Here is a 71,433-nt window from a genome sequence, read left to right as displayed (position 1 = left end):
TGCTGTAATAAATTGCCATCAGATTAAAGATTGAGAACCATACAAACACATTCTCTTAAGTGTTCTGTGGATTAGAAACCCGGCATGGCTCGGCTATCTCTGGGAGCCAGAGAGTGGTGACCCTTCTGGGAGCAACCACAACAGCTCTTTTCTCGGCCTCATTCCCAGCCGATGACTCCTCCCTCCATCTTCCTAAGGGACAACCTTCCCTGGGCCTCAATGCTCTGTGATGGCACCACCTCCGAACTGGCCACAGCGGATTTCCTGTGTGCTGGATGAGCTTGCATCTGCCTGGGTGAACCCAGACAATCTCCTATCACAGGGTCGGTCCTTCATTTGATCTCATTCGCAAAATCTCTTACGCCATGAAAGGTAACAGGTGTGATCTGAGATTTACTTCTCTGCCTACCACTGCACTCGTCCCAACGTCGATTATAGCATAAGAACCAGGACTGTAGCAGCAGAGGCTATGAGAGCAAAGTTGAAAAGGTCACGTGCAGTTGGTGGCTGAGTTTGGGAGAGGGCACCTGGGAGCAGTAGGTGACAGACCTATTAGTGATGTCACGCAGACGATAAAACAAAAAGCAAAGTGCAAACAAACACAACTCTAAGGTAAAATGAAACCCAGACTACACACTTGACGATGAAACACTATAGACTACTCTTCTGACATGCAAATATGAAGGAGAGTCTTTCACTATATTTGTACACGTTTACATGTAAGTAGTTTCAGGAGAACAGCATCATTAAGTCAGTGCACCAGTGAAGACAGGAATGTATTTGCGATCTACACCTGGCCTGGATCTGAAAAAGCCTGGGATAAAACCGGACTCGCTGAACATAGCGGACAATGAGGACTACTGAGAACTCAAGAAGAATGGCAATGGGTTTTTGATCCTACTGCACGAACTGCCTTTGTGGGAGCCTAGGCAGTTTGGATGCTCACCTTACTAGACCTGGATGGAGGTGGGTGGTCCTTGGACTCCCCACAGGGCAGGGAAACTTGATTGCTCTTTGGGCTAATGAGGGAGGGGGACTTAACTGGGGGAGGGGGAGGGAAATGGGAGGCGGTGGCGGGGAAGAGTCAGAAATCTTTAATAAATAAATAAAAATTAAAAAAAAGAAAAAAAAAGGTCAAACACAAATTAGGAGACAAAAAAAAGAACTACTGGAATCCTATATAAAGTAAGAGAGCAACAAGCAAAAGCCAAGAGCAAGCAATCTTCAGGGGTGTGAGTAGCTGCAGAAATAGAAAAGCATGCTCAGTATCATTAATAATCAAGGAATCGCAAATTAAAGCTCCAGAAGTATAATTTTATAACTATTAAAGACAGAATAATTAATGAGATTACATCGAGTGTGGGGAATGTATTAGTAATACTTTTCTGGTGTGGTTGCTGTTATAAAATGCCAGATAAAAGCACCATAAGGATGGAAGGGATTACCTTAACTCCTGGTCTGAGGGAATACAGCCTGCCTTAGTTAGGGCTTCTATTGCTGTGAAGAGACACCATGACCACGGCAACTCTCATAGGGGAAAACATTTAATCGGGGTGGCTTACATTCTCAGAGGTGTACTCCACTATCAACATGGTGGGACGTGGTGATGTGCAGGCAGGCATGGTGCCGGACAAGCCGCTGAGAGGTCTACATCTTGATGCACAGACAACAGAAGCAGCTGTGAGCCACACTGGGTACAGCTTAAGCATAGAAGACCTCAAAGCCCGCCCCTACAGTGACACACTTCCTCCAGCAAGGCCCCATCTCCTAATCATGCCACTTCCTTTAGGGACCATTTTTTTAAGCCACCACATTTCACTCCCTGGCCCCCAAAGGTTTGTGGTCAAATCATAAATCAAAAACGCATTCAGTTCAACTTCAAAAGTCCCCAAAGTCTCCTATAACAGTATCAAACTTATTTAAAAGTATGATGTTCAAAGTATCTTCTGAGATTCATACAATCTCTTAACCATAAAAGCAAAATCAAAAAGCGGATCACATACTTCCAACATACAATGGCACAGAACCTACATTGCCATTCCGAAGCATAGGAAAGGGAGCCCAGTAAGAAAATCCTGGACTGAAGCGAGGCCAGAGATCAGCTGGGCCAGCTCCAAAGTCTGCATCTCCACGTTTGACATCAAAGTGCTCTTCAAGGCTCCAACTCCTCTCAGCTCTGTTGACTGCAACACACCTTTTCTACTGCCTGTGAGCAGGCATCTCACGACTCGGTCAACTCCAGCACCCTGGGGTCTCCAAGGAAATCCAGGCTTCAACTGCACAGATTCACACAACGGCTCTCTGGGCCTCCATTCAGGAACATCCCTGACACATGCCTAAGCCTTTCTTAGTAGAGGAGTAATATCCCATAGCCCTTTCTTCTGCTCTTAAAGCCATAACCACATGGCCAAAGACGCCAGCTTCTACTTCTTCCTGGGGCTGGAGCATGGCCCCTCATTCAATTACATCTGCAGCAGCTTTCGGTTTCCCATGGTTTTCTTCACTGCCTAACCCTGGCTATTCTGAAACTCGCTCTGCAGACCAGGCTGGCCTCAAACTCAGAGGTCTACCAGCCTCTGCCTCTCGAGTACTGGGATTAAAGGTGTGCACCACCACACTCAGCTCTAAGATTTTTGTTAATTCCTTTTCCAAAGTTGGGGATTTAGCTGTGTGGAACTTGCCCAGAAGTCACCACCCCCTTTATTCTATTTCTTCATCTGTTTATCTCCCTGAACACGGGACTTAGCTCCATTGCATTTCCTATGCTCCTTTCCTCCTCAAATATTTTACCTTGCTCAGCTTGCTCCTTTTCATTGTACATCTTCATTAGAGTTAATGCTAGGAATCACACAGTTTATACTATGCTGTTTTGAGATTTCCTCTGCTAAGGGAATTAATCCAAAACTTTTCACTTTAGCCTCGGGCAGACTTTTTGGGCAAGGGCAAAAATCAGCCACAGTCTTCACCAGCCATCACAAGAACAATTTCTAAGCAACATACTAAAATTCTTCTCTTCTGAAACCTCTTGAGCCAGCCCCCCACAGTTCAAATCACTCTTAGCAACGCTGTCTTCAAGCTTCTAAGAGTGTGGCCCATCAAGCAGTGCTTAAAGTATTCCACTGCTTTCCTAACCCAGACTCCCAAAGTCCAGATTTCTCCCAACACAACCGTGGTCAGACCTTTCACAGCCATACCCCAGTCCCCGGGACCACATTCTATCTTAGTTAGGGTTTCTATTGCTGTGAGGAGACGCCATGGCCAAGGCAACTCTTACAAAGGAAAACATTTAAGTGAGGTGGCTGCTCACAGTTTCAGAGGTTTAGTCCATTATGGTGATGCGTGCAGGCAGACGTGGTGCTGGAGAGGGAGCTGAGAGTTCTCACAACTTCACTCATGGGCCACAGGAAGTGGTCTGTCTCCCCGGGAGACCTCAAACCCACCTCCACTTCCGCCAACAAGGCCACGCCTCCCACTAGTACCACTCCCTTTGGTGGCCATTTTCTTTCAAACCAGGACAGTCTTTGTGTTAGGAAGGGCACACCCACAGAAAAGTGAGGCCTTGGTCACACGGTGTCTGCCGTCAGTCACAAAACACAGCAGGAGAACTTCTGGCTTCTGGGTGCTTAATCACGTCCTACCTTTCATTAGGTTCAGAACGTCAGAGGTGCCGCTCACACCCAGGGCCTGTCTCTCTCTCTCTCTCTCTCTCTCTCTTCTCTCTCTCTCTCTCTCTCTCTCTCTCTCTCTCTCTCTCTCTCTCTCTTTCTCTGTCTCTCTGCTAAATCTCCCTGGAAACACCCACACAGACACGCTTAGGGATGTATCTCCTTGGTGATTCCAAATCCTGTCATGCTGACAAAAAACAATATCACAGTGGTGATGGAGGACAACAGGGACCCTGCTAAGGACAGCAGGACCTGTCTCAGTCCTTTTGGGAAAGAATCTGGCACCATACAGAAAGGTTGACTGTTACTGCTCCATGGGATCTGGTAGCTTGACTTCACACTTCTCTAGAAAAACACATGCGTGAAAGTGTTTAACAAGCAAACATGATGTCCATTCTGCAAGCTGGGATGAGCCTAGTAGACACTGAGGCCGAGCCTTGGGAGAGGAGTGTGTCTCGTACATAAAGCGGCAGTGGAGATCTATATTGGCACGTGCTATGGCTGATATGAATAAATCTTGGAAACACCTTAATTAGGAAGTTGCAATGATGAAAGGATACACACAGCCCAAGGTCATGGAGAGAAATTATTGAGCAATTTCCACAAATTTGGTGTGCAGCATTTAGTAACACATGCCATGCAGTAGCGGTAGGAAGGCAGACATAGAAATGTAACTTCTCAGGGCTGAGGCTGGCTAAGGGCAAGATCGTGGGACGGGACACAGCTCTATGCTCCTTAGTGGCTGTACCCGGCGATGTTAATTGTAGACTAACATCCCAAGCTAGGCTGTTTCAGCATCCTTTTCACCTTGAGGGTAGACATGAAGATCTGTTATATGACATTTTGTCCTTCTCTGTATGTTTTATATTTCAAGGAAGCAAAATCAGTGGCAGGCAAGAGACAAGAGGAAGGCCAAGCATTGTAAGAAAATTCTGTTGTTGTAAAAAATCCTATCTTTTTTTTTCCCAACAAACATTTGCTACAAGTTTGCTCTGTGACTTATCTTTGTGCTAAGAATCTGGGCAGAATCCTATTTTAATTTAACCTGTGCCAGAATTATTTAGTAGGTGAGCACGATGCCTTGTAACTTCAATCAGCTGACGTCAAACCCAATAGAGAGGCTTTATTTTGTGTAATACAGACCAGAGCAAGCCTTGGGTAACTGCCGGACTGGGCCTGACTGATTGGATGGCTGTTGAATCTTTTCAGGACATCCTCTGCCCGCTTGCCCGGCTCCTTCCTCATCATTCAAAGCTAAACCATCTGCGGTAATGAATGAAAGGCTTCCTGCTCTCAGTTGTCTCCTGATTCCTCTACTAAATGCTGCTTGTCGCTTTCAATTTAGGAAAACATCATTATGTTCTCCAATTCCTCCGTAGGAGGTTCCTACCAGAATCTCAGCCCCTAGCCCACTGGAAGGGGCACTTCAGTTTGTCCAGAAGTTTCTAGATGTGGTATTAGCCCCACTGTGCTGACCAGAGAAGCAATTTTTTTTCTTGAGCTTCCATTGTTCTTCAGGTTCAACGTGGTGTCTGTGAAGAAGCCCAGAAAGTTGCTTTGAGATGAGCTTGTTACCTGGAGTGATTCAAATGCCAATCCTGAGCAGACGGAGGGAGGAAGGTTTCAGAAAAATGTTTCCGCATTAAAATCCAACCCTGAACCTTGCGCTGGTGGTAACTGACAGGATTTCAGCCTGTTTCCACTATAGGATGTGGGTGGTCTCTGCTTTGGATGCTGGTGGGCTGCCCCAAAACTGAAGAGAAGCAGAGAAGGAGGCGGGGTACCTGAAGAGAGGGTCCTATGGAGGCTTACATAAGGGTAGGAAAGGCTCTCCCAGGGAAGCTAGGCCTGGGAAAGGAAGCAAGAAACAGCTTAGTTGTCAGTTCAGGATGCAGCTGTGCGGTCTGCAGTCTTTCCAGGATGCAGCAGAAGTGGTCCTTGGGACACTGTCAGATCATGACTCTTGTTGGCCGCATCCGATCACAACAGCCTTCTATCACTGGTTTTCCAAAACTCTATCTACGTAGCACGATTCAGCCCACTCAGTTAAGGACTGTGACTTCCACCTTCCCCCCTGATCAACAGAGTACACAGCTTGCAGCACCCTGGACCACACCTGAGTCCTGAGTGCTTCATCAAGCCCCCTCTTGAGGATGCAGTAGTCATGGTTCCTTGTGAGAGTAACACGATTAATCCGGCTTTATTAGAAAAATAAAAGCATCAGTGGCTTGATTGTGCAAACCCAGTCTTGCCATGTATCATAGAATAAGTTTCTTGTTCTCGGTGAGCAGAAACTATTTGTGTTTGCAGCACTTAATAATTAGACTTAGACTCTAAACAGGAACATTCCAGAGGAAACTTGTGAGGTTTCGTTCTCTTGCCCTTTTCCCTGACAGATTTGGATCTTTACTCCTTCAAGCCTATATCTTAAGTCTCTTTGTTAGGGACCAGCAATAAATTACCCGAGGTCAAGTTCTGTTTATACAGTGGACGGTTCTGAGAGAATTACCTTCTTGACTTAATAGCTTCCTTTCGGGTGACATTTCTCCCTGAAAGAAGACAAATTGTCCAAGGTCAGCCTGCAGATCAGCTCCGAGTGTAAGAGGAAATTGTAGTGGATCAGCCAAATTGCACCAGCTCCTCCAACCAGCGTCCGGCAGCACGCCGCCAGTCAGGGGCTGCCCTGAGGGACAAGCAGGGCAGCCTAGGGCTCACCCTGCAAGAATGGTTTTTGAAACTTTCTTTCTCTTCAGGCTGCCCTTCGATTTTTGTGGTCGTTCAGCCTCAGAAGTTCTTCCTGAGGTCTAGGAAACTTGCAGTGTTTGCTGAGTTCCTTTAAAATCTATCTCCCTCCACCCAAGTCTCATTCAGGAGTCTGAAAGGAAAGAGTGTGTGGTAAGTCTCAGTGTGAACTTGGACCTGTCTGGTTTCGTGTTGGCAGTGACAGAGTGAGCGTCAAATTGCCATTCTGACACAGGATGGAACTTGAGAAATTAGAAGTGGACTTAAGACCATTGATCATTCTCAGAGCACGGAAAACAGAGGCGCTGTTCCTGAAGGTGGCTGTCCCTGCAGGAAGAAGTGGCCTCAGACTCGTCTGTAACATATCCACATACCAGGGAAGTGGAAGACCGGCCATGGCTTCTCTTCCTCACAGAAAAATCTCCGAGAAAGAGAGAAAAACAGACTCGCACGTCTCCTTTTAATTAAGCATTTCGCCCTTTGAAGTTACTCTGATTTTTTTTCACGTTGGTGATGTAATTTATGTAAATAATCATCTATCTATGGAAGGAGTGCGTCTGTCAAGAGCTGAAATAAAAAACATCCGTCATTTTGAAGTGATTAACATTCTCCAGATGTCTGCATCATCAGGTTTCAGGAGTTTCTCTTTGTTGTGATAATGACATAGTATCCAGAGCAAGGGTGTTTACTTTTTTGCATGGGTCAAATGTAGATCTTTCACAATCCTATTAAGGCATGCAGTTCATTGTAATTGTGTGTGTAGATGAAAGCATATTCGGTTATTATTATTCCTCTTAATTGTAAACTGCTGCTGGTAATTTTACTGTAAAGCTCAAACAAAAGGAGAGCACTTGAAAGGCCCACCACTGCCCACTTATGTAATCAATTTATATATGTCAAGTTTGTACTGGGATGGTTATCCCCTTCTGTTACCAGACATGTGACACGCTACCACCCTGCAGCTCCGGGCCACGCACGCATGCTACGGTTCCCCGTGCAGGCTGCTCGGAAATACAGTACATGTCGAAGATAATGTTAAATGACAGTTCCAAACTTGTTCCCTCAGGCCTGCTTGACCCTGGGGTTCAAGGTAAAACAGGAATGATTCCGTTTACCTTCAGGGCCTGAGCATCCTCACGGCAGACAGATTAAACTCGGAGGCTCGGCGCAGTTCCCCGGAGGCCCAATTACCCCTGTTAGGGGACCCACTGAAGCATTAATGACAGATAGGTACTTCATTCATAAAGTCAGGCTCCACTCATGTCTAGCTTTACCCCCCGCACATCCCTGCTGGCTTCAGATCCAAAATGCTTGTAGGGATTTATTAAAACCGTTTGACTGGGGCACAAAATGACTACACGCTTATTAGGGGCTACCTAAGTGTGGGCAAGGCAGAGAGGGAGGTCTCAGATCCCAGCTCAGCCTTGCCGAGCTGGGTTAATTAAGAGCAAGAGGTGCAGAACAATTCCATGAAGACTGTTCATTAGGACTAATACGTCTTGTCACCGAACCTCCTGACACTTACGCCTCAGAACTTCACGTAGTCTTATCCCAACGACGGCCACACACTTGCCTCTCTCTTGAGCACGTCAACGAGAGTGTTTCCTTTAATATTCCCAGGATAAAGCTTTACAAAAACTAGATGTTACAGAGTCAGACAAAATGCTTTTTTCCGACTGGAATGAGCCTTGGTCACAAGCTAATAATTAATAGTTGCCATCTGGTGTGCCCTGTGCACAACCTCAAATCGTTCTTCATTTGTACTTGAACGCACACACATTTCTTTTAATCATTCCATGGGCACGTAAATACCTTGATAAGCCTTAAGTTCCTAAACGGTACAATCAGGCCCATCTGATGCGGCCTTTGAATGAGAACTTCATTAAAGCCCAAATCCCTGTAATAAGTGACGGAGGGCTGGAATGCTAGGTTAGGAAGTCTGGACCGTGGGGTCTCCATCTTGTCGTCCCCAAGCACCAGAGCCTGCGTTCCATTACCTATCTGGACATATGTAATGGCCTCTGTCATATAAAGATGGATGTCTTAACCGTTCTTTCTGTGTGACCTTGCCTTTCCACCATGTAGAGTGCTGAGTCCAAGATTATCTTGGGCTCTGGGAACCGCTATTTCTTTGTAGTAGAGAATAAGACACATTTTAGGTTTTTTATACATCGGAACCTGGGTTTTTCTGTGTATCCAAAGGCTCCACATTGTCTTGAGTAAATATGTATGTATATGTATGTGTGTTGTTTGTATGTATTATGCATGTGTGTATGTGCAGAGCAATCTGGGGACATATCAAGACCCTTTTCCGCTCAAGCACCTCCTCTGCCATCAGCACTGCTCTTCAGACAAGATGGACAGTGAGTTTTACATCTACCTTCATATCAAAGTAAAACGGGAATATTGATAAAAGATTAACAGATGGTCTACTAGGTAAGTGACTCACGTGGGGTCTTCCCTACTGAGTACCCTTTTCCTGAGTAGTGTGCTTGCTGGCGACTGGGTGGTGATAAGGCCCGTCTCCAGCTGTGTCAGATGAAGGAGGAGAAGCCTAGGAGCTCCAGGGGAGGCTTGTTTCCCTTTCCCACGTTTTCTCTCACTTTGGACCCATTACTTCCAAGTATAAAAAGGATTCGCACCGTGATTTGCTTTTGAGACCTAAGCTCATGAATCAAACTGTGGCCACACCTCTCTGCAGGTGGAACAGGCGAAGGCCGTGAGACAGTACAGGCTTTCTAAATACTTATCCTTCTGCCTCAAGAGAGGCATCTAGGCCACAGTTCCTGTCTGTGTCAACAAACCCGAATGAGGTTCTCTGTGGTCATCCAAGAATTCCCAGCTTCCCACCTGCTTGGCCATTCAAGAATTCCCAGCTCAGTTTTCAGTTCTCTTGCAATTCCGTGGCCCCGACCAAGCTGGGGAATGTTGTCACTAAACCTCACCTCCAGCAGCTTGTCACTAACATGCTAGCGTCATGTAGTGTCATGCTACGGACCTGTGAAGTTCAAGGATGTATGAACTTGGAAAGCCATGGAGAAAGTATGGTTGAGTTCTCAAGGCCGTGTAAGGACAAAGCAGGGACAAGACACTATGCAACCCCCAAAGCCAAAGCATTTACAACAAACCTTTACAGAAACAGTTTTTTAGCATGTGTCCCAATGTCCAAGTTTAAGCATGTGGCCCAATATCCAGTTTCTAAAACTGGGTATCTCACTGCATACAGGAGATATGAAAAATTAGACAACAGATGAAGTTTTTGAACTTGCAACAAACAAAAATTAATTCAGCATTGAATGCTAGAAAATTTGAGGTGTTTCTGGCAGAGCTCCTCTGTGTTGCAGGCTTCCTTGCAACCTTGGTTCTGAGACACAGGATACATACTTTGCACTGGGTATGCAGCCACATCACGCATCACCAAAAATGCTGCCTGAAACTGCAAAGGCTCATATTTGGAGCTATTACATGTTATTAATTGTAGTGTTTTTAATACACACACAAAGTTCCTTCTCTATAGAAGCATGATGTTTTCATTATAGAACGCAAAGGTTTCTAATATTTTCCTACCATCGTTCCTCTGCATGTGAGTATCCAATTAGTATTATCTCTGGGTTGTATTGAATTAGAATGCTAGATTTTAAAAACTGATGCTTGAGTTGAAAATTTGAGTTTCATAAAATATATTTTGATGGATATCACCTTGGGATTAGAACGGAATATCTGGCAACTTCTGAAATCGTCCTAGAGATGCTTCCATTATTTTGTACTATACATTTATATGAAGCAGCATTCTCGTGATTGACAATTATAAATCAAAATACTGATTCATTCTGAGAATATTTAAGATACTCTACATCCGCAGTATCAAATGTTCAGCCAAGACTTAATTCTTTGTGTGAAACCAAACAAGCACACCCATGTCATTACTCTGAAAACTGTGTCATCTCTAACAGGAAGTAAAATACAAAGACTTGTTTAAATAAGGTTTGTAATGATTTGTTGTTATTAAATATTTGATTTATATACCTTTTTATCATACCTCTATATCTATGGCATCATAAAAGTTTCTCATGAAAAAAGGTTGAGATAGGAAAATGCTTGAGAAACCTAAGGCTAATGTATTAGAAGCTGGTATATAAGATAAAAACCAGAAATAAAACAAAAATGAAGGCATGCTTGTTTATGCTTTAACCCCAGCATTTGAGAGGCTAAACCAGGAGAATCACCAGGAAGTCCAGCCCAGGCTGGATACATAGAGATTTATCTGATCTCCAGCTAGCAAATGCTTTCCTAAACTTGACTGTAAATAAAACTAACTAATTTATTTATATAAAAAAATCATAAGTGTGAAGGGTTTTCTTTCTGATAAATGAAATAAACAGAAACAACACAACTCTACATGGAAAGTACTTGCCACACTTGTGTGAGAAAAGGCGTTAATGTCATAAAAGGTTAATCATATTGTTATGCCCCCAAAAGAAGGTTATTTTCATGTAAAATCATCAAAATCAGCGAACAAATAACTTCCAGGGGAAGACAGACAAATGGCACAAAGTAGCGCAATCTTTGTAACAACCTAAAACAAATATGGAAGTGATGCTTTGAATATATATAGAAATAAAATTCCAACAACTAACACTGATGAACTTATAAAAATATGGCTACTTGATATCTAATAATTAGCATTTAGTTAAATGGCATAATGGCTAAGAAATAGCAAGTTAAAATAAAAACAAATATAAAATATAAAGATAAAAATAAAATAAAATACAAATAACTATAAAATGTTAACAGGGTTGAGTAGCCATGGCAGAGCACTTGCCTAGCACTCACGGGGCCTGGATTCCATCCCAGCACCACTAAAATACTGAAAAGATATTCAGAATGATATGTTTAACATAACTAAAATAACTAATGAGAATATTTACAAAAATATATACCCAAAATCAAAAATCAGAGAGCTTTAAATATTGTTACCAGTGTTACCCAAGTACTCCCAAGTGAGGTAACCACAACAAACCCATCGAACCATGAAAATGACACTGACTTCTTTGTCCTTGTCTTTCTCCATTTTGGTTGTGTCCCTAAGTGCCTATCCCAACAGGCTAAATCTAGTTGACATGTTGCCTTGAGTTTTCAACAAGTCCCTTCAGCATGCTATCTCCAGAAACAGTCAAAGCATTTCTCAAGTTGTCTTTGACACTTCTGACCTTGACTCTTTTGACCTTTAGAGTGCCCTTCCTTGATGTCTGTCTGGTACTTGTCTGGTACTTTTGGGACTAGACTCTAGCTGGGCAATAGTGGCAGGAACATCTCAGGACCTGATGCTGTACAGGTTCTCCTCTTTGCTCTCTAGTAGCTGGTGAGTTTAATCTGTGAGCACTGTAGATCATGTCCACTCTATTCCCTTATTGAAATCATGTCTGCCTTTGTGACTTCTAAACTAGGAAGTTGCTCTTCTTAGTTGTAACCAAGAAATATTTTTGAAGAGAGATACTGTATATTATCTAAAGCATCCTGATCCTCAAACTTCAAGTCACTGTGGGCATTGTTTCTTACTTTATTGCAATCTGTTTATGACTCTACTCAAGCTTGGTGCGCAGTCTGCTCAAACAGCGAGAACTCATTCAGGTCACTAAATGTTCTTTTTTAAGTCCCTTCAACCATTCACAGATTTTTTTCCCCTCTTTCTGTTCCAAGAAGACATTCTGATCACAGTACACAAAGGGTTATGCCTTTGTGTCCTTACATTTGGGGGCTCCAGTGGTCGTGTGTAGATCTAGGAAGGCAAGTGGGTCAGGCTAGAGACCTTGATCACTGAGGGGAGACTGATCAAATTGCTTTATAGTGTTGATCATGAAATTTTAGGTTTCTTTGTTCTTTGTTTAGTGTTTTACATTGTGTTAGCTTATATGGTGGTTACTGTGATGGAGACCATGGGGTCCTTTCTCCATGTCAGTCACAGTTCTTGTCCTGCAAGTGTGTGGGCTTGCCATGTTCATCATGTTCATATTCACTGATAATACCAGCTTTACCCACACTTCATGTATGACAAAACTCAGGAACAAGGAACTTAAATAAACTCATTAAGATAACTACTGGGGCTAATTTTTTTTAAAAAAAATATTTATTTATTATGTATACAATATTCTGCCTGTATGCCTGCAGGCCAGAAGAGGGCACCAGACTCCATTACAGATGGTTGTGAGACACCATGTGGTTACTGGGAATTGAACTCAGGACCTTTGGAAGAGCAGGCAATGCTCTTAACCTCTGAGCCATCTCTCCAGCCCCCTACTGGGGCTAATTTTGATCATAAATAGTTCTGAGGGTCTAGCTTCTTGACCACTAAGGCAATTTTATAAATCTATTTACTTTTTTTTCTATAAAACATGACCCAAAATAAGTGTTAGGGCCTGAATTAGCTGCCCAAGAATTTCAGCTTCATCAGCAAGGACTTTAGGTTAGCAATGTAAATTATTCCATCCTAACTCCTTCAGGTCTAAGCAAATTTTTTTCCTTGTATCATATATATATGTATATATATATATGTTTATATCTATAGCAATGTTGCAATGCTTTGTAAGGTACATCTCATCGACTTTACCAGATGTTAGCCTATTTATGACAGTGACTTCATCCCCAAAGTCATTCTGCTCTTTAGAAGCAAGTTGGCATTTCACTCATACTCAAGGAGTGATTTTTCTAGAATCTGAAGCCTTGAGGGTAACCACCCTAGAGTTGTCTGCCTTACCATATTTGACATGGAAAGCATTCACAGAGTTCTACAAAGCAGAGAAAGACATAAAGGATAAAAAGCGACCTCAGATATTAAAAATATAACTGAATTTTAAAAGAAGTAATTATGTATATAACATAACAGAATTCCAAAGCCCGCTGAGCTGTGATTAAAGTTCTGACTGTGTTTCTGGTCTCTGGGAAGGGAGGACCTCCTTCTGTCTCCCTGCAGTGCTATTGGGTTCATGTTCCGCCTCTAGGGTCTGGCCAGCTGCCTTGTTCCCAGTGAGAGGCAGAATTTCAGGAAACAAAATACATACATACATGCTTACATACATACATACATGCATGCATGCATACATTCGTGCACACATACATAACTGGCTGCTGGAGTGTTGGCTCAGCAGTTAAGAGCCCATACTGCTATTACAGAGAACCAAGTCCAGATTCAGTATCCACTTCATATAGGTCACAATCTCCTGTAACTCTAGTTCCAGGAGCTCTGACACCCTCTTCTCGCCTCCCTGGGCACCTGCACTCACGTGTACATACCCATACACACACACACACACACACACACACACACACACACACACACGCGCACATGCTGTTAAAAATATATTTTAAAGGACAAGCAAGTAGACACACAGTTGTCTCCCAACTGACTCTGCTGTGCCTTTGTTCGGTGGGCAGCAGACGACAGTGGAGGAGTGGACCATGTGGTCTCGCTGTCTTCAGCATCAATCCCAACCTGCAGCTCCTCTGGCTCCAGTTTCTGTGTTGTCACTGTCTGTTTCCAGGATGGATGTGTGAGACAAGTGAGCCTCCTCCCCTCCTTCAAACGCGGCAGGGCTGGCTCCAATGAGCCTTGTACTTCCCTGCTTCCGAAGCTGTCTGCTCCCGTCCCCATTCTCTCAGGCCTTATGATTTATGTCTATTTATTAGAAAGAAGAATCATGGGCTTCGGGGAAGAATTGAATGCAAACGTATGCTTGGCGCACCGTTTTTAACTTGAAATGACATCATTGATTTCACGCAGTATCGGGTTTCGTGTTCCACCCTATTCCTAGCAGCTTTTCTTCCCTGGGAATGGAGGGATGTGATGCTGGGATATCCCCCCCACAACCCACTTCACCCTCAATCTGAACCCAGCTCTTCACATGATCAGGAGAACCATCTCTCTTGGCTCTCTGGGTTTTATTCTTCCTTCTATTCTGGGAGACACACTTACTGTCCCATACATAGCCTGCAGAGGATTTGGGGACTATGCTTTTATATCAGGTATCTCGTTACATTACCAACAGCTGGCTCTTTAAATGGTGGACGTGTGTACAGGATGGGGAAATGGCAAACGAGAAAACTGGGTTCAAAAGTCTCTTGTTAAGAGGCAGAAGGACTAGATTTGAATCCCTTGTCTACTGTTTTTACTTGCTGTGTGACATCTATACGCCCAATTTCTGTGTGTGTGCAAATGGAGGTTTGAGTATCTTCCGGCAGCCCACACAGTTAAGAGTTGTGAACTTAAACTTAAAGGGATGTTCACACGTAAGGAGAAAGGGACACAAGCAGAAGGAAAGAAGAGGTGATGGGGGTGGGGTTGTAATTCCAATGCATTATTTGGATGCAAAGATAATCATTGATTTGCCTTAAATCTTTGGCTTATTGATTTTAAACAACAGTATTAAAACTATTTGTAAAGATTTATTTATTGTCATTGCATGGGTCTGAGTAGACAGTGGCTGTGGAGGCCAGAAGAAGGCACTGGATCCCCTGGAAGTGGAGTTACACAGTTGTGAGTCACTGTGGGTGCTGGCGATCGAGCCCTGGACCTTTGCAAAAGCAGCCAGTACTCTTAATTATTGAGTCTTTTCCCCAGTCCTATAATTGTATTCAGAACTGGTAAAATATTGTGCTCCATTACAAGTTTAAGAGATTTTTTTCTCAAAGCTAAAAACTTTGGGGCTTCAGAGAAACTAGAAAGAAAACAAAATTCACAGACTGGGAGAAAATCCACTAACTACACACCTGGTCGCAGCTGGGTATCCACATGCTATAACCAGCCCAGCTTAAAGATGGGCAAAGGGATCACTGAGACATTCATTTAAAGAAATATACAAATGTCTGATATGATTATGGAACGATTGCTCCTGCCATTAGTCACTAGAGGGATTGGAATAAAGACCATGAGGTCATGCTGTCACCCACTGGAATAGCTGTGACAGTAACAAGTGTCAACATGGACAAGGTAAAATGGATACTCGCACACTACTGGTGAGAAAGGAGACATCTGCAAAAAGTTTGGCAGTTTCTCTTCGTGTGTGTGTGTGTGTGTGTGTGTGCATGTATTACATATATATCACCACAAAGGTTTGTATAGGAATTCTGTAACAGCATGTCCTTGCCGATGGCTGAAATTGAAACATGGTTACAGCCACGCCTCTTACATCAATGAATTGATACGATGTGATTCATTCACAAAATAAACTACTGCCCAGAAGTGAAAAGTAACAAAGGATGAAGCCTGCAACTATCTCTGCATCTTCCTAAGCATCCAAGGCAGCCCAGTGAGAGCGCCGGATATGAGGAAGCATATACTGCCCAACCGTATTTATAAAAAACGTCCTCAAGTCTCAAACCTACGGAGACAGAAAAGATATTAATGCTGCCCAGGCCGTGGGTGGGGTAGAGAGGGGCTACAAACAGAGGACCTCTGTTTAGGATGACAGAAATAATCTGTCTTTAGATTGTGGATACCTAAGGGCTGCACAATTCAATAAATATACAAAAGCGAATGGATGAAAAAATGTATTTTTTTAATTTTTAAAAATTGGAATTCAATATGGTTATAATATTTAGAAGCTGGTGAAAAGGCGGTGGGTTGTGATTTTAGAGACGTGAGGAGTAGTGACTTCCTGGGCACCTTACTCCTGCTCTTGTCACTGAGGTTCAGTGTCAACAAGACTTGCAGTGTACTTGGAAAAAGATGGTTTTTCGGAAATTATTCTGACATTTTGGTTTGGGGCAACAGGGGCAGAAGAGGAGGGATAGGCAGGTTGATTGAGAAGTTGATGCACAGTAACTGGATCCAGAAAGTTTCCAGAACGATCAGCCTTCCAACCTGGAAACGCCTGTTTTCTTGGGTTTCTGTGCACCTCAAGGAGTGAGAGATGCCCAACTTGACTCTTAAGCGAAACATCTGCTGCTCTTGACAACGAGGAATTCCTAAGTCAGAAGTCAGCCCATGCCATAGCTAATTTTGACAAACTAAAACTTCAGGAATTTTAAATCCCTCCTTACTACAGACCTTACACTTTGGGGAAGATTTACTGAACCTCCCCCCACCCCCCGAAACCCCAGACAAGGAGAACAAAAAGTAGCCGTCTCTGTGCTATTTCCCCGAGAAAGAGGAAAATGTGCATCCGGGTGCCACAGTCCCGACTCTGGACCCCACACCTGTCTATTTCTCAAGGGTTAAAGACATGGAAATATATGCTTCAGGGCTCTTTCCAAACTTACTTATTGAGTATAGGAGTTCAAGGTCCAACGTGGTTGTTATCTCAAGTGAGAAACTTCTCTGTGAGAAACAGAAAATAGGTGCATTAGGAGCGAATGCACCCGGGTTACCTGCTCCCATCCCCCACTCGCTCTGGCTCTTTAAAGACGCATTCTACACGATGGTGGCTAAAAGGTGGCAGCTGTGCCAGAGTCGTGGACCCTAAATCGCTGAGCAGAAGCGCGCGCGAGGGGGGAAGCTGTGATTGCTCACAGTACAGGAGTGAATATGCGCTCTCAACCACAAATCAAGCAGGCTGGAAGAAAAAAAAAAGGCCCAATCAAGGCAGTAATGGCCTCCACTTCACAATCAGACAAGTGCTTCATACTTGAAAAATCCTACCATTTATGGCTGATTGCTAACCCTGGCCTCATTTCTAATCTAAAGGGCGAGTAATAATTTGGACAAGGAATTAGAACAACTTCCCAACAATTTAGCAAATTGTTATTATTTTGGGGGGAGGGGAGGTGGAAAGGAGTTGCTTTTGTAAGGAGTGTCTCTCGTGGGCTACCATTTTCATGACATCAAATCCCATCTCTGCCACGCTGGCGAGTAGCTAGCAGACAGTGGAAATAAGTGAAATAAAGGGGGGAGGGTGGTTGGGTTGGTGGGTGGGTGGGTGGGTGGGTGGGAGGGAGAGAGAGAGAGAGAGAGAGAGAGAGAGAGAGAGAGAGAGAGAGAGAGGAGTGTCTCCAATGAATGGAGAAACGGGGCTGTGGATTCTTTTGAAAACGCTACAGTATCCCCACATAAATTTGGACAATTATCACTGATGGCTACTGTTTTAGAAAGGGTGTTGACCTTTCAGAGGATCTGACTCCTTAAAACATCCTAAAGTTTCCGCTGGGTGGTTGTTTTAGTAGCAGATTTGGATCAGGGAAAGGTACTAATTCTAGAAAGCTACAACACAGCATGTGTGTGTACTCTTGTTTTAATATGTCTTGTGGTACAGCACGTCCCTTTCCGTATTGCTATTTTTACTCATTAAACCGTGCACACACAGTTTTTTCATTAACACATTAATCCACAAAATTGAGGAGTCTGTGATGTAGGTTATTTTGAGACGAATGTAACTTTTCCACCGAGCATGGCATATTTATACAATTAATATTACTCAGACATATCAAATTCAGTATCATACTAGTAAAAAACATGCTGTTTTCTACTTTTAACTTTATTTTGATTTATGTGTATGTATAGGTGTATGCCATATGTGTACAGGTGCAGAGGCCAGAAGAGGATGTGGGGTCCCCTGGATCCGGAATTACGGGCAGTTCTGAGCTGTGCAGTGGTGGTGCCAAGGACAGAATGCATGTCCTCAAGAATAGCCGGTGTTCTTTACCACTGAGATATCTCTCCAGCCCCTATCATTTTTTTCTGAAAAAGAATATGACTGGTGGGACTGGTGGACAGACAGACAGACAAACCAACTCACAGGCTCGGGAGAGACCACAGAACTGCTTGCCCAGCTTCTTCTCCTACAAAGGAAGAACCAGAGGCAGAGGACAGGTAGGAATCTCAAGAAGAAGGAGAAGGCAGTAAATGACGGCTCAGCCTGAGGCCTAATGTCCTCGCCCACCCACCACACCTTCTGCGTTGGGAGTCTTTCCGTCCTGAGTCTGCAGTCTCCTGGATGTGCCACGGGCTTTAAACTGTTTTTCTGGCTCTGGCACATTAGCCGCAGATAGCAGAGCCATCACGGACTCTGGGGTTAGTGTGCACTGCACGACAGGAATAACACCTTTTACTCTCTACCTAATGGGACTTGGATGGCCCAGAGAACACCTTTTGTATTGGGTCTGAGGATAACAACCTGCCAGCTTGGGCAGATACATCTCACTTTGCAAACTCTTGCCCGGTTATTTAGAATAGACACACTTGGTAGTAGAACAGAACACAGCGATGCTCTCCCAAGATGTCTGAGCTTCAAGGTAAGCAACCGGCAGCAGGAAGGTCCTGCGGCTCTGCCTCCTTAGCTAAGCCAGGTAAATGATGGGACTGGGCATCCAGGCCATGCTTCCAAGCTAGAATAGGGAGGCCTTGTGAACATTCTAAATCATTTATTCCTTTCCAGTGGACAAAGTGACTCTTTCGGTACTTGTATGTTTAGCAAATACTAGGTGTGGGAAATATGTGTGGTTTTTGAACTCAAGAAAATATTTTTGTTTTACACCGGAAACCCTGAACACAGCAGGCTGTCATTTCCAAAGCACGGCAGACTCTGTGCAGGTCTAAATCTCAGATTAAACGGACAAATACAACTTTTCTTCATTTCTGCAAGTCACTTCAGTAAGAAGGCTGTACCTTTAAGATACCCAGAATGGACTTACAGCTAGCAATTACCCATTCCAGTCCATGTAAACAGGATCATAATTCATATTACAGAGTCTACAGCGCATTTGAAAATGCCCACTGCGAATCTGAAAACAGCATCTATATTTGCATAATTTCACATGTCTGGCTCCCAGTCTCCAAGCGAGTTTTTACAAAGAAATAAGTAATTGGTATTGATAAATTCCAGGTAATGACAGCAAAGGTACTTTTTGAAGAGAGGCCGAACTTTCCAACACCTTCTGGAGTAGAATGTCTGAGATATTATAAAGAAATGGGAATTGTATTATGGACGGAACAGAGCCCCGTCCTCATGGCTGTGTGCTGCACAGCAGTTTGAAATCTAGAGATTCCCCATGGCTCAGGGGGTCAGAATATTTGAAGCACCTGGTCACTGTGACAGAGTAAGGATAGCCCCCCACCCTCCACCCCCAGTCCCGGGTACCGGCCAATGACAGATGTCTGGGGAGAATTTACAAAAATGAACTCAGGAGAAACTGAGATCATATTGTTGTTTCACCTTCATAAAATCAGAGAAGGTTGACAGTGTGGTCCAGGTCAACCTGGCTGGAGAGTGGGGATACCCCGGACAGAGACAGGCCATGACCCTGTCCCTACCCTGCCCTTGGGTCCTACTCTTATTACCACAAACTGAAATGACCCCTAGTGTTAAAACACGGACTTTCTTTTCCCAGGCACCAGACATTTCTAAAGGCAGAGAGGGTCAGCGCAGGTTTGCCAGCCTCCATCCCACTCCCTGCTCTGTCATCTTCAGAGACCCCTTCGCGGCTCTGCAAAGGACATTGCTTTTTCTCTTGTCCATTTACCATGGGAATTTATAACCCTCCAGGACTCTCGACCGAGACAGCTTTTCTTTCCAGAAGGGACTTCTCTTCCGAGTCACAGCGGATTCCGGGGACTCTGCGTTCCTAGAGCAGTTGTAGCTACAGAGGCAGAGGGAGGCAAACAACGGAATAAAACAGTTTCGCGATCTTTCCAGCAGCGTTGTTAAGCACGAAGTGCGGAAAGCTAGCAGGGCAGGACTGCCCAGGTGCAGTCCCCACGTTAGGAAACACAGGCTTTCATGGAGGGAATGGAAAAGTACCGCGCTTCTCGGCTGTGTAAATGGTGACTTCGCTGTGAGAAGGCATTCGGCATTTGTGTTTAAAAGAGCTGTGTCACCAGCCCTGCACAAACTCTGCAGAATCTGTTTAATTGATTCTTTTTTACATCTTAAAGAGCAAATCTGGGGAGAGGAATGTAGTACTGAGGGATTCAACTCTCAATCATTCTCACAACAGCAGCACAGTCTTTAGAAGGAAGTCATCTAAAACACTGCCACTGACCAAAGGCCATTTTGCTGGGTTTGCAACAAATAAAGCTATTAAATATTAGTGTGGTTTACAGAAGGAAGACATGATTTAAAAAAAAAAGCTTTAAAAAACCTGATTCTAACTATGGCAAAATGAAACTGTGTTATGCACAGACATGCAGGCTTCATAGAAAGCCGTTTATGAGATATACACTTATTGTGAGCCAAGAGATTCAGTGATTGTAAATGAAAAACAGGAAGAAGCAAAAATAAGAACGAACAAAATGCAGGTTTGTGATACAGGCTGAAAATGAAAATTACCCAACAAAGTGTGATGTAATTAATTTCAGAAAATTATATACTGATGAATACTAACATATAAAAAACCACTTTCATATATATGCTTTGAATCAAGCTAAGAGTTTAATTTGGAAGCCTTTCTGGAGGAAAAACATGAATGTCCCAGTGTGTTCATTGCTACCAGAGTAATTATCTACAAAGAATACTCCATGATGACAAACTTCATTACTCAATAACACTGGTAGACATTAAAATATTTAAAGAATAATGCTGTGCATCATGGTTTATCCTATTTAAATGTCGCAATCACAGCAGCCTTTTATGCCTGTGTTTCATTGAACTGCTAGGAATTGATGTGCTACTTGTGCAAGCTGATATTATAGTCATATGACCTAATTAAACATCGGGATTCATATTTTAAATATATAATTACCAGAGTCATCATTTTAAAAAACCTAATTACCGCTTTCTACATTAATAGCAGAAATTGGCATTCAGTGTCAACAGGCTATGGAAAGTTCCTGGATAATGTTTGTCTTTTCTGTAAAGAAACAATGAAAATAATTTTGGTGTGGAAACCCATTTTAAATATTATTTTCATAGAGCAGATTGCCCTGCCTTTAAACGCCGAGAATTCCCGAACCTTCCAGAATTTTCTGATGTCATTTGCTGTCGTTTGTAATTCATTCATTTTTTTGTTGGTAGGAGCACATTTTCACTCTGAGAGCTTGGGAAATCCACACACAACATCAGCAAGATGTCTAAGTGACGCAACATTCTCCCGTTATTTCAAAACAGAGCCGCTTCAAAGATTCGGGGGCTTTGGGGAAGATTTCATTTCTGAATTGCAGAATCAATCATCACGACCTCTTCGTGATTTCAATATTGCAAATCCCTTCTGATTAGCCCTCTTTAAGCGGGAGATGAACTGGCTTCGGGATTGTTCGGCCCTGTTGGAAGCCCTGTCTCAGAGAACAGCAGATGAGGAAATTAAATCGCATCGTGTGCTTTCCATAGAAAGAAGGCATGATTTCAGGGCTGATGTGAACGATCCACTCATTCCTATATTTAGACTGCTCACGTCAGCAGGGCAGCAGGCCACAGACCAACAACTGAGGGTCCGGATCATATGTAGCTTTTTAATTTTAAAAATACGGAAAGATAAAAAAAAAAAAAAGTAACTGAAAAATGGCCGATGAAATGTTCCCCCATTTAAAGAGCTATTCTCCATCTCTGGAGTGAAAGAACGCCCCATTTTCCCATTCAGAGGATTGATTGACTCAGACTGCAATCCAGAACCGTCTGGGGAAGCAGTTAAGCTTGGGATCCAATAAGGAGCCAGACCAGAAAGCAAGCCCTTCAAGTTCATGGAGGGGCGCCTGCCAAATTCCTCTTTAGTTTGTAAGTGAAAATACAAATGTGATATTTAACAAAAACGCTCCTTTGTCTTTTAAATGGAACGTGTAAACGAGAGATTACGCGGCTAAGCCAGATCTTATTTGGGCTCCATCTGGCACATAATAGCAGTAGCGAGGAGGTGAGCCATTGGCCGGTTCTCAGCATTGGATCACACTCTTATTTACAGGAAGGACGATGGCTCTAACCAGGCTCCGCTCTGGTTTCTCTTCACGGATTCCCACTTTTATAGTCAGACCACAAGGTTGCCCCACATTCTCGCTGTGTTATACTTGAAATTATCAACGCTGCACTGAGTTGAAAAGGCTACCATTTACCCTTTAGAGTCACAGAGAGAAAGCAGTGTCCCTTGACACCAAGAGATGACACATTCTCGGGAGGGGCTGGGATGATGCTCAGTTGACAGGGGGCTGCATGTGCGGCCATGAAGTCCTGAGTTCCAGTTTCTAAAAACAAGTAAAAGACCAGATGCAGTGGCGTGCACCTCACAGTTCCAGCCTTGGGGAAATGCAGACGAGAGGTTCCCGGGGTTCACTGGCCGGCCAGCCCATTCTGACTGGTGAGAAAACCTGTCTCACAACCCAGGGTGGATGGGTCCTGAGGATCAGCACCTGGGGCTCACTCTCTCCAGCTCTCTCCCATGCACAGGCTACGTGGACCCACACCCCCCACAAACACACTTAATGAACAGGTGTGCACTGTTTAGATGGATTATTAAATGTAGATATTGAAGGTTTTTTTGTTTGCCAAGTGTGAAGCTACATAACGAGCAGAGACAGACAGACAGACTCTTATGAAAACTTCAGAATTGTCGGAGAAAACAATTTAAGGTGAAAATCTATAGTCCTGATGAATCTGACTATAATTATCCACTCATCCCAGGACAGCTGGAGATTTAATTCACATATATCGAGAGATCAATTTCTCTAGAGACCTACCACACACACACACACACACACACACACACAGAGAGAGAGAGAGAGAGAGAGAGAGAGAGAGAGAGAGAGAAGAGCCATCTTTTGAAATTATACAAATGGATTCTGATTATGAATTTGTTAGCTTACATACCCAACAACTTAAATATATTTACAGTATGAAGATGAGCAGAACAATTAAATATATACTAATACATATATAATACATATATTTTACATGTAGACTATATTGTATGTATATATCCATATGTATATGTGTGTATATACACACACACATATATATAATATCTTTATCTATATACATATATATCAGACTAAAAGTTTGAAGCCACTGTTGTTCTGATGATGTGACAAACCCAGTGTTGTCCTTCAACAAGGCTAAAATGTCCCTCGTAAATAGCTTTTTGGTATAAAAAAAATACCAAATGGCTAAAATATCTTTAAGTGATTTCATTATTTAAAAATGTCGATAGAAGTTAGCTTTCCAATGTGCTTTAAAAATAAACCATTAGCACATTCGAGGATTATAAAGAAAGCTCAGCCAGGCTCTGCACGTCAGGGGTGACTCGGGCAGCGGTGTGGACTGTGTGTCCTACTCTGCCACCTGGTGGCCAAGGTGGGCAATTAGACGGGTCCACATTCACCCCCTTCCTGCTCCTCTCTTTTGTAAACTGGTTAACTAAGCTTCCTGCTGCTGTGATTCCTGACGCTGTGGAAGCCTTTGACAGTTCGTGCAAATGACCCACTCCAAAGCGACAGGACGGACAAGACAGGCGGCTTTAGGAACCATTCTTCTCTTTTCTTTTTTGTTTTTGGAGTCAGGGTTTCTCTGTGCAGGCCCGACTGGAACTCACTCTTTAGACCAGGCTGACCTGTGTGAGAGGTCTGCCTGCCTTTGTCTCCTGAGTACTGGGATTAAAGATCATCACCTCTGGGCAGAAACCCATTGTTAAGATAAGGAAATTCAAAACAATTCTTTTATCTTACAAGGGTATGGGTTTAGTCGTGGAAAACCAAGGAACAAAGGACCAGTAAGGACTTCTATGCACAAGGGGTTTTAAAGGGAACTTCTCACTGCCTTCTTAGAGAAGAAAGCAGCCCATGACATTCCTGTCAGCACATCTTGAAGGTGATGCGCACTGCAAAACCTAACCTTGGAATAATGATCATTTGCTAATAATTACCATGCACGATGAACAATTTCATAATTATACACAAAAATAACCCACTGTCATAAATGCAGAAAACCTCTAGGCACAAATGTCAAATGGGCTGCAAACTCACAAGCTGAGCCTGGAGTTTCTTCTTGTGCAAGGTAAGAAGACCCGCAAAACACACAAGGGACAACCGGGAGACTCCCATGGGCTACACCTCAGACAATGTAAACATTAACACAGATGGTAACAGCAACGACACTTACGTCATTGAACAGAATAACCTACTTGACAAACGTGTGTGTGTGTGTGTGTGTGTGTGTGTGTGCGCGCACGCGTGTGTGCGTGGGTGCATGGGTATGCGTTCCTGAGCATGTACACACATGCTCACGGACAAAGTAGAACCCCAACTAATAAAAAGAAATAAGAAAGCAAACATAATGATTGATTTGAATATGATTGTGAGTGGATGGTGAATCGGGTCAGTGAGACTTTGATTAAAAACAAGGGGGGGGATATTCATAGATTCCAAATTATAAAAGCTCAAACGAATTTCCTTTTTTCTAGCATTTATTCTTCTCTCATCACACGAGAACTCTGTCTACGCCCCGTTCCCGGCTCCCCCACTCCCTCTCACCTCCACAACTTTTTACTCACTCATCACTGTTTCAGGTGTGCACCTGCTGAGTCTCTGTAGTGCTGCTCACATACACGTGTGTTTAGAAATGGCTGCTCGGAGCTGGGTAGCCTCCCAGGGGCCTCTTTTCTAGAGGGGACTGAGTCTCCCTCTCTCGGGAGCCATTGATTACTGTAGCCCTTAATCTACAGGGAGCCTTGTGAGAGTTCCCCATCCTGGCTGGCATCATTGCTCGGGGGCCATGCTATTGAGATTTCATGGGTACGGCTCCCTGTCACAGAAGACACTGTCTCATAGCAGCTACCCTCATCCCAGCTAACCTCACACAAACAGAAACAGGAACCAAAAAGTCAGGCATCAAAAGTTGTAAGTTTATTTGCAGAGTGACTCCTCATAGGCTTAAGAAAAGTGTTCAGAGAGCAAATACATACAAAGCTCCTTTGAAAAGCCATTTACACTTGCGAGCTTCTCTGAAACAGAGAGGAATGAACTCTTGTACCCGAAGGGCTGACGCACTCAGCAAACACAGCACTCTTGTAAAGAGCATCTTTATAATGTGTGTCGGACACGGCCAGAGCCAGGTCTTAGTCATCCTCCGAGGAGAACACAGCCTTGACTCCCAGGACGTCGCCACCTTCCAGCTCCTTTTCTTTGTCTTCAGGGAAAGATGGGTCATGTGCTTTTTCTCGGTTCCTTTTATTCTTATGAGTCCAAAGTGGGTTATTTTTCTCTTTGATCTCAGAATGTGAGTTGGAAATGGTTTTTCTTTCCATAGCATGTTGTAGACAGTTGTAAAACCTGTAAGGAATTAAATATATGGTTACATATACTGACCAGCATTCTAAAAGTGAGTGACTGAAACACACCTAGACTTGACACTGTCAGGTATAGCCTGATAGATTATAAAGTCAATCAACTACAACTTGGCCTTCATCACTGTGAACTCTGTTCTCACTCTTATGAATGCTACTCACAGACACCCGTTTCTAGTCCAGGGCTTGTTCCCATCTCTGCATCAGCATGCCTTCCTCCTCACAGTCAGCTCCTTCCATGCAGGGAGCTCCTTCTAAACCCCAGCAGGGTCAGGCCAGAGCTTCCCTTCACCACACTTCTGGCTTCACACCACTTTCTCTAGGGAATAATAGCACCTCATTTTGGAAAACCAGTGACTCCAAGGCCCATCTTGGGCATTCACCATTCCTTAAGGAGAATTACAGTTACTCGTCAGAATGCCCAGCTGTACTGTTACAAAAGCTGAGGATCTACCTTGGGCTCCTCTCTCAACCGCACTACCTAGCAGGCCTGCACACTGCAGTGCTTTCTGAAAGAACACATAAGTACATATTCATCCTCATCCAGTTCACAGCTGTCATGACAACATCAGCACACTGCTGATTCCTAGAGTCCTACTGTGGTCAGCACTGGGAGGGGTTAGCTGTGAAGTTCTCATCTGTGTGGAGTGGAGCTGGGGGCTGCAGCGGACAGAAGGGAGGCCAGAGAAACATTTCGCCAACCCTTTACTCACTCAGTCACTAACGGTATTGAAATCACCTGCTAGTTAAAGTAAATACCCATAAAAACCTAAACAAGAACTCAAACAAACAAATAGGGAAGCATCACCAGACTGAATTTGGCAATGATGGCTTTCTTGGGTTCAATACCAAAAAACAGACAACAACAGAAAACCAGACGAACAGCTTCCTGAGAAGCTAAAACTCTGTGTAAAGACGCTACTGCCAGGGCGGTGGCATCCCTGCAGGGAAAGCTGTAAACTGCCTATCAACAGATGAACAGAGCATTGTGGCTTCTCTTAATGCTTTATTATTCAATGAAGTTCAGGAGTCAAATATTAGGGAATTAACCTGATGGATTCATGGAGCGAGGGAGCAAAGATCACGTCACCCTCTTCTCCACCATTTTAGTTCGCCCTCTTCTCTGCACCCTTCTATCCCTTCTGCGTCAGCCAGAAAACTCTACAGTCCACACCACGTGGACTCAGGGTGAAAACACAAACAAATCTCCCATCACAGGGAAACAAAATCAGATCCATAAACACAATGGGGTGTGGCCAGTCTGGAAAAGAGAAGTGATTGAGACACCCACGGCACCCACCGCAGCGTCCTTAAGGTTAGTAGTCAGGGGTTGTAGCCGGGGCGGTCCTCTTGCAAAGCATGCAAAAGGCCTAGGTCGATACCTGGTACTGCGACAAACAAAACCACTACTGCGCGAGAGTACCGCACGAGAGTACACCAAGACAGGAGCTACACACAGGACAGGCTGCGTGATCAAGCGGCTGGAGTAGCCACGCTCACACACACACACGCACACGCGCACGGACAGCAGAGTGCTGGGAGCAGCTGTAGGATGGAGTGAGGCCGGAGCTCAGTGCCTACTCAGGGCAATGAAAGCTCTGGAGATGGATGGATGATGGCTCCTAATGCGGACGTACACAATGCCATTGGTCAGAACGGTAAATTTCTGTCACTTATATTTTACCACAGTAAAAAGGTTTAAAAAGAAACCAACCAGTGCAAACAGATTACTTTGCCTTTCTGATTTCTTTATTCTTAACACTATTATATGCCAATATATTCAGCCCTTTATTCTGTTTTATTTAATATTTTATTACACAGTTGATGAAAAGAAGAACATGGTTAATTTCTTTCTACTCGGTGCCGCATGGCTTTACCGGATCCAGGTCCTGACCCGGTACTAACAAAGAACCCCTCCAAAGGCAGATCTACAAACCTCCGGTTTCCCACCTGGATATCGTTATGTATGAAACATCTTTTGGTGTTTGCGGTCCCCGTCTCCTCCAGTCTCCAAACTGGCTCTTTATGAAGCAGCCATGGTCCCAGGACTGCCCTGCCTGGCTCCAGACGCCGGCTGCAGGCTTTAAGCTGCTCTGCTGGCTGAGCCCCTTCCCACAGAGAGGCAGGCATGGGGACTGTTTTTCACAAACATGAACGTGACCTTTTCTCTATTAAAAGTATTTAGGGTTTGAGGAGATGGCTCAGTGGGTAACAGTGCTTGCTGCGCAAGTGTCCAGGTCTGAGTTCGGACCCCAGCACCACAGCAGAGGCTCGTGAGCATCTGAGGCTGAGGGCAGCTAAGGTCTTTCTGCCCCCATCCTACTGCCAGGTTTAGTCAGGGACTCTGTCTCAAGGCAGAGTCAGAGCAGGACACAAGACTTCCAGATCTGAACATATGTGCAGATAACACACATACACACATATATCATACATAGGCACACCTGCATACATGTGCAGATACTACACACACTTCACACATACATAGGTATACTTGTACACACAGGGCACACACATGACGCCACTCTCATACATGTGCACACATGTGACCAGATACACATATATCACACTAACACATAAGGATGCACACTGACACACAAGCACGCCATACATACATCATACATATACATATGCACGCATCTAACAACACATACAACATATTTGTAAGTACTTTAACTTTTATCTTTGTCACACTTCTAAACCAGCTGTTGCTGATGTTTGCTGGCTTGAGAGCTCCAGTTCCATCTGAACCACGAGAAACATGCCCCCCCTGTCCTCCCCCCGCCTGTGCTCACCCGTTTTTGCTGACGCCCTTTTCTCCTCCAAGACCAGAAGTTCTGTGCCTGCATCTGGCTGATGTGCAGACGGCTCCCAGAGGAGCACCTTAATTTGTTCACATGCTCTGAAGCCACACGTAATCTTGTAATCAGGATCTTAAGACACTTTTTACCCTTCTTTAATTTTTTCCTGATTTTATGTGATGAGCCTGGCTCTCTTGATAGTGGCATGCAGACTATCATCTCAAAATACATTTCTGAGTCAAAGGATTTAACTCATAATTTGATTTTATGGTTGGTGAGCGTGGCTCAATTAACTTCACCAGGTGTATAGTTAGTTGATCTTGGGCTATATTTATAATCTTGTTGAAATTCAGGGCAGAATATAGAGAAACTGAGCCGTTGCTTCCTGCATCTCCACAAACGGCCCCCATGGAGCACATCTGTAGACTTCGACTCTGGTGGCAGTACGTGTCTGTATGCAGTTCCTGTCTGCAGTCTGGTGGGCGGCCAGCTGATCCTACTTTGGGTAGGAGTCCATGCTTTGTGGCCGGGTTTATGAGCAATTTTTTAAAACCAGGATCTACTTGCTGTAATCCAGGCACTGTGGGTGAGGAACAGGCTTCTCACCCCTGCAATGCTCTGAGTAGTCACTGTGGGTGAGGAACAGGCTTCTCACCCCTGCATTGCTGAGGTAGTCACTGTGGGTGAGGAATCAGGTTCTCACCCCTACATTGCAGAGATAGTCACTGTGGGTGAGGAATCAGGTTCTCACCCCTGCATTGCAGAGATAGTCACTGTGGGTGAGGAATGGGCTTCTCACCCCTGCATCTAATCTGATACAGGTCACACAGCTCCCCGGGGGAAGCTTCTAAGGAGTCTGCGCTTCTGGGTGGGATGATTGTATTAGGGCTCTCCTGTTCGGAGAGCCCACAGCAGGCACCGAGGCCTACCACAAAGAACGTGGTGTTTAGTGATAGCAGTAACTGTTCTCTGGGCTAGCATTTCCCCAAGTTAGTGATAACACAATCAGAAACAAGACAGTGACTTGGTGGAGCTAGGCTGAGGAACCTGGTGGGACAGGGTTGAACTAGGCTGCTGTGGGGGACAAGTTCGGTCTTAGCCGCAGCTGCAAGTCTCTAGGTAGCTGAGGGGTTCTGGCAGGGAGGTCAGCGCATGGGTTTCCTCTCTAGTATGGACAAGACTCTGACGGTAGTACAGAGACCAAAGACAGACATCCTGTGTACACCCTGCTCTGAGAGAGCTGGGGGGGGGGGGGGCTGCTGCACAGGCTGTGAGTAAAGAAAGGCAATGAAGACGGCAGGGAAATGACTGAAGAGGTATTTAGGGAGTGGTGAGACATGGGACCGTCAAGAGGGTGGGAAGGAGAAAGGGAAATCACAAATGATGCCAAAATGCCCATCGCTCTGTAACCGGGAACTGTGCAGCTTGGGCTGGCGAGCCACAGTGCAGTGCTCAGGGGGTGAGAGCACCTGCCACATGAACCTGAGGGCCTGAGCTTAGTCTCTGAAACCCACGCAACCCAGAGCTGTCCCCGACCTCCACAAGTGTGCTTGGGCTGCGCACGCACACTCACATGACGAGTGCATGCATGCGCACACCAAAACCCAACCCGACAGATACATAGCTTGCCCAGAGGATTCGGTGGCACTGCTCACACGCATGGCAGGCAGTGTTTATATAAAGCCCTGTAAAAGGGAGCGTGTGCTAGTCCACTTGCCAGGTGGCAGAGCTGAAGAACGAGAACACAGAGCTGTGAGCTGGTTTCGAGTCTTCTTTCTAACGGGCTAGGATGTGATTCCAGACTGCTCCATGGCAACAGACGGCTGTTGAAATAGCCCAGGGTCTAAGGCACCATCAGACTGAAAACGGGAGTTTAGCAACATCCAGGGCAGCGTGTACAACCTCCCTTCAACCTTTGTTCCCACAGCTGCTGGACTCTCTCTCTGGTGCATTCTCCTGGCGGTCACATGTCTGGCTGTCTCTGTGAAGCCTCCCTCTGCGATCTCTGAGTGCCCGTCAGTGTGCCCTAGTCCCCCATGACCTCCATCATCTTTCTTTTCTCCACAGGAGGTCTACAATCACACAAGCAGTTTAGACTAGACCTTAAAGGAGTATGTGTCTCTATAGGAATACATGAATTACGTGGAAATAAATAATTGACTGTACCTTTCAATCCTTCTCTTGTTTTCCTCCATTTTCTGATTTGCTATAGTTAGTAGGAACTCAATATATTCCTCTGTAACCATCAATTTTCCCTTATGACTTAATGGAACTTCTAATCCATGTGTGCTCCGGACGGCCTAGAAGAGAAAGCAGTTTAGGAATGAAGAACAGAGCTCAGCCAGAACAGTTCCCTTCCTTAGAGCACGTAGGCCCTCGATGTCTGTAATTTAGTTAAACTCAAGCAAAGCGAAGGAGATGAAACAGAGTTCTCGTCATGTACAGCGTCTTCTCCAGAAGGGCATCTACACATTCTTCTCAGAGAAGCGGATAGTATCAAAGAATCCAGTAACTTTGAGCAGTTTCAATCCCACTAGAGCTAAGAAAACTTTAGTACGTGATTTTAGAAAAAGAAACAAAGGAAACATCTGTAGAGAACGCCAGGAAAAACCAGTCTCTTCCAGCATCTGCTGGAGCGGAGGATGGATGACAAGGAGAAGCCAGGCTTCCTCCACCGTGCAGCTAATGGGGCTGTCTGCTCAGCGTGTGGGGCGGGCAATCTCAGCAGCTCTGTTGGGGAAAGAGTCAGGATATCCCCCAAGGAAGCTTGGGAGACCCTGGTGTTTTAAAGGAGAGATTCTGATAATTATGGGTTAGGAGCTGGAGAAGAACTCTCTGGAGCCAGCCCGTCAGGAGACAGTCTTAGAAGTGAGGAGACGGATGCTGAGCTCTGACTTAGACAGGGTATACAGCCTAGCTGGAAAGGCACAGAGGCAGATATGATCACACCAGTGACTAACTAGACACAGAGGACAAAGGAGAGAAAGGTGAAGAGATGGTTGTGCTTTCTCTTGGGGACCAGATATGCTGTGGAGAGAAGGCTTTGACTTACTGTCTAGATGCTTCCTAAGTTCTTTGTAAGCCACCTCTATTTGGGAAATAGGCTGTTTGTGAAAAATAGAAAGAGTGGAGAGAGCTAGAATAGCAGGAATTTGACATGTCCACACACAGTGTGTGCTGTGCAGACAGTGAGCTCAACAGGATCTGGGCAAAATCACTATGGGTTGGCTTGGGCAGGAAGGACAAGGAGAATGCAGGATTTAAGAACCTTGGGGACCATCTAGATTGAGGGCTGGCGAACCTTTGCTATGAAGGGGCAGATAATAAATGCCCTTGAATTTTCAGGCCATGCAGTATCTGTTACTACTCAGTTCTGATGGAATGGTACAAAAGAAGTGATACCCAAGCATGAATCAGAAGGTAGAGTGGACTTGGTTTCCCAGGGGCTGGACGTGGTCCAAGAAGAGCAGTCTCTTGACCTCCGAGCAGACAGCAGACACCAGGTATCAGAGAGCTCACGCAGGTTATAAAGCATGGCTGTAATCAGGTCACCAACATGGAGGACTCAATACCCATGACGCTCTCAACACAGAGCAGGCATACTCGTTCCCTTATCCCCCGACGACTCAGGAGGAGGCTGGGACAGCAAGGAACCAGGTTCAAGGTAAGGAGAGAGGGGGGATAGAAAACAGGACTCAAATGTAAGCCCAAACTCTGCATTTCTACGTAGGGCAGAGCCTGCCTACTTCAGTAAGGCATTCTGAGCAGGGAGGGAAAGAGCAGGAGCGGTAACAAGTGGCTCCGGTGATCCGGATTCCGTTACAGCCCCAGAACTGTTCTTGCCGATGACCTTACCAGCATGGTCTTCCCTCGCTTTCCCACTGTGATGCCAGAGTTCCTGAAGCCAGAGTCGATGGCCACTGAATGCTGCAAAAAACACAACACCCTAAGTTATGCCAGGTAGCCAGACCCTCACTTATGTCCCATAAGAGGCAGAAACAGGTAACTGCAAGACCGCTAATGTGCTTGGCTGTGTGCACTGTGTTAAAGCCCCATCACAGTGCCTGCTACATGTACCTCAAGAGCAGCTCTAGAAATACCAATAGAGAGGGTGAAACAGGCATCTGGCCAATGACCACGAACTAAAGCACATGTCTAAGCCGTATTAGACAAACGCAAACTTCAAATGAAGAAGTTTTCTCTAAGAAAGAGCAAAGCTCCCTCAGATCCGTTCCAGTCCTAAAGGAAACCATGAGATGCCACAGGACAAGCACTTCTGGGCCTGAACATGCTGAACTTGTGACGTCCAGCTGCCCGGCTGGCCCCTATAGGGCACCGGCCTTCCTTCAGCTCAGCAGCTCTCATCTCGGCACGCTTTTGTCCCTCAAGGGCATCCTGCAATGGCATTTGCGGGACCCTGGTGGTGGTGGGGGAGGCACCGATATACAAGGAGTACAGCCAGGGCGCGACCACAGTTGTCTCAGTCTCCAAAGTGCACTTGCTTTAGCTTTCGACCCCTCTACCTCACAAGAAATTCCCGTTGCTTCTACCTTCAGCTCACACCTTGGTTCACCCAGCTCTCCGTCTCTGTCCATGGACTTTCTGTAGGTGTTTGTTTTCATCCATGACCTTTAACCCTCTTACAAACAGGCCACAATGCAGTCCAAATGCTATCCCATAATATATAACATTCTATATGATTGATTCCCTGCCTTCCTCTCCAGCCTCGTCTGGCTTCCTTTGTGCTCTCTGAACACTCAAAAGCCTTTCTTGATAGCGGCCTCTATTTCTGTCATTCCCTCTGTCTGGACAACTCTGCCTGTGCTAGATTCTTCTCATATGACACGTTCCCAGTGGGCAGCCTTCTCCAGCAGCCCGCGACCATGCCCTAATCAGCACCCATCCCAGTGAAACACTGTTTCTCTGTCTTCTTACTGGTCATCTGCCTCCTCTGGAACAAACACAGACTCTCTGGGGAGACAGCACAGGCCTTCTCTACTTCCCCCAGCACCCGACAGTCTGGGCGATACTGAGCGTGCTCACAGGTGGGGAACATCTGTGGCTCTACTGTGTCAGCTCTGCATGGCAGTCTCCCACCCCAGCTCTGACCCCGGAGAGTGCATCCAACAGGTAACGCCAGGATTAGCTCTCAGGGCTGGACCCAGCATGGAAACCGGAGAGGTCAAGCTTAAGCATCACTGGCGGTATACTCTGGAGCAAGAGGCGATTAGGATACATGCAAATCTAGAGGAAAAACTCAGGCTGCCGAGTGCTGCATCTTAACTGACGTTTAAAGGGCATCTCTAGGGGCTTCACTTTCCCCAGTGCCTGTCTCTCGGCACAGCTTTAAATGGTGCACGCTGGCATCTCTCCAGTGTTTCTTCCATCCCTCTACATAAACACCAATCTCATCTTGGTGTTAGAGTTGAAGTGGCCTTCAAGGCATCCACGGCGTGCTAACCCAGACACACCATTTGTAGGAAGACTTTTATGCTGGCTACGACTCAGCTGCTCTGTGAAGCACAGGAACGGAGTGCTCTTACGAAGTTACACCTGTAATGAAACGGCCCCGCGTGGAAGTCAAGGTGTAAAAACACACAGGGAGGTGGCAAACACGCAAGTCCCACAGCTTCCTCCTAAAACTTGGACGAAAACCAAAGACGCAGGCCTGTGAAATCACCTGGCGGATGGTGAGGATGACGGCGGCCACGTGTGGGTTTGTATTTTATTTTCCCGGAGATGACCAGGAGTCCCTGCTCTTAACACTCGATAAAAATAGCTAGACTGACCAACCGGATGAAAACAATTAAATCAAAACATTAGCTAAATAAACCACCAATGAATTTCAAAGGGTGTCGTAAAGCCTAAAGCTGATTTTGCCCACAGATGTTGAGATTCAAGAGCTGGCACAAAGTCTTACCAGGGTCTGTGCGTCCTGCAGAGTCCGGCATTGCACGTGGAGGATAAATGGTTCGAACTTCAGAACGGCACTGCTGGTCGCACCCTGCAGAGCTGCCATCTGCAGGGACCAAAGGGCAGCATCAGGCATGGCTGCCCCGCCCCGCCCCGCCAACCCTTCCCTCCCACCTTCCTTGCTCTCTGAGAAAGTCTCGCTTGCTAAGCACACGCTGTCTGGAATTCCCTTCCTCTGCTTTCTTGGCATTCTTTCATTGAGAACATTATTACAGCTCGTTTTGATTATTTCTTTACGTTTATTATTTATTGGGTGGGGCGTCTGCATATGACACCTATGAGGGTCAAACGATGGCTTTCCTTGGTTCGCTCCCTTTACCACATGGGTCCCGGGGATCAACTCGGGTCATCAGAATGGGTGGTCAGCAGGTGCTTATATCCCCTGAGCCACCTCATTCGCTTATTTTCTTTAAGGACTTGATTTCTACCTTTCCCACAAATCTGAGTCTTCTGTACCCTCTCCAGCCGCTCCAACTGGCAAAAATAAACTATTGTTTAATTTAGTTTCTTAAGGATGTAGGACCTGGGGCCTGTACTTGGAAAGCTGGTGACATGTTTTGATGTTAGACTGAGATGGGGCACACACACTGTGAAGGACGCAGGCAAAGCCCACTGCCTTCCTAGTGCGTTCCAGAAGAACGTTCTGCTGAGTTCGAGATGGGCTCCTAAGCATGGAAACCATGTGACACACAAAGAACCCAGAGCAGCCAGTGCTTTTCTGTTCCCTCTGTACCGGTACAAGCCCATCTCCTTGAATAATAAACCTATTTTGCAGATGCCACAGGGTAAAAGAAAGGTCATTTTATTGAAGCACACAGAGGATGTGCGTACAATAGTCCTTAGCTGCAGCACAGTTCTACCAGCCAGGGTCCGTACAGTTTTACCTGCTGAGGCTCCACAAGGACATGGGCTACACTGTCTTTCCCATGGGCTCTTACCCCTCATTCCTGCACTAAGCAGCTATTATACCGTGGCCATCTAGTGTGTGCTGCTTGTTCTTAGCAACCTGAGCCACACACCAGCTTCTTTCCTGAGTGGCATGTGTCATGTACAGCTGAAACAGTGGCACAAGGCAAACACGTAATACTATATCTGAGCTAAAATCTATACGAGTTATTATTTCTGCCTGCCTGGTATTTGGGGGCAGCACCCTCTCACCTTCACGCCACTGATTCTAGTGAGCCGTCAATTATGACTCTGATCTTACTCTCCCTATCAACCAGCAGCCTCAACTGTCTGTGTCCAACCAGAGTCTATTATCAACCACTAGCAAAAGCCATTCATTTAGCATGAAGCATCAAATCCATCCAGGACAACTCAAGAGTCCGTCTTTGGGACTGGTTCATGGATGCTGGAAAAAGGGCCTCTTTCTCTGCTGGGATTGCTGGCAGTTTCCCTGGCTGCTGCAAAGATCCTCTGCAGCAGAAAAGCAAGTGCAGGCATCAGGAATACACAGCCAGCTCCCAGAGACACAGACGGAGCCACATGCAACATGAGAGCACCTGAACCTCAGCCTCCACCTCTGTCCTTTCATCTGCACAGAATGGGACTGAATTTCTAAAGGACGAGGAGAGAAAGGCACCTGCCTGATACAACTTTCCATGTGCTCACCTCACACTTAAGACTCAGAGACACACAACCGAGCACAGCCATGAAGGCTGTGAAACAGACCCACAATGTGTAATGATCTCAGCCACTGAAGCCAGCATGCAGGGAGGGAAAACCCCCTTCTCCTTCTATAATTTGTCCCAGGTTGCAAAGTTATTAAATAACCGAAATGGAAGACTTCAATTCAACATGCCAAATGCCCACAGATTCTCTGCCGCAGAGAGGACGTTCTGCTTAGCTGCAGACTCTGCTGAGCTGCAGGCACTGAGCTGCAGGCACTGAGCTGCAGAGAGGACGCTCTGCCGAGCTGCAGGCCCTGAGCTGCAGAGAGGATGCTCTGCCGAGCTGCAGGCCCTGAGCTGCAGACACACACACACTGACACTCTCAGCACAGTGTTCTACAGCCCGACAGGACCAATGGAGCCGGAGTTCTCCAGGCTTCAGCATCTTCAGCCATTATAATTATACATGTGAATCTTCTATTCTCTGTACACAGTTAAAGGAACTGTGGAATTTTAAAGTTTCTTTTTTAAATATTAAAAACTTACCACATCCTCTTTCACACAAGGTTTGTGTGTGACCAGCAGCCAGCAACAGTGCTGTTTCTGAACCCCAGAATCATTTGGGCTCTAAAATGACAAGCAAATTAATTATAGCATTGAACAAAACAAGTACAATTGCATTGCATCGTATGATGAACATTCTTAAATTAATACGCATAAGGATTACTAAAAATAGTTCAATATATTTTGGGGCAAAGAGAACGAAGAAGGAAAATCAACTCAAATAACTTAGGGCTTGAACGGTAACAGTACTCGTGTGTTCAGAAACACGGCTGTGTGTTTGCATCTGTGTTTGTGCTAGGATGCTAGCAAAGGAGCCCGAGGCCTCATGAGTGCCGGGGGAGGGGGGGTGCACTCACCACAGGCCACATGCCATTTGGTCATGTGTTTGTCTGAAGAGAAGGATGCTGAGGGGTTGGATGCTAGCAGCATCTGATTGCAAAGGATGACAAAGGGAGGGGACCCCTGTAGAACAGTATGGCTGACACCAAGACCCAGCGTTTGCTGATACCTGGAATGGGCTCGCCTCTGAACACATTCCTCATCACTTTGGGCATAACTTTGTGATTTCTAAATTAGACTGTATTGGCAAAGAAGCTAGGACCAAAGTGTCAACTATTTGAAAAGGCTACTATTACAACATCGACTTAAACGTTGTTTATTTGCAAATCCTAGTGGGAATATACAGGTCCTCCTCCAAGATACTTGAAAATGAAAGGAGACAATCTTGCATATGGAGATATGCAACCATCTATACAAGGACAATGGAGGATGCTCTGCCATCTGGTCTCAGAAGCACGTCTCCTCAATAACTATTTCCATAGGAAGACTTCAGTAAGATGTGCTTGGTCTTGTGCTGTCTGCTACAAACCTCAGAGCCAAACGAGTGGTCTACATTTAACCAATTTACAGGATCTAACACCACGACTTGGGAACATCTCCAGCTCCTCTATGCTCCTCTTATCCTGGTTTTTCACTTTTCTTCTTTTCTAATAAGAATAAAACCAAAAATCAATGACGTATAAGATACATACGCTAAAAAGGTGTCCAAAAAGAGACCTAAGACAGTTCAGAGTGAACAGTCACTACTAAGTGGGTACTATCCTCTGTCTGTCTGTCTGTACCTCTTTGGGTGTTTGTAGAAGAGTGGAGTCTGGGGACTCATGTCTCAGATATTTGGGTTGAGGGCAAGCTTTATAGAAGAACAGCTACTCCAGAAGCTGAGGCAGGAGGATCACAGGTTCAAGACCAGCCTGGCAGCTTCTAAATACCCTGCTTTAAAAGGTAAAAGGCAGGGAGGAGCTGGGGACACAGCTCAGTTGCAGAGCGCCTGCCTAGCACCTGTGAGGCCCCAGGTCTAGTTCTCAGTACTGCCGCTCCTAAATGAAGAACACGAGCCAGACAAAAGCAGGTAACAAAAGCCAAAGAGAAAAGAGTTTGAATTTGGCACTTGGCTAAAATGGGGATAGGGCTGCAGGATGTAGTATAATAAAAATTTGGATTTTCTGAAGTAAGAAATGTGCCCCAAAGCTTCAGCACAGATGCTTAGCCAAGAAAATCCCGCCTTAAAAGGTGAATATGAAAAAGGACAAACGTGTTCATGTGTGACAAGGTTTGGAGGTGAGAAAAGTGTTTCAGAGATTCATTGGGGACGATCTGAAAGAAAAAAAAAAAAACCAGATGGGGCAGTGGTAGAAGGGGTGGGAACAGTCAGCGTTGGGTGCCCATGCACAAAACGTGATGGAAGCATAAACGTCAACAGGCCTTGCTAACCCGGGAGTTCGGCAAAGGATTAATTATTACACTGGATCTAAAAACTGTACCCATGCATGTGTGCTCTTCGATGCTCTGGATACAGTAACAGTAACAAAATGAATACGAGGCAACTTTTAACCACCTGGACCAGGCGGTGACAAATGCTGAACGACAAATGCTGAAAATAAAACGACTCAATTTCCTCCACACGACATCCTATGCAACAGAAGTTGTCTAGGTATCCTCAGTTCTTGGGACAGCAGGAGATGGGTGCATGCACCTTTCCTAAGTCAATACGGATAACTGGTCAGCGTCCTCAGCCTGAGGCCTTTGCATCTTGTACCATGTACTGCTGCATTTAGAGCTAAAAAAAAAACTGGGCAGAGCTGCAGTAGTGGAGTGGGCCACTGGGTGGCAGTGACCCTGAACCTCAGCGATGCTCGTCTAGAAAGAGCAGGGACTTGAGGAGAGCGGCTCAGGTGAGGATTCGGGTGCATCCATCCCTCTAGCATCCCACAAATCCAATTCTCCTAGCGGTTGCCGCTGAAGCTACTTTCACCATCCTGGGGCCGCGGGTGCTTGTGAGAGCGGCGACACCAACTGCAGAAGCGCCAGGTAGGCAGCCAGCACCGTTGGGAAGCACGGGCAGGGCGAGCCAGGGAGCCTCACCCCGTCCAGGAGGAGGATCCGGCCTGCGCAGGAGCTGGTGGTGAAGAACTCTTCCCGCGAGTTCAGGAGCTCCACCACCGCCACCGCGTCCTCGTCCACGCTGCCTTTCCGGCTGAGGTCCGCCTTGCTCAGGCTCTGCGCCTTCCAGCGGCTGAACTCTGCGCCGCGGTCCATGCGCGGGAGCGACCCGGGCTCGTCCGCCTCGTGTCTCCGTGGGCGCGGCAGTACTGACACCACGGTGGCCGCGGAGGACCAAACTCCTGCGTTTGCACGGTCAGCGGATGTCGGCCTCCGCCCCCTAGAGGAGGCGTAGCGACGAGGAGGAGGCCTGCAAAAGTTGGAAAGGCTGGCTGGTCTATCTTGCCGAGGAACTTCTGGAGCTTAGGAGGTTTTGATTCTTACTCTAAGAGAAGGGTAAGTGGTTTTTAAACGTCGATCTCTCCAAATGAGCTGCGCTTGGTTTTGACTACTTGTCTTTCCTTCCCTCTGTCCCGGGGGTACGAGCTACAACCTGGCAGTTGACCAGGACTGCAAGCTCCTAGCCCTGTCTGCTGGGAGGCTTTTAAAGAGCAAGCAAGCAAGCAAACAAACAAACAAATAAAAACAACTCACAACTACCACCACCACCAACAATAACAAAAACAAGTCCTAGGCTCGAACTACCCTTGAGATGTGCACAGCAGGTGGCCGGGTGGTTCAGTCTGGGTGATTTCTGCAGCCACCAAGGCTCATGTGCCCCGACTTTCCAGCTACAGGCAGAGAGAGGACTTTCTGTACTCTGGCCTCCCTGCTGGCTCCGGCTCTTAGGGAAGGCAGCGGTCACAGTTACCTCTCCCCACGGTCTCACAGTGGAGCCAGGTGATCTCTGTGAACACATGGCCACAAGAATGGTACCGGCCGCTTTAATCGTGATCATTTATCTGCATTTCCAAGTTAATAATAATAACTCCGCACAATACGACGAGCCATTCTAGAACAGTGGCAGTACATCTTAAAACTATTGGGTCTCTTTCTTGGTCTTCATTTTAAAATACCTCCAGAAATTCTTATTTTATTCTGTTCTTCTTTTTAAAATCTATTTTATGTATATAGGCGTTTTGCGTGCATGTCTGCACCATATGCATGCCCAGGGTTCTCAGAGGACAGAAGAGGGTGTGGCCTCTCAGACTGGAGTGAGAGTTGGTTTTGAACCTGATCCACCACGTTGGTGCTGGAAGTCCAAATGAAGTCCTCAGTAAGGGGACAAGTGCTCTTTGCTGCTAAACCTACCCTCCACCCCCTCTGCCCTTGGTAAGGTGGCTTTACGCTGAGTTTGAGAACTGACCCATTGGTTCTCTGTTAAGATAGATGTCTAACCTTTTTCCTATCCCTTCAAATTTCATTTAAACCTATGGATGAATTCAAGCATACCCTAGAGGAGGAACTTTTAACTAAAAAATAAACCAAAGTACTGTATTCATAACACAAGTATTTGATAAATAGAAAAGTAATTTACCACAGCATAGTTAAAAAAGCAAAACAAAACACAAAAACAAACAAAAAACAAAGCAGCCAGGCAGGGTGGTCCTTGCTAGAAAGACTGAGGCAGGAAAATCACTGAGACTCCCGTCCAACCTGGTCTACAAACTGAGTTCTAGGTCAGCCTAGGCTACAGTGTGAGATGCTCCCAAAGTGGCAGAAAGCCCCGTGTTATCCTTCGTGAGACCATGGGTGATGCTAAAGCTTCCTGTGCTCCAGGCATCCCACGTGGGGTTCTCTCTGCTGTTGCAGGTGATCCCCATAGGTAGCTTATGCAGAGAGTGCGCTACCATCGGGTAGATTAGCTTTCCCGATAGACCCATATCCTGTGTGTTTCTTAATTTATAGGCATTTGAAGAATGCCCAGGTAGATGGTTTCATTAGAAACATGTGCTTCAGTGAAGTGTGTACCTAATTATTCTTTGTCAATAGAAAATCGGGAGTCAGATATTGGAGTGAGAACTTGAAATGATCGGAAAAGTAACAGAGAAGCCACCACAGACCTCCTCTCAGTTCCTCAGCGCAAAAGACTAAGCCCCTTTCTCAGCCCCGCCTCACTGCTTTCTGTCTCCTGTCTGTCCTCAGTCCTCCACGACTTCTGTGGTTAATTTTGGTCCGCTAGTGGCTAGCTCCGCCCTCTGTCTCAAAGCAAACTTGATTGTCAGAGTGTGATCAACTACCACACAACACTCCAGCCTGCAGCTTGGTGACCCCAGTTTCTCATCCGTCCCAGGATTCATTTCAGAGACATTAAAGACAATCTAGGCCAATATTTCCAGAGGTGAGTTCAGAAGATTATACGTTAGAAAAACAGTGTCTGCCAACATTGAAGGCTCAGGACTTGGGCTCTAGCTCCCTGTGACCTGTGTGACCCTGTCCAGGCCCTGAACCTCTTCTGGTGTCTTCTCATTTTTAAAATAGGGGCTTTGCTTTTAGTCCTGCATAAGGTAACAGTTTTAGTAACTTTCCATTCTTGCCTATTGTGAAGATAATTAAATGTGTGGAGATAAAGGAAAAACCGCATACATTTTAGGAAAAGCTGAATATTAGGGCTTAAAGAATTTCATAATTGCTGTTGGTATATTGTGCTGTTTCTTTCTTTGTGATTCTCTTTGATACAGCACCAGGGTTACAAAGTGGATGATGATAGTGTGGTTGAGTTCAAAGGCAGAGAGTTTGATCTGGAGCCCGATCAGTCGATCAGTCGATTGCAAAGGCTCAGCGGGGAATAAGATCAAGGGACGCAGAAGGGTGGTGCTATCCTTTGCAGCATTATCCAAAGTGGTAGGGGAGGTGAGGAGGACCAGTCTCCTGGGCCCAGGACTGCCTTCCTGCCCCTCTCCTGACCTCCTTCCTCCCCCTTAAAATGTAAGTAAATAAATGCGTTAGCAACACGAGACAGGCCCTGGCTTAGAACAATTTTGATTTTATTATTACCATAGTCTTTTCAGGCTGGTAAGGGTGTCTGTTGGTCAGATGTGCTGGAAATGATAGAAACCGGAAAGTGAAGAAGCAGAGTGAGGTGGGAACATCCCTGAATCACAGCATTCAAGATGCAGAGGCTGTACGACGGAGAGCTGGGGGCCAGCGTGGGCTGCTGGGAGCCAGCGTGGGCTGCGTAGGATTTTCAAGACCAACCTGGTCCACATAGCTAGACACTATCTCAAAAAAGCTGAAATCGGGTGTAGAGCCCAGTTGTAGATGCTTAGCAGGCATAGGGCCCAGGTTCCAGCCTCAGCCTGGCAATGACAGAAAAGAAAAAAAAAGAAAAAAATGAGTTGCGTGTGAGTGTGTGTGTGTGTGTGTGTGTGTGTGTGGTGTATGGGTCATGGCATTTTCTGGGTTTAGTACAGTAACACTGTGGTGTGTGTGTGTGTGTGATCATGTGTTTCTGTGTGTGTGGGTGTGTGGTGTGTACAGTTCACGGCATTTTCTGGGTTTGGCACAGCACCTCTACTGGAAAGTGTCATCCTCTGAGCGAAGCAGCTGTGACCTGAAGCAGGAAGCTTTGACTACTTGTTTACGAGAGATCCCTCAAGATCATGATGGGTGACTGTTGACATTCCCTCATAGAAAGGTGGGGTTGTAGAACCCTTATCTGATATTCCAGCCTCTCCCCTTCTGTACCTCAGGGCCAACTATATGCAGTTCTGCTAACTGTGCTCGGCCTCATTGGCCCAGAAGGCCTAGAGTGTTTGGCAGGTGGAAGCGCAACTGGAGAGGGTTTCTGTCTGTCCAATCTGTGCTGGGTGAGACTTTCCAGTGGTGTGGTTGATGTGGAGTCATCTGAGCTCTTGTACGAAACCCCTCGCCCACGCTCTAAGAAACCCCTCACCCACACTCTAAGAAACCCCAAACCCACGCTCCTTAAGTCAGCCTTGCAATCGCAGGCGAGCCCTCCGTCAGACGTGGCTTACCCTGAGACCCCATAACGAGGTGGGGTACTTGTTTACATCTCTCCAGGGAGAGTTTGGCCACACTCACATTTAATATTGAAAACGTGTTATTGAGTAAACAACCAGCAGTGCATGCGTGGTATTAGTGTTTTGCTTGACTTCTTTTCTGGACTGGATAGAAAACTTGGCATTTGTTTTTCTCAGGTTCCGAGGTTTGCCTCTCTGATATTCCTGGTGTTTGGGGGATGTGATTGTTTTTCCAGCTAGCAAAACCTCCCAGGTCATAGCAGAATTTATTTGATTGGATTATTTAAAGAAATTATGAAAAGGCGCAGTTAAAATTATGGGGCTATAACTAAACCCGTTCATTACTTCTCTACCCCTTTGGTGTTCCCAGTTACATAATTTTATTCGTTAACTAGCCTTGCTTTTCTTAGAGTTTATTTTTAACTGGGCTTTTTCTTCCTTTTAATAATAACAGGAGGGCAGAAAGGTTACCCGGACCTTTGTAATGTATAAACAACTGCACTGTTTTCTAGGTTTAAATTTTCTTTCTGTTTTCGTTACAATGAACGGCAGAGGGCTTTGAGAAATGATTCTGTGGGTGAAGGCACTTGCCACCAATGCTAAACCACCTCATTTTGATCCCTGGATCCCACAGGGTGGGAGGAAAAAACTGGCTCTTGGCTGTTCTTCATACATGACCCTGCCCTGCATGTGCCTACACCTTCTTTTACATACGCACACACTCATATAAACAAATGTAATGGAAAGCTACAGGAAGTCTAATGTTTCCATAACCTGATGAATTTCAAAAGCAGGGTGCTAAAAGGGAAAAGAAAATAACAAAATTCAAAATAAATAAAGTTAGTAAATATAAACTAATTGCACACATTACTCTTGAATGCACATAAGCACACCGGGCAGTTACTAGCATTGGATTTATGGTACTAACCGATTCTTCAAAGTGTGGCCCAGAGCTGGCTGGAGGATTAGTGCAATAGGCTTCAGTTATGGCTATAATGCGTTAGGTTATTAAAAGGCTAACTTGTTAAAGCTAGGCATAAATGTTTACTCCTTTTTTCCTCTGGACTTTCAGCATTTCATCATCTGACTGAAAATCCCTAAATCCAATGTTTGTAAGATTTTTAAGACACCACAACCCAGTCTAAACAAACAAACAAAAGCCATCAGATATGGTATCCTGCTGTCTTTTCCAGACGTTTTTGTTTGTGTGTTGTTGAAGGCACTAAACCCCCACGGGAAGTGGTATGGCGGATTTTGCTTTGTAGCTGAAGGATTTTCAGGATGAAAGGTCCTTGAACTTGAGATGAGATCAGTGGAAAGCTTCTGGTGTAAACTGCTGTTTGAAACTTTGTTTAATCTGTCCGCTCTGGGGGAGAGAAAACAGTGGCAGCCTGGGTACAATGTGATAATGTATTAATGTTGTCTTAGTCTCTAGGTCACCATGGCAACTGGACAGAAGTTGATGAGGGCTGTTCGAGTGTTTGAGTTTGGTGGACCTGAAGTGCTGAAACTCCAGTCCAACGTGGCAGTTCCTGTTCCCAAAGACCATCAGGTGAGGATAACCATTCCGAGCAGGTGATGCTTGCTCTGAGCAGATGCACAGCAATCTACAAAGGTGCTGGACTAGGATGCTGTTTAACTGTCTCTGTGAATCCTGACAAAGTAACACACATGATAATTACTGAAGTAGACATTGAAAAGGAATGACCCTGGCTACCACTGATGTGGGAGTCCCCTCTGTGTGCTGTGAATACCATTGGTGAATAAAGAAACTGCCTTGGCTTTTGATAGGGCAGAACTTAGGTAGGTGGGGAAAAACTAAAACTGAATGCTGGGAGGAAGAAGGGTGGAGTCAGAGAGACGCCATGTAGCTCCACCGGAGACAGATGCTGGAACTTTACCCCATACACAGAATAATAGAAATGGGTTAAATTAAGATGTAAGAGCTAGCCAAGAAGGAGTTAGAGCTAATGGGCCAAGCAGTGGTTTAACTAAGCAGTTTCTGTGTGGTTATTTAGGCTCTGGGCAGCTGGGATGAACAAGCAGTCTCATACAATGCTACCACGATGTTTCTAAGGCTGGACTTCACCTTTGTGGTCTAGTCATGGGGTTTCAGTGCCATCATGCGAGTTCTGAATACGTTTGTTATCATGAACCTCCTGATTTTTGTTTTTCACATGGTGGAAAAGTAATTTCCGCTCTGCATTATTAAGAGAATTCAGTTACTCAGTTATAGGATTTTATTGTCTCTAGTGATCTGTTTTTTAGCAATATTTTTTGATTCAAATTGTGCATATATATATGCGTGTATGTATATGTATAGCAAGGTGCATTCCATTCCACTAGTCTAATATCCTTAGAAAACCTTAGAAGAAAAAAATATTTTTTTCAGCTTATCCATAGCTCATCTTTCCAGGTTCATTCCTTATCACCCTCTCAGCAGACTGTAGCAGCCTTCAGTTTATCCAGTTTCTTCACGAGACTCTTTCCATCATTGTACACATTCCTTGGACTTGAAAATAACCCCTCCCTATTCCTACAGAATTTCTACCTATTTGTTAAGTCCTTCTGTCAGACCTCCCTTTACTCTTATAGCAGAGATAGATACTGTGTTCTGAAGGAGACCATGCTCTTCTGCACTATGGGGGCTTGAACCCAGGGACTCCAGCACACTAGGTAAGCATTCTGCTGACAGTCTACATCCGCAGCCCCCAAACTCAGCTCTTTGATAGATGTAGCCTCAGAACCTCAGTGGTCCACCAACAGAAGATTGCGCCCTGATTCCTGCAGAGCTGGTGGGGAGCCGCCCTCCACCAGCAACTTGGGAACCCAGGCCTCTTTCATTGTGGACTTTGTAGGCTTTAGCAGGGAGCTTGCGTGGAAAGAGAAGGTTTTGGGGGAGGTTTTGCTGGACCAAGCCTCCAAGTGACTGAAGTACTTTGGCTCACTATTCTGTGCTTCCACCTTGGTCCCTTGGCTCCTCATGTGTGAAGGAGGACGGGTGTCTTAGTTACTTTTCTATTGTGTGAAGAGACACCGTGACCAAGGCAACTGATAGGAAAATGAACATACTGGATCTTACAGTTCCAGAAGGGGAACCCATGGGGTTTCTGTTGCTGTGACGAACCTTCCTGAGCAAAAGTTACTTGGGAAGAAAAGGGTTTATTTCACCCACACTTGCAACTACTGATTCATCACTGAAAGCAGAGAGGGTAAGAACTGAAACAGAGATGGAATCTGAAGGCAGGAGCTGAAGGCAAAGACCATGGAGGGCGCTGCTTACTGGTGTGCTCCTCATGGTTTGCTCAGCCTGCTTCATTATCGACCCCAGGACCACCAGCCCTGGGATGGTATCAAACACTGGGCTGGGCCCTCATACACCAGTCACTAATTAAGAAAATACCCTACAGACCTGCCTACAGCCCAGTCTTGTTGGGGCAGTTCCTTAATTGGGTTCCCCTCCTCTCGGATGACTAGAGCTTGTGTTGGGTTGGCATAGAACCAGCCAGCATAGTTTACAATTTGATAAACAACATCCCCACAACCTTTCCTTTCTCATTCATCCCCAAGATCACCAGCTAATATCACAATATAAAATATTTTACAAACCCCACAGTCTTTACAAATTCAAACACTAAAATTTCAGTCTCTTTAAAAATGCAAAGTCTGTGTAAAACTTCAAAACCTCTTTTAAAGTTCAAAGTCTCTGAGCTATGGGCTCTTGTGAAATCACGGTAAGTCTTACTTTAAGAAGTGTGGTAACCTGAATGAAGCAAAACCAAGCTGCAGCAGTGCCTTCCACATACCCCCCAAACCCAGCAGGGTCAGGCCCGTCACCTACCCCCAGGTGCCCACTTGTCTCAGGGTTGCTATTGCTGGGACAAAATATCGTAATCAAATGCAGCTTGGGGAGGAGGAGAGGCTATTGCACTCCCTGTACCATATCACAGCTCACCCAAGCAGTGAGGTCAGAAATGCGAGCAGAGGGCAGGAGCCTCAAGATGGAGGCTGGTGTAGAGACCATGGAGGGTGCTGCTTCCTCGCTTGCTCTTCATGGCTTTCTCTTCTTGCTTTCCTATGGCACTCAGGGCCACCTGCTTAGGAATGGCACCACCAAAATGGGCTGAGCTCCCACATCACTGTTTAAGAGACTACCTTCCGGGCTGGTCTCCAGTCAGACCGTGTGGAAACAGTTTCCCGGTTGGTGTTCCCCGCTCTCAGGTGACCACAGTGTGTGCCAAGTTGGCATAACAACCAGCTGGCACATGGTGTAGTGTTCCTCATACATATCTTGGGGACACATGGAGTTCGCTGAAACACACCTCTCTGAGCATCTTTTATTGTTTCCTGAGAGTTTTGAATAGCGTGTAAGCCAGTCTACCTTACTTCTTAATGTAGACTTAGAATGCAGACTTGTTGAAGGCACAGGCTTGTTGGGTCTTGCTTTTTTTTTTTTTTTTTAATATTCCTCAGTTTTTCTAGCTCTGTCATTATCCTTATAAGGATAATGACATCATTGTAAGGTTAAGCATCATTGTTAGGCAGTGCCACAATGCTCTGTGTGACCTGAATTGTATTGTCTTACAGGTTCTAATCAAAGTCCATGCCTGTGGTATCAACCCTGTAGAGACCTACATTCGCTCTGGCACCTACAGCCGAATACCCGCGTTGCCCTACACTCCAGGCACCGATGTGGCCGGGGTCATCGAGTCTGTTGGAGACAGTGTATCTGCTTTCAAGGTATTCCATTTTTGATGATTTCTATTTTGACTTAGGAGCATTCTTCCGAAATTTAATTATAGCTTTAAAGGCTTTCAAAGGTATTGATTGCACAGTTTCTGCTAGTTGGGGGACTCCTAGCCAAAAAGAAAGTATTTCGTATCCAGAGGCCTTGCTTGTCAGCACAGCTGGGAATCAATAGTGGGTAATTTCAGTGTCGTCATGACTCGGTGGATGAGCTGTGGTCTGTTTAGTCTAATAGAAACTTGTGAGAGAGAAAACACAGGGATGTCAGACGGCCCCAACCCTTCTCACACAGACAGAACACACAGGGGGTATCAGATATCCCAGCCCTTCTCACACTGTTTAATTTCTTTTCACAAAGTAGAAGAAAGGCTAGCTCTTTTGGAGGATAAATAAAACTCCATGTTTTATTTATCCTGCATGTGCAGTGTCTCTCTGCCGTGTCAGAGTTGAGATCAGGGCTGTGGTCATGGCTGTCGTTACTGTTCTGCCGAAAGACTTGCCCAGCATGGATCGTGTTTTTGGAGGATGCTTACGCCCACCCTCTTCCCTCCTACTTCCTTGACTCCTGTGCTCAGCTCTGGCAGCATAGTCACCAAAATGGGGCTTCACTGGAGAAACTTAGCGTGGTCCTGTGCAGGAAGTGGGCAGATCCCTGCAGCTTTCCACTTCTCGGCTTGTGGCAATGTGGTATCTGCCCCCATAGTGTCTCTAAAGCTTTCTTGCTAATGCCAGTAGTCCTGGAGTCAGCGGGCCCTTCTATGTCATTATCATAACTTCCCAATGACATTTGACACTTTCAGTCGCTTAACGTTTTCTTAGACAGCAAAAGCCAAGCCCAGCCTTTACTCTGGGTTCTGCAGTGCCCCTGTACTGCTTGCCCTTCCTCCAGGCATCCTCGTTTGCCGTCGTTGCTCTGTGAATGCCACCTTAATTCTGGTACCCTCTCAGTCCCACCCAGACCTGCCTCCCATGTTTTCTTGCTCTGCCATTGCCTGTCTCCCTTTCCTTCCCCTCCTCTTAGACGTGAGCCTGCTTGAGATCTGGGACCATGCGCTGTCATAGATAACCCCCACAGGACTCCAAAGCAGTTGTTCTTCAAGTCCGAACAACACAGATGTCAATAGGGCGCGTTTTCAAGTCATAAAGTGGGGCTCATCTACTTGGTCCTCCTTGCTCATTCCCAGACAACACCGCCCCCATGCTCACACTGGCCTTTGGTGCTCAGTTTTCCTCCAAAGCCTTTTCACATCCACCCTGCAGCACAGTGCTGTTGGCTTTTCATCTCTTTATTATGGGGCCAGTTGAGTATACGGAGGCCATCATTGCACAGTAGTTTATTCTAGGGTCTACCTTCCTTTCTTCCTTCCTCCCTTCCTCTCTCTCTCTTTCTTTTTTTCCCCTAAAGATGTAGGCCAGGTATTCTTGTGGCCAGCCATTTCTCTAGGCACATGGGACTTGTTAGCAAAAGTGTGTGCCTTTCTATGGCCAGGGTGTAGCAGGTAGCCATTACCAGGGGGCCTTGCTTCTTGCTGTGAGAGGAACTGGAGTCTGCTCTGTCTCTCTCTCTCTGCTATTTCAATCTTAATTGGAAGAAACTATGGAACTTAAGGGCACTCCAGTTTCCTCATCTGTCGGCAATGATGGAGTGCGCGTGTTCCCTAGGTCACTGTGGTGGTTATGTAGGAGGCCACGGCGCCCAGCTTAGTAAGTGCTCAGCAGAACTACAGTCCTGTTCCCCTGCCTCCTTTAATGCTTCCTTTTATAAGTTCCCACTTAGAAATCATGCATAGACGTTCAGTGTTTCAGTTGCATTCGAGATGCCGAGTGGGAGACACCCATATGTAAATGAGTATTTCTTGTCTTCCTGTAAGGTTGTCATTGTAAAAGTCTCGTCCTTCTTGTCCTAATAGGAATCACGGCTGAGACTCTCGTTGATCTCTTTTTCAGAAAGGGGACCGGGTCTTCTGCTCCAGCACAGTTTCTGGCGGTTATGCAGAGTTCGCTCTGGCAGCGGATCACACTGTCTACACCCTGCCCGAGACGCTGGACTTCAAGCAGGGCGCTGCACTTGCGATCCCGTACTTTACAGCCTGCAGGGCTCTGTTCCACAGGTGAGGGGCGCTGCTGCTCACAGCCCAGGCGGGCAGCTCTCCCCACCTGTTTGCTGCCGGTACCGCGGCTGCTTGTCATTCGCCATAAAACCTATCTGGGGTCATGACAGTTATGGAGAGGGCAGGAGTTTGATCATTTTGAGGAAGAAAGAAGGAATTAATCCCTTGAATGGAGATGATTTTCTCAAAACCTGGGAATCAGGAGGGACATGTTACAAGATCCTGAGGTATCTTTCTGTGTCTTAGTCATTGTGCTATTGCTGGGAAGAACCACGATGACCATGGCAACTCTTACACAGGGAAGCATGTGGTTGGGAGTTTGCTATGGTTTCAGAGCATTAGTCCACTGTCACTAAGACAGAGGGCATGGCAGCAGGCAGGCATGGTGCTGCGGCTAAGAGTCTACATTTCCCAGGCAACAGGAAGTGACTGACTGTCACACCGAGGGCTGCTTAAACAAAAGAGACCTCAGAGCCCAACCCCACCGTGACACACTTCCTCCAACAAGGCCGCACCTCCTCATACTGCCTCTCCCTTTGGGAGCCATAGTTTTTCAAATCACCACATACAATGGACAAATATTTCAAGAGAGTCAAGTTTTCTGATCAATCCAAGACTCTCTGGTGGTGAGATGGAACCAGGCAAAGGTAATAAGAGCTCTAAATAGAAGAAGCAGCCAAGGGGGTGGTCACTGCTGCAGCAGCGGCCCCGGTGTCTGGTACTTCTTCGGTTATTCCCGTTGAACATGGAAGACAGTGGATGAAAGTAAGGGAACGCCGGACATGGGGTGCTGGGTATTCTTCATGAAGGGTGAGATCCAGAACGCAGCTCGACTGGGGTTGAGTTATTAAAAGCCACAAGAGTTAACAAGTAAACAGCGTGAATACATGGTTTATACAGTGACGGTGCCTGTCGGTGTTTAAAAGAGCATAGTTACACGGCACAGGCACAAAGCCTGGGCATTTCACAAGATTTTCAGAGGTGTGGAGAGGCAAGGGCATTTTCTTAGCACTGCCAGAAGCAGCCTACCTGCTATTACCAGGGTAACCCTGGACCCCAGGATAAAGACTGAGCTGTAGAACGCTTGTCTTGGGACACTCTCTGTGGGGACACCTGGGCACGAGGGACTCTAGTTCTTCTGGTTCAGAAGTTCCACCAACATCACAGACTGTAGCCTAAGAACTGCAGTGTGATTTCTGCATCCAACATGGACAGAGGCAGGACGCAGATTCCCAGTGGCATCTCTTGAGCGGGTACTGCACAGAAGAACTCTTCATTCTGACTCTGGGGACCATCCTTTTGAGCCCTGAGTTAGAGGACGTTTGACTCCATGTCAGGATGCAGTAGCTCTCTGCGTGTTGGCTGGAGCAAGGGTAGAAATTCCTCAGTGATGATGGAAAACACCGGCTCTTGGTTAGCCTCGAAGGAGAGAGTAATGAATGCACCTCTGCTTTGTTCCACAGTGCCCGTGTGCGAGCTGGGGAAAGCGTCCTGGTTCACGGGGCCAGCGGAGGAGTAAGTATCTGTCTTTCTAAGTCTGTTTAAGTGAGCATGGAGTTACGGGTCTCATGTAATAGTTCATGAAATCTCTACCTTTTTACTCTTTAAATTTTAAAAAGTTATTCTTTGAGCGTTTCATACATTGCACTCAGTGGGTTTGACTTTCCCAACTTCATGTCCTCTTCTTCTTCTTCTTTTAAAAATAACCCATTGGGTCCAGAGTCAGTGGTATCTAGATGAGAAGCCATCTGCAGGAATACAGTGGGCCAAGGAGGACCACACACTGCAGAAAACTGTTCCTTCCTCCCCCGGCCATCATCAGCTGCCAGTAGCTCCTCAGCTGGAACAAGGCCTGGTGCACCTCTCCTCTCTCTGTGCTGGAAGCTGACATTGTACACAGTAAAGTCACTTTGAAGAGCCAAATTTATAGTCATGCTCCCACTCCTGGGCCTTTCGGGCTGCGAAGCATCTTGAGATGCAGTCCCCGAGTGAATCCATGGCTGATGCTGTAGCGGTTCTTGCTTAATAAATTCAGCAGGACACCTGATAAAAAAATTAACGTGGTGGGCGGTGGTGAACTTCTCTTCTGTCTAGCCCCTCCCCTCAACACAACACACACTGTGATGACATCCAAGGAGTGTGTGGTATATAACCGTGTCCTCAACTCCACAATCCAAGGCTTCAAATGTTAGCGTCTAGTGGGGCAAAGATTCAGAACCTAGGACCTCAGCCCCTGTAGGAAATCACCAAGCACTGCACTGTTGAGGCCTCCTCAGCGAGCTTCCTGCAGCCTGTCTCCAAGGAGCAGGGAGGGAAAAGCAGAGCCGTGCATTTGGGATTTGGTAACTAGCACAGAGACTTTGGAAATGTTGGCGAGAAGATTTCACGTCGTTAAAACCCAGGACCTGGGACGCAATGGCTCACCTTCAGGGAGCTTGTCAACCCCCAGTACTGGGGGCTCTGGGTAGCTCATGGGCACGGCATGCCCCGTGTGGCGATGGTGGTGCCCTGACAACATGACCGGCCTCTCAAAGTGCCAGGTAACTCACGAAGTCAGGGCACTCTGTGACTCTTTAGAGATGAACTTCCTGTTTCGTCTCCAGCTTCCTGAATGCCTCAAAGAAATCAGTCCTCGGGACTTCACAGATTAGACGATTAATCAAAAAGCCCAAGGTGTCTCTGTGGCTTGAGGAGACACCAGCTGCGCTCACTGATTACAGTCACCAAAGGCTGGTCTGATGAAGTTTAAATTTAACATAATAACCGAAGGTTTGAAAAGCACATGTGTTGAGAGCCTGGCGCTCTGTAGAGAGGAGAGATTTTGGTTCAGTGCAGAGAGAGGAGTTTAAAGGAAATCTCTTTATTCCCTTCACCCTCGCTTCCGAGGGATTGGTTTGCTTTTTTAAAAGGTAAAATCGAAACTTGGTTTTCGGAGCTGGTTGAGCCTGCTAAATCCTGGCTGGCCGGGCCGGCTGACAGCCCGCTGTGTGAAGCACCTGTGATCCTCCTGCCCTCTCTGAGGGACACAGAGCCCTGGCTTTCTCTGGCTTCTGTCTGTACTCTCTGTTCTCACTTAATTCCCGTTCCTGCGGGATTATGTGCGGGTTTAAGATGACGTGGATTTACAAACACAGCCATCGTCCTAGTGTGTTGGTGGGGAATGCCTCCTTTTACTGCTAGCAAAGTAAGTTGGAGATAAATAGCTGGCAAATAATGGCACATAATCTCCTGGAAAATATTGTGGGTCTAACTGTTTGCATCAAGTCTGCTCTAAAATGGGATTTTATTAGAGTCAGAGTGTTAATAGAAAACTTCAATCATTGGCGTGGATGGTGATGACCCCTTAGTGCGGTTTTCGCCTAGTGGGCTGGCTGTCTTCTCCGTTAGTGGAGTCCTGCGTTCTTGTCTCTGTTAGAGTATAGAATCCCTGCCATAGCCTGACTGGCATAACCTCGTCCACCTCACGGACCTTATGGTCTTTCAACCTGTTTCAGCTCAGGAGGGTAGAATTTCTCCTGCTCTAGTGAGTTTCTCTCATTTTTGTAGTAGTTATTTTTTCTATCTTGCCCAACCCTGTTGGCCTTCCTGATCATAGCTTCTTCATTTTAAAATTTTTTTTGTATTATGTATACAGTGTGCTGTCTGTATGTTTTGCTGACATGCCACAAGAGAACATCAGATCTCACTGTAGATGGTTGTGAGCCACCGTGTGGTTCCTGGAACTGACCTCAGGATCACTGGAAAAGTAGTCAATGCTCTTAACTTCTGAGTCATCGAAGGCTTTTCAGGAACACAGAGACTATGTAACGTCAGGCTTGTGTTCTCTTTTCCAGGTTGGATTGGCTACATGCCAGGTTGCCAGAGCGCATGGCTTAAAGGTTTTGGGCACTGCTGGTTCTGAGGAAGGAAAAAAGCTTGTTCTGCAAAATGGCGCTCATGAAGTGTTTGATCACAAAGAAGTTAATTATATTGATAAAATCAAGGTAAAGTTTTCTACAGTTTTACATAAGTCAAACATTGTTTCTTGATTTACTTAAGTTATTTTAACTACTACCCTTTTACACTGTGTGTCTGAATGCCCTCTGTTGTCTCTGCTGAGTTCTATTCCTTTGGGCCTCTGCTGACCTTCACCTTATAATCTGGCACAGGCTGCAGTGGACCCAAAGCTCACCATGTCCTGTAGACTGGCTGGCCAGTGAAACTGGGGTCTATACATCTCTGTCTCCAACTCTGGGGTTACAGCTTTTGTTTCCCCCATGGAGATGGATCTGAAGAAGCCTGTGTAGCCCACGGTCCACCCTAGCCATCTCCCTGACCAGCCCTGATTATGCCCGTTTTAAATCACATTCTTCCTGCTGCCCTCCAGGTTTCCCAGGTTACTCTGCCAGTTTTGCCCCTATAAGCTCTGCCAAGTCCTTGTCACCTGCTGCTTAAGCCTCTGTTCCTCAGCCTTGATACTTGTAACTGAGCTCAGAGCCCCTCTGTCTTCTACTGCTCCCAGAGACATTTGTTCCTTTAAAAGTATGAAGAAATAACTAGAATAAATTGCTGTTCAAAGATGAATTTTGGCCCCCCCTGTTCTTATGGAGCTTCTAGTATTTAAAACATTGAACTATGAACACCCAAAAATAAAACAAAGAAAAACGCATAGCCCTTTCTGTGGCATGCAGTTCAGATGCTCAGTCTGGAACAGTTTGCATTGCCCTCTCCTACAAAGCTGTGGCTGAGGAGGCTGAAGCCTCCCCAAAGGCCTCGGGTGTAGCTTTCCCTCACCTTCCTTTTTGTGTTTAGGAATCTCCCTTTCATCCTCTGGGCCACTTTCTCTGACCAGTGTAAGCAATTCAACTCCAACTTTTTCATTCTGTGACTCGTGGCTTAGGTCTGCTAACCCTGTACTCAAGCCTTACATAAGAGCTGTGCTTGCGGTATTCTCTTCCCCAACCCCTGGCTTTAAGTGTGTTACATCCATTCTTTGCACTCTACCCCATGCTTGATTTAAGTATTCATTTCTGTAAAAACAAAACAAAACAAATGTAATATAAGATAACTAACTATAATATTGCTGGTTCTCCAAGAACCATTTTAAACATGAAGAACCAATACCCTACAGTGCAGACAAAGAGAATTAGTATAGCAAGCAAGTGATAAACCACTTAGTGCAACATTGAATACATACTCCACCCACAGAAACATACTACAGCCCCTCCTCGGCCCAGATGCACAGGTATCCACTTATACATACATATTTGCACACACAAATATATAAATATGCATGTGTGCATACACACACACACACACACACACACACACACCCTGGAAGGCCAAGTAGCTAGTACTTACTTGTTTACTTCTTTTTGTTTGTTAGTTTGTTTTGTTAAAAATGGGAGACCCCTAGGGTTTAGGAAGCTTTGATTTATTGTTTACCCTCTGTAAACATTTTTCATGATAGGAAGATTTTAACTAAGAAAAAAGTATTGTAAATAGAAGTTTCTGTCCTACCCTGTCCTGCAGCTGTTCATTCCCAAAGAAATGCACAGAGGCTTATATTAATTATAAACAGGTCTATTAGCTCAGGCTTATTGTTAGCTATCTCTTACAACTCAAATTAACTCATAATTCTGGTCTGTGTTTAGCCACGTGACTTAGTACCTTCTCTCAGTGGTGCATTTTCATCCTGCTTCCTCTTCATCTGGCTGGTGACTGACTGACTCTCTGCCTTTCCTCTTCCCAGAATTCTCTTAGTCTGGCTACCTCTCCTATACTTCCTGCCTGGCTACTGGCCAGTCAGCATTTCATTAAACCAGTATGAGTGACAAATCTTTACAGTGTACAAGAGCATTATGCCACAGCCAAGTATTTTATATTCATGCTGACTACACACACACAAAGAATTCATCAGATTTCATCTCATTATGGCCATTTATCTGGGGCTTCTTAGTCTTCACACTGCACAGGGCGGCTGCAGTATCATTGCCTTGTAATTAGATCATTCTAAAGCAGGCATTGTTAGTCTTAAAAACGTAGCATTTGCATGCCATCTCAAAGGCATATTTCTGTGGAACACGCTGCCGGAGAAGCGGTTTCATAGCAGCTCACCTTTATCTTCTTCCTTTTACTGTGCAGAAAGCTGTTGGTGATGAGGGGGTTGATGTGGTTATTGAGATGCTGGCGAATGTGAACCTGAGTAACGACTTGAAGCTCCTGTCCCGTGGAGGGCGGATAATCGTAAGTACTGTTCCTCATCGCTTTGAGTTTCCTGCCGTTGGCCCCATTCACAGTAATCGTCACTGTGGGCCTGATGTTTTCTCGACAGGTTGTTGGCTGTCGAGGCACTATTGAGATAAACCCAAGGGACACCATGGCAAAGGAGACAAGCATAATTGGAGTTTCTCTCTTTTCATCCACCAAGGTACAGGTGGACGTGGTTCTGATGTTGCCAGCTTAAACACTGGGAAATGTGTCTATCGGCAGGTTGACGGTAAAAGCGGTTGTTGAACTTGGTGACCCGACTAGAGCGGTAGATACCAGTCAGTCACTAGATGGTATATAATTTAGTCTGTGTTTGGGAGAGGGCATACTAGTCATAGCTATTTCACGACACCATTTCATGTACTAACACTGTCCCAGGATGTGTGATTGACAGAGAATTAAAAGGTAGTTCTGGGCAAAGTGCCAAATCCTGCACATTTGCAAAAGGACTTTTCTGGAATGGCTCTAGATATTGAGGTTCCTTAATTTTACCAAATGCAAGTCCTGTGTTCTTGCTGAGAAACAAATGACAATAAAACACACTTTAAATTTTTTTTCTCTCTCCACTAGGAGGAACTTCAGCAGTTTGCAGGCATCGTCCAAACAGGAATAGAAAATGGTTGGGTGAAACCCGTGATAGGTTCTGAGTACCCTTTGGAGAAAGTGGTCCAGGCCCATGAAGACATCATCCATAGCAGTGGGAAGACCGGGAAAATGATTCTTCTCTTATGATGACCAACTCTTTCTGGGATGCCCTGTGCCACTGTGACACCTTCGCCCCCAAGTCTTTCTGATACCATCTTTAATCAGTATTCATTTCATTGAGTTTCATGTATTAAAAACACTAATTTAGGGAGTAGACAGTGGAGTAACGCCGTAGCAGACAGCAGTGTGTAGTCTTGCGTGGTGTTAGCATGCAAAACTGTTTTTGCTTCTCTCTTTGTTTTCTTTGTTTGGTTTAGTGTTTCTATTTTATTTCATTTTGAGACAGAATCTTGCTCTGCAGTTCATGCTGGCATTGAACTCATGGTAATCCTTCTGTCTCAACTTTCCCAGTGCCGGGATAATAGTCCTGGACTACCACACAACTTCACTTCAGAACTTCTTAATTCCGTAACTTCATGCCTTTGCCTAAAATGTACCAATTCAAAATAAGACTATTGATCTGCTTGGGCTTCCAAGCCTACCTACCTTTATTAAGAGTCACCGGTCCTCTGATCGGCTGTGACTGTCTTGGACTTTGCAGGCTTTCTGGGCTGAAAAACATACTTCTAAAACTAACATCCTCTCAGCCTCTGGGAAGGGCGAACATGAGTAACGGCTGGGGAAGCTGTCAGTCTCTTTTCCTCACATTCCCGAAAATGCTGACAACTTCACTGAGCGCTGGTCAGCAGCCATGTTCCGGGAGGTCAGCAACCTTATCTAGGTCTGTGGTGTTCAGTGTGGTCCTCCATTAAATGCCTCATGGTTCTTTAGGGCTTCCTGAGCATGTGACACGAGTCACATAATTTGACATAATTTCATCTAAGATTGTAAGTTCACACATTTCGCACATGGGCAAGGTCTGCTTTAGTTCTCATGGTTTTGTAACCTGGAATAAATTCTGTAGAACACTGAAGCCTGTGCCTGTCTCCTTCGTGGGGCATAAGCCTCATTTCCGCATCGCTCCCGACCTTGTGGTTGCTTAGTAGGCCTGTTCTACGCTGCGATTCTTAGATTAAAAATCTCACACCAGTATTACATCCAAGGAGATGAGGTTCCCTCATTCACTTTGGGCTTGGTGTTTTCCACATGAACGTATCACCCTGACTTTTGGTACACTATGTGGATGACTGTCCTGTTTCATTTGTTCTGTTGAACACCACTCTGCTGTCTGAATGTCGAACCCTGCTAAGTCGTGAACAGACATCACTGTTCAAATTGGGGGATGTGGCCATTGACGTATGTGCTGTGACCAATGTGTTTTAGCCATTAGCATGGTCTATGCTCAGCCACCTTATTATCTTATCTTACTAATTATCTGTCCTATCAAATAGCATTCAGCAGAGTTTCAGAAAGACAGGGTTTTGGATCCTCAGAGTAGTATTTTCTGCGCTTCCTAAAATGGAGGGTTCTTTGTTCATGCAAAAAGAAAAAGGGATGATGCTTGTGTGAGCAGCTTGATCTGTTTGCAGAACTGTGAATGAGCTAATACACTTGTGAGGGCAAAACTAGCCACACTTAGAGTGACCTGCCAGGTTAAGGCACTGCGGCACCAGGTGTGTTTCCGCGTGAGTCTCTAATTCTGGTGCTAGTCCTGTCCCAAGTTCTGGATCATCAGCATCACTAACCAGGGCCCAGATCCCCAGGGGCTGTCCTCCATGAAAGGCAGATAGTGAGCATTTCGGTTCCCAGCCTTCTAGATTTGTGTTCCTGGGTTCTCTGAGTTCTGTGCCCAAGACTCGTGTTGGAGAACAGGATGAGGAGCGGCTCTGATGGCCAGAGTGTTAAGAGCGTGTGCAAGACACGTAACCTAGACTCGTGACCTGGCCTTCCTTTTTGTTTTTGGTGTTAAACTTCAAGCTCTTGCTTACCTCTCAAGGTCTTTGGATTTTCTGACCGTCTATTCTTCTGGCTTCCATAGGCATCCGACAGCCTGCTTCCCAGCTCCACTCCATCGGGTTCCATAGGCGTTGAGTGGCCTGCTGCCCACCTCCGCTCTGCATGGGTTCCTCCCACTTTTCTGACTCTTCATTATCCTCACCTGGCTTCACTTGCTGTTTGGCTAGCAGTCACCGAGACTCAGTCGGTTCCTCAGTGGCAGAGCAGCCATCGATTACGAGTGTGGGGAAGTGCTCTGCTGGAGTCAGATGTGACAAAGACACATAAAACATAACTCATGTCCCGGGCTCCATTGTTGACTGGGGATACGACCCTGTGAAAAGTTTCTCACCACTGTGGGGTGGGGGTGAGGAATCTGTCAGGAATCCAGAGAAACATTGCAATCAAGGCATATGTTAAGAGGTTAGAAAGAATTCCCTCAGGCAGTTGTGGGGCTGGTGTGTCAGGGCAGCAGGCCAGAGTGGGGGTTGAGCTTTTCACTCTGGAGTTCTTTGTAGAATTCCAGCTTTTGTTCTAAATCCTTCGACTCATTGCAAATGGCCTCCCTGTGCTACTGAGAGAAATTTCCCTAGAGTTGCTGTAATTTATTTTCTGTAAACAGATAAAACATGACTATGTTGACATGGAACCAAGCGTCCCAGGTGACATGGGACACAGGGCAGTCACTTACTGTCACTTGGAAGTTCTACCTGTACATTTAACTCTTCTGATGCCCTGTGTCAGCTCTTCATATGCCTTGGCCATAGAACCAGGGCCACGGACAATCTTAGGTGCTTCTGAAGGAGAAAAGAAAACCAGGAAACCTTTCACAATATCCTTATGTAAACATTAAAGCAAGAAAGTACCCGTGTCCCTGGGATGTCCGTAATTCTCAGCATAAAGAGCCTTTTTTTTTTTTTTTTTTTTTTTTTTTTTCTTTCCTGTATGAGGCAACTTCCAAGAACAGTGAAACCTGTCAGGTCAGTCTGACCTGATTTAGCTTCCTCAGTCAGCCACATCCTAAGACAGGGAAGCAACCCAGCACGATCCTTAGCCATCTCTAATAGTGCCAATTTTGAGTGCAGTGCTTTTAAAAATGCCATTTTAAATTGCCATAACAATTTTCACTGCTTCAAAGAGCCCATTTTTGGAAACTTCCTCTACCCAAGGAAAAAGGCCTAGGAAGTGTTATGTCATAGAAAGCTGGGTTCACTGTTGTCTGCCAGTGGCCTGTCAGGCATCCATGATGGCCCACGTGTGGATATTAGTGGGGTTTGTTGTTGTTTGTTTGCCTTTGTTTTGTTTTTCATTGTAAAACAACCAGAAGTCCCAGTTCCTGGTTTACAGTTCTTAACTCGATGTAAATGCTACCTGCAAGGACTGTAATGTTAGGAACTAAAGTGACACACCCCATCATCCACTGGGAATTTCTGAATCTATCGTCGTTTGAATCACTGAACTAAACTGGGTAGGGAGACATCCAACTTCAGCCATTGCCTCTAACTCAGGACACAGGACGTACAGTCCTGGAAAGCCACACCCTTATCGCCCAAGGTCACCTGAGGCAGGGGTAGCTAGCTAGCATCAGTGCCAGGCCACTGTATCCATCAGTTCTTTCTCTCTGCACTTTGGAATTAATTTCCAAAGCAGTTGCATTTTTGACCTGTAGTGTCCCTCAGAGGCAGACATGTCAACTGCTTGCTGGGTCCTCTGCTTGGTGATACTGAGAGGGGGCAGGACCTTCAGTAAGTGGAGCTGTTAGCGGGTCTAAGTCAGAGGGTGCACCATCAAGGGGACTGGGACTCCAGGCTCTTCCTTTAGAATCTGCAGTAGGCATGACGGGCTTCATCTACCACATGCTTCTGCTGTGATGAGCATCAGGTCACGGGCTCCACAGCCATGAAATCAACCACTCATGGACTGACAACTTCAAAACGGATCTCAGAAAACGCTTTTCTACCATGGAATAGGAAATATTTATCTTAGTGGACTGTCTCGGGTGTTAGCCAGGATGGTGATCTGGTCAATCCAAGTTGGCAGTTGCTACCCAGAAAGTATTTTGCACACCAGTATTGATTGGAGGATCCCCATGTTGCAGCACAGTCTGGAAGGGAAACCACATTTCATCAATGACTGTTCTCTGACAATAGAAGCCAGATTATTCCCAACCTGGGAAGTCCATGCCACGGTACAGGAAGCACATGGATTGACAGAGGAGTCAAGACTGCTGCCCTACAGGTACAGAAATGACTGGAGCCCGCTATGCATAGGACGGAGGGGCCATGTGCATATATAACCCCAACACAGCTCAAATCAGGGTTCAAAAAAAATAGGAGACCTGGCTGTAAACACCAGATCTATCGCCGACTAGAGCTAGCTATCTGGAACTGGGGGCAGTCATTTAATAATTAGAGCCTCAATTTGGTTATATAATGGGAGAATTACTATGTAGTCCTTTGTGACTTACACAAAGATGTGTTTAAATGACATTTAATGTTTAGTAGCCATGAACAAAGGACACATTGAACAAGAAGGAGAGGAATGAAGAGGGATCACCCAGAAATAGAACCAAATGCCAGTTCCCACTGGAATTATAAATGAATATAGCTACAGAAAACTTTGTTTATCACATAGAAAATCTTGGCAATGCTCCCCTCAAGAAAATGTTGGCAGAAAAAAGAGTTGAGAATAAATATGACACAAGGGGCAGCTTTTGAATCACAGTAGTCTATAAAAAACCCTTCACACTCAAAATATAGATCTCCTTTGACCCAACATTATTGCCTCCACAGGAAGCTCTCCTGAAGAATCAGGCATGTCCACAAGTGTAGAAGGACACTATAAAGTAGTCCCACACTCGTTCCAAATTGAGTTCAATAAAGGGTTCTTTATTTAGGGGTAGACTCACAGATCACAGTCCTCTGCATGAGTGGGGAACCGAATCCAGCAGCCAAGAGGGGGTGGGGGATAGAAAGAGAGAGAGTACCCAAAGCTACACCCAACCTGGTCTAGCATCTCAAAGGCCATTGGCTGAAGGAGTTTTCCCAGCACCTCCTCCTTTTGTCTAAATAAGAGAGTTCCAAACCAACACAAAACTATATACAATAAAACACATATCAAGTATAAAAATTAGAATTACCAACAGTATGAATAATATTAAGTTTAAGCAAGAAACATATGCTAAATATTTCAATAATTATTTTATCCTAAGGTGTCTAAGTCTTGTATTAGAAATGGCCTTGCTCACATGCTGGCGTGGGTGTGGAGACCATATAACAATGTGCAGGAGCCAGTTCTCCCCTCCCACCATGTAGGTCCCAGGACTTGAACTCAGATCATCAGTCTTAGCAACAAACACCATTACCCACTGGGCCTTCTTGCTTTCCTCACTTCATTTTTTTAAAAAAGCCAAAATGGCTGTCTGGTGATGAAAGCTATCTGATTAAAAGGGAAAGTCCATGTTCGCATCTCTAGGAGTGAGCTATTAGCCGTCCCTTGTGGTTACTCTAAAGGCTGAGATGAACTCGGGCTTCTGCGTTGTCTGGGTCTTTCCTTGCTCACAGTTTGAGTCATAAAATAGTAAACATCGCTCATCCTCAAAGTGCTTTTGGTAGCATGATGACTGCATTTCAACAACACGGAATCTGCATCTTATCTGGGGAAGTATTATTTTATTTAGAATTTGTTACTAAACTCTGTCTTGCTGTGCTTCCTTCTTGTTAGTGCTTTTATGTGCCCTGTGGCTCATTACAGTGTAAGTTCTGGGTTTATTAGGTGATTTTGCTCATTCTTGTTTACAGGCCATTACCACAGCTTCTAAGTGCCCCTCAGATTGTGTTCCCATTTTATGTCTATCAAACTACACTTCCACATAAACCAAAGCCTTTAAGTTTCTGGAACTCTTTATGTCTTTATTGCCAGCCTGCTCTTTAACCACGTGAAGAACACTCTTGCCTTGCATTTCCTGCAATCCAGTGATGACCAATCTGACTGTATTTCTTCCTTGCATTTCCTTCTATCCAGTGATGACCAATCTGACTGTATTTCTTCCTTGCATTTTCGTCTATCCAATGATGGCCAATCTGACTGTATTTCTTCTTTGCATTTCCTTCTATTTAATGATGAGCAATAAGATTGTATTTCTTTCTCTACAAAGAAATAAGAGCACTTTGTAGTTACAAACTTACTTGCATCCCTTTGTCCCAGTCTGGTTTGTATAGATGTGACATCCAAGCCTGTCTCCGAATCACATCCTTGCAGCCTCTTTGTGAACTTGGCTGTGTTGAGTCCTGGATCTTCATCCTCTGCAACAATACAAACCTCTCACTTCCTCCCCACCCCCCACCCCCACCTGACTTCTAGAACACGAGTCTCCTTTCCCTGAGCCCCTTCTTCTCAGCTTCTCTTCAGCCTCCTTTTCTCGACTCACTTCACCACTGGTCATCATTTAAGGACTCCCCCAACTGCTCGGAATCACAGTGCTCCCGAGAAAGTGCCTGCGACACTGTGCCCACCTTCCAGTGTCTTCTGTCTCGAGGATAAGGAGCTGTGTGTAGTTAGCTGGGCCTGAGCTTGTCAGTCTTCCCTCTGACTTCTGTGTTCAGTCTCAATTCTTCCCCCTCCAGCTCCTGTGTTCACTCAAGTCCATGAAGGAGAAGCAGCAGCAGGGGACTACAGGGCTTTGTCCCCGGCAGACCAGGGTGGGATGACTAGGTCTGTACAACTCTGGGCTCTCGAGGCATAGTTGAAAGCGGATTTCCAGGGGTCCATCTACCTCCCACCAGACCACGGAATCATGGAACAGTTGGCATTGTTGCTGATGTTGTGGCCTCACCTGTCTCCTCATCAAGTCCCTAGGTGATGCGAACTGGTAATTGAGGGCAGGTGAAATCTCCAGCTCAGAAAGCCTTGCCAGCTCATTCCGGCTGCTGTGATAAAACACCCGTAGTGGGGTGTTTTATAAAACCACAGGGTTCGTTTCTCATGGTTGTGGTTTCCAGATGAAGCTGCCAGCAGTTGTAGCACCTGGTGAAGACGTGTTTGACCTACGGTGTCTGCCATGGGGAGCTAGGCTATCCTGTCATGTCCTGCCATGGTGGAAGGGGAACCTGTCTTTCTGGGTACTCAGGATTTCATCAACTTCCAGGATCATTGCATGGGAGGAAAAGGAATTTTTAAAAAATTTTTTATTGTATTTGTGTGTATGTCACTCTGTGTGTGTGTGTGTGTTTGTGTCTATGTGTGTGTGCGCACATTTGTGTGAATGCCTAACAAGCCCAGAATAGGGCTTGAGATCCTCTGGTAGTGGAATTATGGGCCGTTTTAAACCGTGAAGTATAGGTGCTGGGAACCCAATTCCAGCCTTCTGGAAGAGCAGCAGATTAAAAACAAAACAAAATAGCAAAACAAAAAACCCACTGAGTCATCTCTCCAGCATCCCAGAGGAAGGATTTTTAATGTATAAATTTTGGAGAGCAAGCATATGTTTTTTTTTTTAAACTGCACTTGCCCTTTGACCTCAGTTCCCTCTGTTTATTTGATCCCTTCTTGATATCTTGGCCCAACAGCTTATCCAGCTCTCTGGGCACACTGAGGCTGGTCACCTGATACCTTGAGTCACCTTCTCCCTACAGCAGCCATGCCATGAGACCCAACTCCAAATCGTCTGCCTCAGTTTCCAGCTTCTAGTAGTTTCTACTTCCATGGGCTCCCGCAGCGGGCTCTGCTCAGCCTTCCCCTCCTGCATTCCCAGCCCGGCATCTTCTCATGACACCTTCTCCATTCTTTACCACTTCCCCAAGTGAGTCTGAAAGTCAGTCCTTGGTTAGTTTTACGTGGACCCATGAAGATCTTCGTTGTCATGTTCAGAAGATGCACAGACATTTCTCCCCTCGGAAGGCTGAGCGGGATGTGTGAGTAGTCATCCACCAGCTGTTACTCAGACCTGAGTGGAGGCAACTAACTCTCACACGCCAGAGGACAGAAGCAGATCCGGTGAAGCGGAGTACGGCGAGCAGTGGGTTGACCGGGAGGACTGAATATTTTCCCCCTTCATTTGTGATTGATAAGCATCTATCTCTGAAGATCGGACCCGGGGCCCATGCCAGCTGGGCACTTGCCCTGGGCTGCAGGGCTGCACGGCTCCTAGCCCTTACTGCTTTTGTGCTAGGACCCAGTGCGATGTTACAAACTAGAATGCCAGGCACACGGTGGGGTTATGAGTGAGACTAGGTGAGCTCTGGAGCTTTCCTGCTTGTGGTATCTTCTTTCTTGACTCTACTCAAGGAGACACGCCAACCGTAGCAACAGACTTGGGAAGGAAATCTATTATAATAAAGTGTAGCCATTAAACAGACAATAAATGAAGTTCCGACCACATCACAGAAGAGCAGGTAGCTGTGGAGGGAGAGAGACTTACACATTAGGTGTGAGGTAAGTGTACTTGGTGAAAGGGTGAAGAAGTTGGCTTAATGTGGTAGCTAAACACATTTCTGCCATCTTGTTTCAGGGAAAGCCCCATTTCCAACCACTCAAAGACAAAATTGGACTTAAATAACTCTAGTATAACAATCCATTGCAACAGAGTTTTTCTTCATCATTATTATTTTTTTTTGATGAAACAGAGTCTACTTCTCATTACCTGATTTAAATTTACATTTAAAACTTTTAATGATCTAATTCAAACTTATATTCTAAACGCTGGAAGTACATAAGGCAGGTCAGCAATAATTTTAAAATGTCAATTCAGCTCAGTAGAAAGAAGCCATTGCTGTGCTTCTGTGATGAGCTGTGCTTGTTGTCACTTGCTGCATGGGAGCTCGCAAGTCTGTTTAATTGGCATGTAATTTAATTGCCACATGAGTTATTTAATTATGCGCTATAAATGGGAAGCGTTGTTTGCAGGCATCGTATCTCTTTGTTGGGATCTGGAACGCCAGCTCCTCCTCTGGTCTCCTGGTTATCTCTGATCCGTTTCTCTAGGTCATCTGTGTCCTGTTGTGTGACCTATTAACTGATTTTGTCACCTTCTCTCGCAGGCGTGTGTGCATACATTTGTATTTTCCATTTTTAGTGGCAAATTAAGCAAACCAAAAATTAATCTCCTTCAGAAACGAGAAAGGAGACACAAAGGCCTGCGTTATTTCTCTACTGAATTATAATATTTACTGTTTCGGGTCAGCAGACTGTACATTCCATCCTTTCCAAATTCCACTTAGTTCCTTTGGAAGATCTATTATAAACGTCTCTCTTCCAATGGGAGGCTTTCCTTGGTTCACTGATGGTTAGATCTTTTTTTCAAAGGACCAAAGTAGCAGGGTCAGAAGGAAGCAATGTCCAGTGTCACCTTCTTAAGTGGGGTGACGCAAGGCCCCACTGGACAAAGAGTAAATGGGGTGATGCTGGTCTCCACTAGGGAAGATTCATGTTACTAGGTTACATATGAAATAAGTGCTCATCCAGTTGTTAGAGAAACACACTAGCGAAGTCTTGAGATTCTATACAATCTTGGAACATAAAATAATTTTTAAAACTTTAGTTTTCTCCTCTAAGTGTCCCGTAAGGATAGGTTGAATGAGTGGGTGGGTTCTGATGACTATTGTCATACCTGACTCCACTGTTCTGTTTGGTTTCGTTAGGGATTTGTCTGGAAAATTGCATTTCATGTAAGGAAGAGAATAGTGCTGGCCGCAAACCAAATGGTTTGGTAAACCAGGACAACCTCCGGCATATTAATGATGGGGGAAGGACATTGGTTAATTATAATAAAGAAACTGCCTCGGCCCTCATAGGACAGAAAATTAGGTAGGCGGAGTAGACAGAAGAGAATTCTGGGAGAAAGAAGCTTAATTGAAGAGTCGCCATGATGCTCCCACGCCAGACAGATGCAGGTTAAGATCCTCCCTGGTAAGCCAGCTCGTGGGCTACGCAGAATATTAGAAATGGGTTAGAACAATATGTAAGAGCTAGCCAATAAGAAACTGGAACTAGCCGGGCCAGGCAGTGTTTGAAAGAATACAGTTTCCGTGTAATTATTTCGGGCATAAGCTAGCCATGTGGGCAGCTGGGTGCTGGGGACGCAGCCCCGCCGCTCCTATCTCAACATATTAATATACTAAAACTTTCCATAAACTCCAAATAAACATCGCTTATTTGACGCACGTGTGTTAAGCACCTGCCCTGAGCCCAGCTCTGCTCTGTGTCAGGTGACTGGTGTCAGAAGCATCTCTGCTTTCACAACATTTTGTGTTTCCTTGGAGAGAGACCACAAATGTGGGCAGGTAAGGCTGCAATGCTGAGACTATACAGAAAGATGTGGCAGGAGCAGCCAGGAGGGAGGGAGGAGGTGGAGCTGGTACTTTTTAGACATATTCAGGAAAGCCCCATTGTGTCTTAGATCAGGGTGCACCAATATACCGATGATGAAATCAAGCCTGTAGTGAAAGCTGGTTTTTGAAAGGAGGGTAATATTTGAACAGGAGACTTTTCGGAAGTTCGGCCCTGCAATAGGAAGCTGTGTGGACCACTTTACAGGTAGAAAAAACACAAAATGCCAAGAGGAAGGAGTGTGCTTGGTGTGTTTCAGGAGGAGCAAAGACCTGGTTTAGTTTTAGAAGGAGGGGAGTCAAAGGTGACATCAGCAAGGTCTCAGGGAGATGTGCACACAGATGAGAGCATCTAGATTCCAGTCTGAGGGAAATGACAAGCGTGTCCATAAGTGCTGGGTATAGAGTTAGGAGCACTCGACATTTTAAACAGAGGATGGTCACACAGAAGGCATGCTCAAGCTTCATTAGAACAGTGGAGGATGGTTTGGGGGCCTCCAGACTGATGCCCAGATCAGTCCTTACAACAGACATTGGGCATTTTTCTGCTTCTGCCCTTACCTAAAATGAAAGGACTATGGCACCTGTTGAGCTGGAATCCATGGCGAATGAGCCAGGAGCTACACCACATCCACTTCTAACCAGTCGTGAGTTTGCTATTGGACTTCAGACCTGAGGCAGGAGGGCTACATGGCTCTACACCCTGCTTCCTGGCAGCCATGACCAAAGGCAGGAAGGAGGAACTGCTTAGTTTTTCATGTTTAAAATCTTGCTTGGGTGTCTGAAATTTAGAATGTGTACCCATAATCTCAACACAAAATCTGACTGCATAGTTTATGCTTCGGAAACAGTACAACAGGGCCAGTGGGATAGATTACTGCCAAGACTGATGAAGAAAACCCAGTTTCTGGGCCTGTGGTGTTCTGAATGAGAATGGTTCCCACACATTGGTTCCCAGTCGGTGGCTCTGTTTAAGAAGGATTAGAAGGCATGGCCTCATTGGAGAAGACGCGTCATTGGGAGTGGGATTAGAGACTTCACAAGTCCATGCCGTTCCCAGGCTCTCTTCCTCTTCCTTTTGTTTGTGGATCAATGTATAAGCTCCCCCCTATTGCTCTATGCCTGCTTGCTGCCATGCTCCCTCTGTGACGGTCAATGACTCTAACCCTTTAGAACTGTAAGCCCAAAGCACAAATAAACTCTTCTGTATGTTTCCGTGTTCATGCTGTCTTATCATATTAGTAGAAAATTGACTAAGATGGGGACCCACGTGATAGAAGGAGAGAACTGTCCTATGGAAGCTGGCCTTTGACCTCCACATGCATCCTGGGGGCATGCATGTACAGGAAAACACACACACACACAGACACACACATACAGACACACTGAATGTAACATGTCCTAGAGGCTCCAACAGATACCGAGTCCCATCATTGGCCTCTAATCACTATTCACCGCTGGGAGCCACAAGAGTGTCAGGAAGAAATATGTGAATTGGGGCAAGATCATTCTTGATTTAACCCAATGGCTGCTTCTCCTTCTTCCTCTCCTTCCAGTCCCCCCACCTCTTCTTTGCCCCCATCCACTCCTCTTCTATTTCTATTTCAAGAACGGTAGGCCTCCCATGAATATCAATCAAACATGGTATATCATATTGAAGCCTGGATGAGGCAACCTGGTCTGAGGATAAGTGTCCCAAAAGGTGGCACAAAAGCCAGAGACAGCCTCTGTTCCCACACTGTTAGTAGTCCAACAAGAACACCAAGCTAACAACTGTAACATATACACAGAGGGCCTGGGTTAGTCCCATGCACGCTCCTTGCTTAGAGCTACGAACTTTCCTCTTATGAACTTCCGTTGTGTCCTACAAGTTCAGGTGTGCTGTGTGTTCATTGCCACTGAATTCTAGGAAGTCTTCAATTGCTTTATTTCTTCTTTGACCCAGAGGTCATTCAGTAGAGAGTTGTTAAGTTTCTATGTGTTTGTAGGAGCCTGGAAGACAGGGGTGTTATATGTGATTTGATAAAATGGTGGGGCGCTGGCTCAAGAGGTTTCAGAGGAGAAGAATTTTAGTATATTGCCTAGAGATCATTATTGTGATATTTTGATGAAGAATTTGGCTGATTTTTGTCCTTGTCTGAAGAGTCTGCCTGAGGCTAACGTGAAGAATTTTGGATTAAGCCTGTAGGCAGAAGAAATCTCAAAACAGTGTAGTATAGACTCTCCAGGCTGGGATTATAAGCACACTCTGCCACGCCTGACCTTGGTGTGAGTGCTGAAGATGAAGCGCACCCTCATTCTGTGCAGCAGCACTTCCCAGTCTGGTGCCTTCCCAGCCCCTTGTGACTATGTTAAGAAAACGCATACATGTGTACACACGGGTAACGTGCTTTGGGTTGTTTGGTTATTGTATGACTGGACCGGATCTGCTTACACCAGGTTGGTCTTGATGCTGCAATTCTCCCGCCTTCACCTCCCAGCTGCTGGGCTCTCACGCTCAACCCACTCGTGTATGCCCAGTCTCTTCCACGTCATTTGCTTTGGAAAGAACACTGCCTGGGGTGACTATTCTTGTAGATCATACAATAGATGCAATGAAACAACTTTAATAATGCACGTCTGTGCACATGTGCATCTGCATAACATTTTATAATCTGGGTTGCTAAGTCAACAGTATGACTCCTTTGTCTTCTGTTTTGCGGTTCCTATGAGCTATGGATTCACAGATGTGATTAAGAAGTAAAGCTCTGTTGTCAGGCACCGTGATGGAGATGGATATCGGCCCACGGCTCGGCTTGGGAGCGCAAGGTTTAAACTTTTATGTTTTAGAAAGGATGATTTTGGCCGTACAGTCCAGCTGCCCTGCTGGCATAGGGCAAATGTTTAATAAGGAAGGCATTTCGAGTTGTCTGTTTCTAGGCTGTTTTACATCGTGTGGGTAGAGACTCTCGTTAAGGGATATAAATATATACATAGGTATATACATGTTGTATAAACACATCTGAGACTATATATACTGTGATAGATGGGGCTGTCTATTCCTGGAAGACACAGCTGTCATGTTGGTTTAATATATTTGTCTTCTGTGACAGCTCATATGTACAAATAGCTGTTGGAAAGGAATACAGTGCCATGCCTCTGCCTTGATACCCAGTTGACAAAATAGAGCTTTTTAATATATATGAAATATATATTTAGTGTCACAATTTATCATCATAGCTGTTCATATAAAACTTGGTCACCTGACCAGAGCCTTAGAGTGACCCAAATGTCCCAAGCATTATTGGAATTTTGCTATTGCATAGTGTTCCTTTCCGGGGAGCTCAGGGACTATTGATAGACATCCGTGTCGCTGGGCTCTCTCATTGAATGTTGTTCTGGTTGAGATCAGTAGTTTCTCTCAAGTCTCCAAGTTTAGTTTATTATAGCTCACTTGAATTTGTACAGCAATTATGATCTCATACAACGCCTTAACTTGTCCCAGTGACCAAAGACAAAGAAGAGAGAGGAACTGCGTTAGAAACCATTTTGTTTAAAGAAATGTTCCTCATCTTTGCAGCCATATAAACCTGTAGTGTCACTCAAAATTCTGCTGTCTGTCTGGGTACCCATTGAAACTGCTCTGAAGTCGTCTACTGGGCAGGTCTCAGCCACAGCCCTCTGCAGTGTGCCTCCAGATGCCTGTCACCTTCCTGGACCTGGCCGGCCTCCCCTTTCCTTCACAAAGCAGTCAGTGTGGTATTTCTAGTGTGAAAGCAACTCTATGCTTGCCTCGAACTCGCGATCTGAAATTGCTTCTGGTCAGTGAACGCGCCCTGTGTGCTCCTGTTGTAGGCACGCATTGTTCCCAGCTCTGTCTTCGCATTTCTCACGTTGTTCCCCTGAGACTTCCTCATCCTGCGAGACTTGCATCAGCAGCTCCGTGGGCCATTTTTGAAATGATGGACACACAGAGCCTTCTGTATTTGGTTACAGATCTTTCAAGAGGCTGTCCGGTAGTTAGGAGCGATGATTCCCTGGAGTCCAGGCGATTCTTGGGTGTAAGTATGAAACTTTTCACTATCACGTATGTAAGTGACAATCACAGGGCACGAATCACATCAGATACCCACGAAGACAATTTGTGAAGGTCTGAAGTAGCTTTCGCCACCTTACCAGCAGGTGGCGCGCGAACCCCACGCTTTAAGCCTCTCTGGCTTTGTGATGTAGCACACTAATTGGGCTGTTAAGGGAGGAGATGATAATTCACGCACTGTTTACAGAATAAAGCTGATTTAACCTTCAGTTTTTCTATAAGCGTTTTCTTTTTCAAACGCAGCGTTCCAACTGAAATTGCTAAAGTAAAATGGAAGACTTCAACTTGAAAAAATGACTGGAGAGAAATAAAAATTTAAGACGGGGCCTCAAGTCAGGGGAAATGTGAAGCATGAAATCAACACTTGGGGATGGGAACAGCGGGATCGCAGAGGCAGCCACTCACACAAGCAGCTCCCAAGCGAAAGGCGGACAGTCTGAGGCTTG

At 45.5% G+C, this 71,433-nt stretch overlaps 2 protein-coding genes across 3 annotated transcripts; one reads left to right on the top strand and one right to left on the bottom strand.

Moving 5' to 3' along the window:
- Window positions 1-25,133: 25,133 nt before the first annotated feature.
- Window positions 25,134-39,138, bottom strand: Tyw3 (tRNA-yW synthesizing protein 3 homolog). The gene is made up of 6 exons (XM_050149490.1): window positions 38,962-39,138; window positions 36,523-36,603; window positions 34,314-34,412; window positions 32,249-32,320; window positions 30,560-30,693; window positions 25,134-25,581 (listed from the first exon to the last, which is right to left on the bottom strand). Exons 1-6 carry the CDS (start codon window positions 39,133-39,135, stop codon window positions 25,368-25,370), a joined length of 774 nt encoding a protein of 257 aa, XP_050005447.1. The 5' UTR covers window positions 39,136-39,138; the 3' UTR covers window positions 25,134-25,367.
- Window positions 39,139-39,229: 91 nt separating this feature from the next.
- Window positions 39,230-57,626, top strand: Cryz (crystallin zeta). 2 transcript variants are annotated; one of them, XM_050149487.1, is made up of 9 exons: window positions 39,230-39,375; window positions 44,331-44,454; window positions 47,490-47,642; window positions 49,596-49,759; window positions 51,223-51,274; window positions 53,593-53,742; window positions 55,883-55,984; window positions 56,073-56,168; window positions 56,579-57,626. In XM_050149487.1, the coding sequence occupies exons 2-9, from the start codon at window positions 44,344-44,346 to the stop codon at window positions 56,738-56,740; spliced, it is 990 nt and encodes a 329-aa protein (XP_050005444.1). In that variant the 5' UTR covers window positions 39,230-39,375; window positions 44,331-44,343; the 3' UTR covers window positions 56,741-57,626. The 2 variants fall into 2 exon arrangements, with proteins under 2 accessions (XP_050005444.1, XP_050005445.1); XM_050149488.1 differs by having other exon boundaries at window positions 39,253-39,375; window positions 44,338-44,454.
- Window positions 57,627-71,433: the final 13,807 nt, after the last annotated feature.

Source organism: Alexandromys fortis, unplaced genomic scaffold (assembly GCF_014885135.2).
Source record: "Alexandromys fortis isolate MF-2015 unplaced genomic scaffold, M_Fortis_MF-2015_v1.1 scaffold_68, whole genome shotgun sequence".
Lineage (NCBI taxonomy): Eukaryota > Metazoa > Chordata > Mammalia > Rodentia > Cricetidae > Alexandromys > Alexandromys fortis.
The sequence above is the reverse complement of the archived record's forward strand: the minus strand, read 5'-3'. Positions and strand labels throughout refer to the sequence as shown.

Coding starts and splice junctions, on each gene's coding strand:
- Tyw3 (XM_050149490.1), bottom strand. CDS start 39,135: ATGGACCGCGGCGCAGAGTTCAGCCGCTGGAAGGCGCAGAGCCTGAGC. Junction 32,321..34,313: donor TGCAGGACGCACAGACCCTG/GTAAGACTTTGT, acceptor TGTTTTTTGCAG/CATTCAGTGGCCATCGACTC. Junction 25,582..30,559: donor AACAAGAGAAGGATTGAAAG/GTACAGTCAATT, acceptor AATTCCTTACAG/GTTTTACAACTGTCTACAAC.
- Cryz (XM_050149487.1), top strand. CDS start 44,344: ATGGCAACTGGACAGAAGTTGATGAGGGCTGTTCGAGTGTTTGAGTTT. Junction 53,743..55,882: donor ATTATATTGATAAAATCAAG/GTAAAGTTTTCT, acceptor TTTACTGTGCAG/AAAGCTGTTGGTGATGAGGG. Junction 56,169..56,578: donor CTCTCTTTTCATCCACCAAG/GTACAGGTGGAC, acceptor TCTCTCCACTAG/GAGGAACTTCAGCAGTTTGC.